At 40.1% G+C, this 72,089-nt stretch overlaps 1 protein-coding gene and 2 long non-coding RNA genes across 3 annotated transcripts in view; all 3 read left to right on the top strand.

Moving 5' to 3' along the window:
- Nucleotides 1–4,701, top strand: part of LOC116046472 — a 20,817-nt gene extending 16,116 nt beyond the window's left edge. Inside the window, exons 3-4 of the long non-coding RNA XR_004104149.2 lie at nt 676–679; nt 4,530–4,701. This is a non-coding gene — a long non-coding RNA (uncharacterized LOC116046472). The remainder of the gene's footprint in view (nt 1–675; nt 680–4,529) is intronic.
- Nucleotides 4,702–24,106: 19,405 nt separating this feature from the next.
- On the top strand, nt 24,107–56,885 carry cbln1 (cerebellin 1 precursor). The gene is made up of 3 exons (XM_031294814.2): nt 24,107–24,917; nt 26,314–26,433; nt 55,299–56,885. The coding sequence occupies exons 1-3, from the start codon at nt 24,660–24,662 to the stop codon at nt 55,494–55,496; spliced, it is 576 nt and encodes a 191-aa protein (XP_031150674.1). The 5' UTR covers nt 24,107–24,659; the 3' UTR covers nt 55,497–56,885.
- Nucleotides 35,226–40,394, top strand: LOC116046474. Its single transcript, XR_004104150.2, has 3 exons — nt 35,226–35,295; nt 38,694–38,695; nt 40,324–40,394. It is a non-coding gene; the product is annotated as an uncharacterized LOC116046474 (long non-coding RNA).
- Nucleotides 56,886–72,089: the final 15,204 nt, after the last annotated feature.

The following is a 72,089-nucleotide window of genomic DNA, read 5'->3' as shown; positions in this document are numbered from 1 at the left end:
CTAGGCTTCGTCATTGTATATTTTAGCACATAGGTAAAGCTGCCGAAGCTGAACATTATATTCCAAAACATATGTGTTTATTTTTAAAGCAGATTTTAAGTTACATTGTAACAACTTAGCAATTCGCCCTTATGAAATCCAATCGCGGCACGGCTGTCTTGGAACGCAATAGACAGACGGTGGCGGAATGCCCCGACACTTAAATTCAACTAAAATGTAACAGTGAACAATCAGTGTTGGACCTACAGTCTGTTGAGATGCCTCTCCAAACGCAGAAACGAAGCGCAGTCACACCATAAAACGTTAAGACACGTTGAGAAAAAAGATCTGCATTTTGCCGTAATCCAATGACACGAAAAAAAAAGTAATCCACAGCGATCAGTAGATCCACAAAAAGGTAAATGATACGGTGTATCCAGCAAGGCAAGCAAGCGTCAAATTCACCAGCCAGCTCCAAACAGGTGAACGAGGCCTCTCCACTTCGCCGTTTAAACAAAGTGGAATAAACGTATAAAAGTCCAAATCTACACAAAATCCGCAATCAATTAGTAAGCTGACATCACATGTATATACATGGCATTTAGGAAACCTTTATTGCAAGGTTGGCACGGCAAGATGTCCAGACTAGTGCAACAGTAACTTTCGTTTTTTGTGTCCTGCTGCTCCCATCGTCAGCCAGGTAATATTTTTTTTACTAAAGCAGTATATGAAATCTGATGTATTACCTATCACCATTTAGTTATTTTGTGTTATTTAAGATATTTATAAAATATCTGGTCATGCCAGATGTAATTATTCCACTCATTTTTTAAACAATGCAATTACCTGTTTGAGCCACCGGGGGGGGGGCAGTGCTCCTCCTGCCCCCCCAGCAAACTCCACGTATGGGGTCAGACCATCTGCTAGGGGGCCGAGACTGAGAGCTACATGGATAAATATACACCAAACAAGCCACTTTGAAATGTTGCTCTTTTCATGAATAAAAAAGTTGGGTGACCCCCCCCACCCAGACTAAAAAATGTTGGATGACCCTCCCCTCAGCAAAAAATAAAAAGACATGACCCTCCCCTATTTTCCTCCGGTGGTCCATTCCATAAATACCGAACGGTCCTTAAGTGCTTTCTTATACTTTTCCTTTTCTTAGTGGCGGCGGGGGATATTACCTGCAAGCAAAAATATTTATATGTAAAACCTTTTTTTTTAAATGTTATTTGTACACACAATGATCTGAAGCAGTTCTTCGCTGTTTGGGAAGTTTGACTTGTCAAGGCATAACTAATTACATCACCAATCACTGCATTGCAATAATTGCTGGAACAGAGCCATCGTTATGTTATTAGTTCCCCTTGTGCTTTCCTGCTATGAAAAGTCAAAATGTCTGCTGTGAAACATGTCTTTGAATCCAATAAAATTGGGAACGAGATAAAGAACAACGAAGAAAGAATTCTAAAGAAAAGAGAGCGCTGTGTTTCTAGCGTCTGTGCCATAGACTGTCTATGAAGATGGACAACTCGGCTCCACTGTACAGAAGTGAAGCCAAAATATCCCAGATACGTGCGCTGCCGTCTTGTAATTTTGGAGATAGTGATCGGGCGGTGGAGCTGCGGTATTGAATTAATAACTTATCAGAAAAATGTACACTTACAGGTACACTGTGTAGTGTTTTAAGTATTTTATTAGCTAAAATCAATGTCTTCATTCATAAATATGTCCTCATTGGTGTAAAATTACCTCTGACATTATCCTCGTAAGCGAAGAAATTCTTATCTGTATTGGACGGGCAAGTCCAAGGAGGCTTCCATGTCGTTTTGCCATTTTGAAAAACTCTAATCGCTGAGAGGGACATAAAGCACTAGCCTACCTGTCTAGCTAATCCACAACGTGTTTTCGTTCAGAGCCAGCGTCACGTGACTGAAACCAGCTGAAACGGAGGAGATCAATGAGAGGCGCTTGTCACCGCCCCAGCAAATTGGAAAGCCTGCACTGCACTTTAGTTCATAATGGAGGATCATGCTTATGCCGAGCCACAGGAGAAGGAATCCTCATCGCCAAAAAAGGCGCTAGAGAGCACTATTCGTTTGAATGCAAAATACAATTTCACCGCTAGATGGGAGAAATTCCTACACAGTGTACCTTTAAACAAACATCAGCGTGATCAGAACTACCTAAAAAGACAGAAACCATCTTTAGGAAACTTTATTTGACCTGTACTTTGATTTTTAAGTTTGGTCCGTGTCCCATCCAATCTAACATAGAGGGGGCGGGGTTTATTACCTATACTGCAGCCGGCCACCAGGGGGCGATCAAGATGTTTTGGCTTCTTCATTATTGTCTCCCATCCCCCCCAGCTGCATACCTCACCTCTCTCCCTTAACTTCCATCTCCCCCTTAATATGCGAAGTGAAGGGACCAGTCAGGCGCTCCTCTCTGCATATATTTCATTTAATTGGGGGCATGAGAAGAAAACTCAAGTTTTCATCTTCACAATCCAATCATATGAATTTAACACACTAACAGACTGAAATACACACACACACACACACACACACACACACACACACACACACACAAGCTGGGAGTGTTAATTAGTGTTCTGTGCACTACTTCGCCTTTAAGGTAGCTGCAGTGTAAGAGTTTAAGATGGAATATCTTTTACTTAATTTATGGGTGTAAACTGTTTGAAAATGTTTTCACCCTCAGCAATGTCATTATCGAGTGGGCACACTTGTTTTACAGTAATACCAAGGGGAGAAGATATTTTACTTTTCCGTCAACAGGTGCATATAGGATTTTTGGTTTGTTTGGTAATATAACATTTTGGAATAATAGTTTCCTGTTGGTGTAAAAGTAATAACCATGTTACCATGTATCACTTTAGCTGCAGGATTGGGCTAACAAAGCCTTCTAAGACCTTTTACAAAAAATAACAAACAAAACTTTTCTTCTGAGACTTTTTCAGAAATATGCACCGGGCCTGGACTGATACGTACTACTTCAGGAAATAACCACAGCCTTGGACTTGCCTTCAAAGTCACCCAAGTACTGTGACAAAGGTTAGCTGCAATTGGTGACTGACATAAGATACCATTCCTGGCTCCCTTCTGAGTTTGGTTGCACTCACTGCTGCAATTCAGTTGATTGTTTGACTACTTGTCAATGTTAAAGGTGCACTATGAGTTCCTGCATGACGTCACTTCTGTTGACGTTCCAAGTAAATACCAAACAAGACAGAGCAAGCTCGCCCACTGACTAACTGTCACTAACCCCCTCCCCCTTCCCCAACCATCTTGTCCGTGATTGGCTGGAATGTGGTTTGTTGTATTTTGATGCACAGCCTGTGCCCCTAGTGTTTGTTTGACATTTACGACCCCTGTGTTGTCTCCCGAGCAGAGGTGGGTAGTAACGAGTTACATTTACTCCGTTACATTTACTTGAGTAAGTTTTTGAAAAAATTATACTTCTAGGAGTAGTTTTAAATCACTATACTTTTTACTTTTACTTGAGTAGATTTGTGAAGAAGAATTAGTACTCTTACTCCGCTACATTAGGCTACAATGAGCTCGTTACTTTTCTTTTTACGCGTCATTGTTTTTATCCCCCCGCGTACGCCCTCTTATATACTGTCTATGCGTACGCCTCATTTTAATGTTTTATTTTGACAGAGATAGAGACTTCCGCTAAATGCACTACCACGTGACTGCATTTCACCAGTCAAACGTAGTTGTGTAGTCTCGTCACGTGACCATACTCAATCTCAGCGGCGGGACCATGGATGTATTAAGAGAACGGGCGGGACGGGTTAGCTTTACAGTCGTAGCAAAACAAAAATGTCAGAATCAACCGTCGGCAGTGCAGACACAGACGAGGAAGAACACCCCAGAGACCTGTACTACGAATCCAGATCAACAGGCCCTGGATTTCTTTCAGTGACCCGGCTTCACCTAGCTAACCTAACAACCGCGGTCCCGCATAAGCTGTGTCACGACGCTGGTTAACAACTACTTCAATCAACCCAGGGTTTCCCAATCCAGCGACCTGCGCGTTCGCATAAAAGAGGCGGTGTTTGCACAGCACGACCAATCGCAAACCTCTACCAGAGCTGCATATTTTATATAAGAAGAGCAAATTATAATTCTACATAAATATGAAGAACACAGACACGGATTTGCAGGCAAAACGCAATAGCCTACAGTTGCTGCTTCCTGAAACAGGAAGGAAATCTGGCAAAAAAAAAAAAAAATAGGCGATGCTGTAGATGCGTAAATCACAACGCTTATCAATATCACTTCCCCATCAGTCAGACTAGATCTGACCATATTTACACTTGTGCCTTCCATAAACTGCCGTTGCTTTAGCCTATTATTTCAGTTGCAACCAGTGGTGTTGCCTGGCAGTGGTAAGCGATCGTGAGAGCAAATAAAAAATATAAAAACATAATTCAAACCGCTGTGCGCATTGGCGACACACGGCTCAAGAAGCCGACAAATAGCCGATATGTATCTGATTGAATGCTTGTGTTAAAAAATAAGACGTTACTCAACAGTTACTCAGTACTTGAGTAGCTTTTTCACCAAGCACTTTTTTACTCTTACTCAAGTAATTATTTGGATGACTACTTTTTACTTTTACTTGAGTCATATTATTCTGAAGTAACAGTACTTTTACTTGAGTACAGTTTTTGGCTACTCTACCCACCTCTGCTCCTGAGACTGGGCTGTTTCACAGTGTATTCAGGGGACAGGCAGCTAGCGGATCAAGGAGAGATGCCTACGATTTGAGACAAAAATGAAATTGCGCTGAAACCATGCAGGAACTCATAGTGCACCTTTAAACACCCTATAGAAGATCTTTGCCCACTAGGGGATACGTGTTCACCTTTTATGTCCACCAGGATATTTTTCGATGAAAAAATCTGCCTGCTGCTTGATAAAATGTATGTGACTTAGTTAAAAAAACCAACACTAGGTATTGTACAGTGAAATAAATGAGTTTAAAAGACACAGATGTATAGTTATAAATGTTTTGTGTTACTTTGAAGAGTTCATGGTTGTAAGAGGAAGGGGTTTTCATGAATAAGAGTAATACTGGTCATCCATTGGTCAAGGTTGGTGGGATCACAGGAAAACAGGAAGTAAAAGTGTGAGAATCATAGACAGTATATAGAATGGACCAACACATCCCGTTGCTCTGGACGGAGACCAGTGAAGGATATTAGAAGCACTTTTCCGGTGAGCGCTGAGCGTTACTGAGCAGCCTCCAACTGAGAGAGACGACGTAAATGTGACGTGAGCAACCTGTCTGAAAGTTGGAAGTCTTCTGGTAGCTGTGCCAAGAGAAATCTCAATCATTCCCAACCTTGCAGAGACGGAAAGCGTAGGTATATGTAAGGAGATAACATAGGCACAGGCTAATTGTTGCTAACTAAAATGCTAATTAACATTAGTAATTAAACTTAAACAGCTAATGTAAGTCGAAACTGCCTGTGAGCTTCTCCTGTACTGTACGGTAACTCCTCTACTATGCGACAGAAAGTCCCGTGGTTATGACACAGTCGTTAGTCTATTTAAAAAAAAAACTCTACTACGGAGCCATAACGTGAGATACAAGGTAATGAAGGCTTTTGTACATTGTCGTGTTTCTTTAGAAATAAACAATGGACAAATAAAGTCTTTAAACGCTTCAGATGGTATGTTATTCGCTGTCAAAGTGACGTCAAAATGAATGGCAGTCAATGGGATGCTAACAGGGGGGTGAGTGCTTGTTAGCATCAAAACGGCGCCATAGGAGCTACGTGTTGTGAGGAGAAGCTTACCCCCTTGGTGAGAATGTGTGTTAAGAGGGATGGCTTGACTGACAATCTAGCTATCTATTGGACAGTCTTCGCGCAGACATTCAGTCTTCATATTTTTTGTGAGCAGCTGGATATAGTTCTACTCGAAGTGTACAGACAGTTGTTCACGTGTGTTGTGTGTGTCTGTCTGTGTATGTGTATGTGTGTCTGTGTGTGTGTGTGTGTGTGTGTGTGTGTGTGTCTGTGTGTGTGTGTGTGTGTGTGTGTGTATGTGTGTGTGCTTGGAGTGTGGACCCACTGAGTTTAGTGTTATAATTATTGTGTTCATACAGTAGTTGTGTTTCCAATTAAAGGGAATTATTGTTTTGCTGTAACTCAATGTATTGAAGGGATAAGAGAAACTAAGTTTCAAAGGAAACTAATGTTATTTTATTTTATTCATTTTGCCATTTTCAAAAGTAAATATTGGATGTTAACTTTCTTTAAAACGTTTTTTTTTTCGAGTTTTTGTCGCCTTTTTCAAGTTTTTTTTGGAAGTTTTTTTCCGACATTTGTCACCGTTTGACGTTTTTGTCTCTTTCTATGTCTTTGTCGCTTTTTTTTTAAATCCAAGCAGCATGTCCCGGGACCTCTCTAGATATTTGGAGATCTCAACCCCCTCAATGTTAAACTCAAAGTTACGCACTTGGATGAAAGCCTTGGTCATCATGTCTTGTATGTGGAAACCATGTTTTATATTTCTTTTTTCTTTTCTTTAACACACGCACACAAGCGTATAGTGTGCCAGTGTTATTACAGTAGAAGATTGGCCTTTTCCTCTTCCTGAGAGATCAACCATCGATCTTCAGTCAACACAGCACCTCACGCCTCTCTGATATTTGCACACAGCTGCAAACAGACATTAAAACAGTCACACACAGGCAATCAAAAAAAGGAATGTAAGAAAAACCCCATTCTCTGCCCACACACACGCACACGCACACACACACACACACACAGACACACACACACACACACACACACGCATGCACGCACACACACGTGCACAGAAATGACACTGTGGCCTGACACGATTTTCATTTAAATAAACAGAGATGCAAAACAGTCTTGTGTCCTACTCACCTTGTTAGAATTGAAGACATCACCTGCTTCACACTCATCTGAGAAAAATGAGCATCCACTACTTGTTGGCCACAGTGACATGTTTTTCTTCTGGGTGTGCTGCGTACCAAATGTTCTCCAACATGTCTGGCTTCCTCTGCTGAACACAACAGTGTATTCACTGACTGCCCACTTTACACCTCCCTATCAAATCTATTTAAACCGCTCTTCTCAGCGGCTTATGGCGAAGGAATCGCTCTATTTTAGTTTAAGCCGTTTTCTTGGTGCCTGCCCACTTCACACGTCTTCTAGGACTTGTGTAAAATTCACATCATGAACAAAACTGCTCGGAGCAGCTGATGAGAACAAAAGCTTTTTGTCATGGTAAATGGCCGCACTGTTTGAGCGTTATGGTCCATTTTTTTAGCTCTCCTTGTCTGCGCGAATCATGTGTTTGTTCACTGGACAGCCAGTCAGCTGATCAATCTATCAATACATGAGTCGAAGGTCTTTGTGTCACATATTTCATATGCAGCTCTTCACATACACACTTGGCTTCTTTTAACATTTGGAAATGGAAAAACAATTCCTCCACCATGATCACTCTTTATCAAAGCTGCACCTGCCTTACAGCTATATATATCTTGATGTTTCTCACCTCTCCCACGATTTTTCTTTCAATTTACCACCCTCGCTCCCACTCTCACACTCGTCTCGCAAGTCCCATCTTTGCCCAGCCTTCCACCTGTCATGCTAACAGACGCACGGTCAACGCTTTAACCCTCTCACCTTTAATCATTATCTTTCATCCTTTGTGATGGTGTTTTTTGTGTGTGTGTGTGTGTGTGTGTGTGTGTGTGTGTGTGTGTGTGCGCGGTGTGTGATGGTCCTTTTCTTATACACATGCGCAGATTTTCTACGCACTCTGTTCTCCAAAAAACTGTCTTTGACAGAGTGTGAAATAAAGTGAGAGAGAAGAAATTCAAGCAGAAGGAAAACCAATTTCGGTTGAGCGCAAAAGAGAGGGAACATCTAAGGAAGTTCATTAATGACTCAATTACTGTAATAAGTTATCAGTCTGAAGAAAGCAAGGTTTTAGAGTGTGTCGAGGCAAATAGATTCTTACAAATAAGAATCTTGTTCCAAGAGTTGAGTTCAGCTTCTTTTGCTTGCTCAGTGACTTGGGGAGTGGGGGAATCCTGTTACCCCCCAGTAATATTTATTTTTTTACCTTTATTTATTCAGATAAGGTTTTTTTGCAGGATGGGGGGCGGGGGGGGGGGAGTAGAGCTTAGATCGGGCCCAAAAAAATCAAGCCCGACCCTACCCGAGCCCGTGCACGTTGTGTCCGAGCCCGGCCCGACACATTAACTGGAATTATGAGCCCGAGACAATTTTGCGAAATCCTGGATGGACTGTTACACGGTTACAACTTGAATGTGATTTGTGTTTGCGCCTACGTTTTGTCGCTATTAGCCTCCACAAGCAATGAGGGAACAAGAGAGAGTAAAAACACGCGAGCAGAGCTATGAGCCAGTGAGTTTGAGATGTGCGAGAAAGAGCGAGAAAGAGGAAGCTACAAAGGTGAGAGGGAGGACAGCTAGGAAGAAGGGAATGAGAGAGAAAAGAGAGAGAGAGAGAGAGAGAGAGAGAGAAGTGATGACAGGTTATTTTTCACCTTTCCTCTCCTGACGGCTGATGTTATTTCCCGTTCTCCTCGGACACACAGCAGATCCAATCTAAGGCTTCTCTGGACGGCCCTTCTGAAGCCCCATAACCAAATGAAAACCTTTATTACATACACCTTAAACACACACACACACACACACACACACACACACACACACACACACACACACACACACACACACACACACACACACACACACACACAGAACCACACACACACACACACACACACACACACACAAAATGAAAGAAATATCACAATCACACTGATTTACGCATGTATACATTGTACTTACACTGTTGCACATGGACCTTATACTGTTGCATATGGTCACTGTCGGATGAAAAACTTGTATGTCCAAAACCATTGTTTTTCAGGAAATGAAAAAAGGCACATTTGAAAACATTTTATTGAGCTATTTACCTCAGAAGAAGTCAGACAAAATCGCCATTTAAATATCAGTAAAACCCACAGACAACAGGCAGACTTAAAGGGTAATCAATAGCATTGATTTCCCCCCCAAAAAATTATGAAATATGGAGATACGAGGTTTCTGCCCGACAGCGACAATATGTAATATAAAAACTTATAAGACATACTTATATGGAGGTCTGCAGAAGTCACACTTTGAATATGTTTGCAAATGCATGCTCCGAGTTGCTGGCTTATTTTTGTGTGGGTGGCACGCCCCATGTACCCTGCCTGAATGGGCAGTGTGTGTGTGTGTGTGTGTGTGTGTGTGTGTGTGTGTGTGTGTGTATTTATAGTAAAAGCCATGGGGACCATATCGGGTGAAGGTTTAATTTTTGGCTGTTAGTTTACAGAGGTTTATTATTGTTCACAAGGCTGAGTGTGTACACAGGAGACATATACAGTAGCACACACACACACACTCCCACACACACACACACACACACACACACACACACACACACACACACACACACACACACACACACACACACACACACACACACACACACACACACACACACACACGGATGCAAGCACAACACTGGAGAGCCATATGCGTCAGACCATAAAAATAAAAGCCCCACAGAAGATCTCTACTGTGAGTACTGGTAAATTATTATACTACCTCTTCCTACCTCCCCCCCCACTCGGTTTTTATTCATTTTCTTCTTTGTCCTCCCCTCTATATCCTCGTTCACATCTCATGTATGTATGAGCTCAGACTGTGGTTACACTGTATTCATTCTAATTCTTAGAATGAGGTTGGGACAGTGGTGACATGTAACTACATTTACACATTGTGAACAGTGTTTTCTGTTGGAGATGATAAGTCCCTTTGGGGTGGACTTTGGGCTTTTTCACTTTGTAAACCTACCTACCTTTTTCTCTCATTCCTACTCATATCCCGGGGGCATACAAAAGACGCCATTCCCCACAATTTGATCCCTCTGTGTATCATGTTAATAGACTAAAGTAATCTGATAGTAGTAGTGGCGTATTAAAGAGAAACACTCACCTTGACTCTCCTCTCTCACACCTATCTGATTAGCTGTCACCACCCCTCTCTTTATCTCTTTCTCAGTGTCTTTCTCTCCGGGCCTCTTCCAGCTGCTCCGTTTCTCTCTTTATGGCCCTCGTTCTCTACGATGAGCCCCCTTCGGCTCTAAATCTGGCTCACCCTGTCTTTGGAATTTCACAAAATCTCAATCTCTTTGTAGAACTGCTACTTCCTTTTCAAAATTCCCAACCCAGTGGTGGAAGAAATATTCAGATCCTTTACTTAAAGGACAAATCCAGTGCAAAATGAACCTATAGGGGTTAATAACAAATGTGTACCGAGTTGATCGTTGTCTGGGATTTGTTTTCATGCTAATCGGGTTTAATTAGGTTATAACGCTAGTCGTCGTGGCAGGGGTAAAGTAAAAAGTAATTGCTATTTATATACCACTAACAAGGCTCAAAATAGCACCTCACTTCCACGGTAGCATAATGAGGGTCCCTACATGTAAACAGAAGCATTGCGAACTTTGTTCATGTTTACATGCGGGCGCCATCTTGGGAAAACAGTCAACACCAGTCGAACGATGAACTTGAGCTATGTTACTGGTTACTGGTTACAAGGCGTTCGTCGTTCGACTGGTCATGACTGTTTTCCCAAGATGGCGCCTGCCTGTATACGTGAACGGTACTGTCTTTCTAAACTATCTTTTTAATAAACTGTCTGTACACTTACAACGTTCTCAATGCTTCTGTTTACATGTAGCGACCGTCATTATGCTACTGTGGTAGTGGGGTGCTATTTTGAGCCTTGTTAGTGTATATAAATAGCGATTTCTTTTTACTTTACCCGTGCCCCGACGACTAGCTTTATAAGCTAATTAGCGATTTGCGCTAAAACTGGTCACATTCGATTAGCATGAAAACCAAAACATATCGCAGAGAACGGTCGACTCGGTACACCTGTGTTATTAACCCCTAGGTTCATTTTGCGCCGAATTTGTCCTTTAAGTAACAGTACTAATACTACACTGTAAAAGTACTCTGTTACAAGTAAAAGTCCTGCATTGAAAATGTTACTTAAATCGATTAAATCTACCCACCTCAAAGGAATAGGAAATAAAAAATGTATTTAAAAAAAAAAAAAAACATGGAAGACGAGTCCGTCCATGCTCACAAGCTGATAGAAAAGCAATGCAGCCAAAGAAGGACAGTGTTGAAAAACAAAACATGTATTATCTATAAGCAAATACTTTTAAATATTTTGTAATTCATATTTTGCTGGACAGGGCGGTTCAAGAATGGGCCTTAAACCGAGACACAAGGCCGGCATGCCTTTCAGAAATGACAACATTTAAAAAAAAAAAAAAAATGTTCTTCAAAGACAAAGTAATATGGTTGCTTTGGAAAGGCTTTCTCATACGAAAAAGAACTTATCTGACAACAGCAATAAACCAACATAAATAATAGTGGCAAAAAAAAACAGGACCAGCACTACCACTTTTTTGATTGGATACGTTGGAAATGGATGTATGGTAAATATGGATGATGAATATGAACATTATTTATTTATTTATTTGAGCCCATTACTTGAAAGCACCTTATTTTCATTGTATTTTATCTATCTATCTATCTATCTATCTATCTATCTATCTATCTATCTATCTATCTATCTATCTATCTATCAAAGCATGTATAACTTCTACTACCCTAGAAGCCACAGGTTTAGTGGCAATACACACATTGCAGTAAACTCCCAGAATGTAACACTCAAACGCATCTCAAAGTAATGTACAATCTGCCTTCCCAGTTAGAAGTCTTCCCTGAATCATTGGGGATTTTAGGAAGTGCCCCTTCTGAAAGTTTTTGTTTTATTTCATCCATTGCTGACCTCAGTACATTGGCTATGCAACACGGTCTCACGGCAGTTCATGAAATGGTCACGTCATTTTTAATCTATTGATTCGTGTACACGCACACGTTTATCTGTTTTTTTTCGTGGTGGTCAGCACGTAATGGGAAGCATCTATATGGAGGTTGGGTTTAGGAAAAGAAGAACGGGGAAATAAAAGGTCACACGTGGGAGACGGCCGCGGTCTGTGGGGGACGCGGGACAACAACGGGACAGTTGTGTTTAGGAAAAGAACAACGGGGAAAGGAAACGTCAAACGTGGGACACGATCCCCGGTCTGCGGGGTCAAAGTCCTGTGTTGTTTGACCCATTCACCACCCCAACCAACTTCCCTGCGCGGATTTTCAGCATTTCATACTACTCGCTACCATAGTCATGCTGTGATCACGAAAGATGCTTCTCATTGAAATACATTAGTTTAAAAAATGTGCTGACCACTACGAAAAAAACGAGATAAATGTGTCTGTGTACATGAATCACTAGATTAAATAACATTACCATGTCACGAACTGCCGTGGGCTATACTGTCTTCCGGCTTCCCAGTGGACATTGCACATCTGCCTCTAATCCAACCTAAACCTGTAGCTTAAAAAAACGCAAAAAAACCTCCCAAACCTGAAAATGTTTATATGGATAAATTGAAACAATCACCTTGAGTCACTAATGTGCAGGTAAAAAAAGAGGAAGGGAAATAAGAGACGGAAAAAAACAATAACAGAAATGTAAGGATACTGTAGGATTATATATTAGCAGTTTGTGGTTTGCCCTCCACTCTTTTGAGGCATATTACAGTTTAGTAAAGTATAAACATGTTACATTAAAAAAATGTTTTAAAAAGACAAAAGAAAAATGCATCTTATTGAACATTTTCTATAATTTGTATGAGAAAGTCTCTCGTTTTACTGTAAATGAAGAACACACTAATAATGAGAGGATTATTTATAGCTGTGAAACTGTAAGAGTTTTTTTCTTTCTCTTTCTGCCACCGATGAACACAGCGTGAAAAATGTTAAGCCATGTCTTACTTGGAGTGCACGTGGGGGCACCTCAGCATGAGTCATGTCCCAACCACAAAATGTGCTGAAACATCATCCTCTGAACTAATATCAGCTACACTCAGGTAAACTTGTTCTTAGCACTTAGGTAGAATGGACTGAATTTGTGGGAATTTATCCAATGGCTATACCACACTCCTATATCTACAAGTCAAAAACATGTTTCTATTATCAGATTTTCCAACCCAGATACAATCAGACTGCAACTCAGGCTAGACTTTTCATTTACTATCTAAACATAGAGAGAGAAAAAAATATGCACTCAAGGCAAAGTTTCAGCTATTACGTATATGTCTGCTTTGAGTGGTTTTACTTTGTCGTTGATAGTAGATGGATATCATATAATATTGATGGCAGATTCCCCAGGGAGTTGGTTGCTTGTTTCTGCTGAGTGCTCTCACCATGGAAAGAAGAGCACAGCTAACAGCATGACCAACAAAAAACATTTCCCCAAAAATACATTACAATATATATTAACTGTATAACTGAAATGATAATGACTAGAGGAAACCACTAACCCACTATGTTATGTAGTATGAACTTAGGCTTGTGCCAAGTTGCTGGCATCATTTTTACCTCAATCACATCTACAAGCCCCTAATAATTCTCCCAACAATGACAATTTAGATTAAAAAAAAATACTGCGTTTAACGCACACAGAGCTACTTTAATGTGTCAAAGGATGTACTACCTATTGCAAAACTACTGGCTGCTGTAATTTCTCTTAAAGGAAAAATCATTTAAACTTTGAAATAAACTTTCCATCTTGTGCCTTTGTATTGCCATTTTGAAGCCGTACATGCGTTTATAAAGTCTGACATTGAATATGAAATAGATAGCTTGGTAGATATTCCACTAATCCCCCTGTATATGTAGAGTCAGTCGTCCTATGGGAGACTAGACGACTGTAAACGTGTACTGATCAATGGCATGAAATCGAGCTGCAGACTATGATTCTTACTCAAATGTGAAAATTCCACATTTACTGTACTAAGTATACTTAATTGTACATGCATGTCATGTGACTGCATACAACTTAAAATGACACACTATATACAAAAGGGTTTAATCCTCAAATGCTGAATTTCCGTCTCCCTTAAAACTGCATTAACAGATTTATTTGGCCACCTGGGGGTTGCAGAAACAATATGTAAACACATCATGACATATTATCACCTTTTATGTTGATATGGCAATGTTGTTTACATAACCTTGATCATGTACAACCTATGGGATCGTCTGTTTGTTGCCCTCTCTGACCTATTCCAAGATCTCTTCAAGATCTTCACTTTGGTGAGTATAATATTATCATAACCAAGAGAACTGAAACATGAAAAGCTACTAAAATAAACCCATGTTGTAATTAAAGCAGCAAGCAGCGATGAATGGTCCCTCGCACATCCCTCAGGGGCACTGGCGGGATGCTGGTCGACACGCATGTCCGCGACCATCAAACACTGCAAAAAGTGAGAAGCGCTGGAGAATATATTGCACATTTTGGATCACTTACTGTGTCCAGTGTGGCATTAGACAACACGCACTAACCATGCATCATGTTGCTCTCTATCAAGTGTAGATTACACAATGTACATTTCATGTAAATCAGTTAATCCTTGTTGCCAGTAGGTGGCACTATGAGTATGACTCGATATTGGCATGTAGATGTCTTCAGGCTGGGACTCTTATCAAGCATGACAAATTTGGAGCAGACTGGACAATGTACATTCAAATTACAACTTCCTGCTTCATAGCGAATGCGCAAAATGACCGCCCAGCGTTGGACATCATGCTCTAAACATGCTTTATGTTACTCTATATCAAGTTCAGACGACACAATGCATGTTTCACGTTAATGTCACATAAAGCGGACTTCTTGTTGCCAGCAGGTGGTGCTGTGAGTATGACTCAATTTTGGCATGGACATGTCTTCAGGCCGGGACTCTCATCAAGTATGCACAGTCTAGTTCCATTTACTGTTCCATAGCGTAACATGGACATTCAAGGCCACGCTACAGCCACAAGGACTCAAAAGCTTTGTAATATAGCTTTGCCAAGGTCTTTAGATTATGCTGAACACATTAAAGGATGATTGGACTAATTACGTATAGAAATGGTCAAAAACATCCAAAAAATGCACAGTAAATTCAAAATGGCTGACTTCCTGTTGCGTTGGGGGTATGGCTCTTAGAGGCTTTTCTGTTAGTCTGGACATACATGGGATACAGGGGCACTATCAAGCCATTTTGTTACACCCAAGCACATGAACAATAGAGTATATAATTTTTTACTGGTTCTGATGCATATGCAAATTTTCAGGCGTTTAGACCTTTAGCCCCTCAAAAATGCGTTTAGTTGCAGAATAATAATAATCCTATCAATTTCAATAGGGCCTTCGCCAACCAAAGTTGTCGGTGCTCGGGCCCTAATTAGACCTGTTAACGTCCATTTGTCTGTTCATCTTGTCTGGCTTCTAAGCCCTTCCAGCTGTCTTATAAGTCAACGTACTTCCTACCTCAAATATGTAAAGTTTGAAAATGGCCCAAGGCACTTGGTTATACAAGTAAGAAACTGTTTCATGTTCTGTTGGTCCAACGGTCCTCGGCATATATAGAGGACTATTTTATATAGGACGTGACAACCTTGCAGTGCACTAGACTGTCACGCTCAGCAACCATCAGACCCACCAATGTCCTGTCAACAAAATGTAATCAGGTTTAGAAAATGAGATCATAGGCAGCACTTTACATATCTGATTTGATTATTTCAACAGAAGTGCTGGATTCGGTGACAGGCGATAATTCACTTAATGGCAGCCCCACTTCAAAAATATGCCTATAAATAGAGCCTATAGAGGGTATGTTAATTAATCTTATGCCTGGACAACTATATATTAAATCTATTAGATTTGTCAGCCTGCTGTATAAGAACATTACAATGCTGATACATCAATAAATACAGGAAAAACAATGATACTGCACAGTGTTTTGCAAAGAGGGCAGAAGCAGATGTGTGAGGACACATTAGACAACTAATAATTTGAGTTGCAGTGTATAACTGTGAGAAAACATTTACTCTTCAGATAGACTGGTATTTATGTTTGTACATGCTCTACAGTTTATACACACCAATTATCAGTTGATTAAATATGGCACGTTTGTAAGGAATACACTACAAAACAGTAAATAAAAGTTCAAATTTGCTTCACTTCAACCAACTACAACAGTAAAATACACAAATACACACATCTAATAATCCAATAGTATAGTGTAATGTACTCAGTAATAGTACAACACTAACAGGGGCATTCTTTCTCTCTTAGGAGTACTTTTATTTTTGATCATTTAAAATTTCTTTGCCATTAATACTTAATTGCTTTTTACTTAAAGGTGCAGTAAGTGATTCTGCGCAAAGATTGTTGATATTTGAACTCAACTGCCATACAAATACAACCCCCCCTTCATAAGCTCTGCCCCCCCCCCAGATTCAGGAACATATAACTACTGGATGGCACATTCAAATGCTCCATCCAGAACATGGATGGCCTTTTATGTAAGTAATACAATATATAAATGTATTCTAAACTTAATGGGCAACCAGTGCGATGATGCTAAAATTGAACCTCCTAGATTTAGTCAATAATCTGGCCTCTGAATTCTGGATAAATTGCAAATGTGAGACTGAGTGGGAGTTTAAACAAGTAAAAAGATAGTTAGAGTGGTCCAGGCGTGACGATATAAAAGTGTGTATGATTTTTTTCTGTCATTAAAATTGAGCATGTGTCTAATCTCGGAATTGTGTTGTAGGTAGGATTGCGAAGATGCAAGACTTAGCAAAAAATTTGAACATCGCCAACTTCTCGGTCCCTCCCCCCTTTCTGCTAAAGCCCAAAACAGTCTCCTAAGCCCCTCCCACCACAAGGGAGAATGAATGCATGTGCATGAGCAGTGATTGACATGCAGTTAGACAGTATGTTCACAAGGTAGATCCAAGGTATCTGTAAATATACCTGTGCAAAAATAAGAACTAATAGCAAAAATATGCAATTTAACACTTTAAAATGCAATTTTAAAACACATGAATCAACAGATATTGCGTGCGTAACAGCAAGTGAGGTAACGTCTAATTTGAACCTAAACCACAATCTTTTTCTAAACTTAACTAAGTAATTTTGGTGCCTAAACATAACCAAACTGCGACCATTTCGCAATGTTAAAGACGTGTTTCAAAAACGTGACCGATGTTCTCTGGTTTAGATATCAAGTGGTATTTCCGACACCTCTTGCGGTGCTATTATATTATACGCTCCTGTGGGTCGTATTAGAGGGTAGGAACAAACAACGGATATAGTCATATGGTTTGGAGGATATTTTTCATCCGTAGGCTGTTCAGAGCTATACAGATGTTCCAAGCTGATAGACTTTGAAATCCTAAACACCTCCTACCAATATACTGTAGCTTTATTCAGTGGTTTACAACTTGTTCCCTGCCCGGCTTGATCCAGATAGAAGTTAAGCTTACCTGAGTTCAAGGCATTAATAATCTAGCTGCTGCTGGCTCCATTAAAGATTTAAAGATTTCAGAAAGTAACATTTGTGATATTGCCCTTTCTGCCTCACACAACTATCTCAGCCTCCCCTTTGATTAGGCAGAGCATGCTGAGATTGAGAGCCAGTTCGTTACGTGCAAACAAGAGAGTGGGCATCGGCTTGTGGAATAATTGGGACCAGACACCATTTTGCCGACTGCGTCCATGCCTGCTATGTCAATGGCTCCTAAAAAGCTCGCCTTTGTACTGTCCCAGTGGTGCAGTCCATCCTCTGCCTCTTTGCTTTTCTCTTTGTGTTCAGTCACCCCCCACTTCTCAGAGATGTATGACATGTACAAGCAAGCTGAAAGCAGCGATCACCCTCCCCAATATATAAAAAAGAGGGCAGACATGAAGCAGGGGGCATTAGCTGTTTTCCTCCTGCTTACATTTCTTTGAGACCGTGGGGAAAATCGTACTGTACCTTAGGCAACGGTATGACGCAATGAAAATGCATGCTCACATGAACCCACATTATGAGAGGGTCTCAGGAGGGAAGCCAATGATCAGACAGCGCATCCTACTGATGCCTGGTTAACCCTGATCCCTCTGTGCTTACCTGGCGTATGTGTGTGTGTGTGTGTGTGTTGGTGCACGTTTTGTTCTGGAAGAGTGCCTCTGCCTCCTTGCGAGCTTAGTGTGTGTGTGTGTGTGTGTGTGTGTGTGTGGTGTGGGGGGGGGTGCCGTTTTGTTGTTGTAACTGAGATTTCTCATCTGAGATGTTCTTTTTAGCTGATGACAAACCCCAGTGTGTCTTTGTACATGAGTGCAACTTGAAGTATGTGTATGCATGTACTAGGCTGTGTGTGTTGCATAAAGTTGTATTCACACATTCTCTCCGCAACTTGTTTATAGTTTAATTGTTACTTTAAGTAGCAGATTTCAGTCCATTTTCAGTCTTAACACATTGAATATTTTGGGTTGGGATCTTTACACTTTCTGGGAAAATGTATATAGCACTTCTGAAATTAAAGTGATACATAAAAAAAAAACTTTACATGGCAGTGAAGACAGGCCTTATGATCTGCAATAACAACACGTCCTTATACCTAAACCACACAATAGGTTGATTGCCAATGACTCCCAAAACAACATATATCGCGATTGCAGGGTTTGCCGTTTTAAACACGTGAGCGTAACACATGTCCACGGTGGCAGAGTCACAACAACAAAGTCAGTTAACCCTTGACTTTTGGTTTCAAACGGTAAACACCGAACCTGCCTTCTTACGTAGAGTTTGTCGCTCTTAGTTTGTCACCTTACTTCCTTGTTTGCTCCCACCCATAATTACTATGGCCACTACAGGCTGCCACCTAACAACAAATGTAAATATAGTTTATTACAAGCTGCTTGTACAATCGACCTATAGGGCCGTTTTTAGGGTGAGGACGGTCCGTTAATAAAACCGGGAACTTTTGAGGTGCTCAGGTACTTTCAGGTGCCTGGCAAGCATTTGATGATTTCTGTTGTTGTTGTTCTCCTTTAATACACAATTGCTTTTCAGAAATGAGCAAATAGCACCTCTATTTATCTTTCTCATTTTTAAAACTATGGTAGTTCGCTTCATAATTGTCAATACAACCTCTTGTATTTGATACCAGCAACAACTAGTGTTGTCTTGCAGGCTTAATAAAGTACAATGTGTGTGTGTGTGTGTGTGTGTGTGTGTGTGTGAGTATGTTTAACATTCGATTTATATATATATATATATATATATATATATACATTAATAGATAATGAAAAAACTGTTTTTTTCCTGTCTTCACAGAGAAACGTTAACTTCTTTTCCCATATACTACAGCCATCAGGCAGGAAGACAGCAGGCATGTTCAGGCTGTCCCCAAAACAAACATTATGTCCTGATCACTGAGGTTCGGTGGCTCACAGCAGCTATACTTAACAGAGGATGTTTGTCTCAGCGTATGGGGTACAGAAGGCTCCGCTTGCTGAGCTCTTTCTTGTGCGCTAGTAGGTGGGGACGATGTGACTACTATACTGTTGCCAGACAATGGAAGTGCTGCAGGCAGAATTTAGTATTCTTTAATTGGAAAATCGCAGTGGGAGGTGTGATCTAATCATACGGTATCTGTATGTATGATAAACTGCATATTTAGAAAATGATCTGTTCAAAATTGTTTTTTAAATAGTCAGGAGGGAAAAAAGTCTTTAGAAAGGTTTTGTGAACAAATGTGGACAGACATTTGGTTATTTCTAGCTTTGGTGTAGAGTCCATACAGCTGTCTTACTGTAAACAGCAGAGGTTACATTCTGGACTTCCCAAAGGCTTTTCCTCTTTTCTTCAGGCTGCCTTCTCTGTCACAGCATTTTTTTTTTTGTTATAATGAAGAGCGCACAGCTCTAGGAAGCTATGTTTCCTTAACAGTTCCACATCTGCAATTTTGAGAAGCTGTTAATTTTAAAGAGAGGCTCTCTCTGTGACTTAGTTGAGGGACCTCCTTTGTGCTTTAAGTCAGAGTCTGCGCCGCTAATGGGAAATGAAACCCAGGTACATGTAGAATAAATACTGAATGCAAATTAGCCAATTTTCTTGCCGATGGGCTCAGGCATTGTGCTATAATATACAAAAGTAATTTGACAATTACACTGTGGCAATGATTCCACCTACATCTATTTTACTTTTCTGTAGAACTAATATCCCCCAACAGCACAGTCTATTTAAGCCTATATAATGCCATATCATGTATTTCTATCCCCTTTATGTACAGTCAGTATTATGAATAGGCTGCAAGGAGAATAATGTATACTTCCTTTCAGCATTCACACCTAATTAGCTTACGCACAGCACACTTTAGTGCAGTGACGACAATAGGACTCTTTCCAGACAATATGCCAACTAACTAAAGCCAAATTCTTCTCCACATTACACTGACTGTAGATTATTCTGTTATGATTATGATTAGAGGAATGTGTCTGTCGCATTAGCTTTGATTTGATTATTTTCTTTCTGTCCTTCTTTACCCCTCAAAAGATTAACTTTGGTGATCTCAATCCTAAATGTCACAGCAGCAATGCTCAGCCTCAGAATCTGAGGCTAGAGAGCATCATAGTCTAGCAGGCAGACAGACAGACAGACAGACAGACAGACAGACAGACGGCAGTCAGGAAAGAAGATAGGCCTCGTGGTCCAGAGGCAATGAATATATGCTTGTTGTTTAATCTCTGCTGAGCACAAACCAACACACACACACACACACACACACACACACACACACACACATACACACTGAGACACATGGACAAAGTAGGTGTGTAGTGGCAGCTTGCTCCTGTCTGTCAGTCCAGTTAAACTGCAGTCAGCCTTAAACAATGAGCTCTGTTCCCCCTGTGTGCCTGTGACAACCTCAGACAGCTAACTCACACGCACACGCACGCACACACACACACACACACACACACACACACACACACACACACACACACACACACACACACACACACACACACACACACACACACAAACTGTGGCCGGAAAAAGAGCAATGTGGTCATGAGAAGGAGAGAGGAAATGGTGATTTGAATGTATGGTGACATATGTATTTAAATGTATGACACAGAGAGAGAGAGAGAGAGAGAGAGAGAGAGAGAGAGAGAGAGAGAGGGAGAGGATGTGGCTCGTCCCGTGCATCCTGCATCTGAGAGAAGTCCTTTTGGCCTGTCATTCACCGTCAGCTTGTATTAGAGGCTGAAGGAAACCCCTGGGAGAGAGACACAGCAACAGAGAGACGGAGAGGAAAACTTCAGGAATGACAGAGGGGAGGGAGGGAGGGAAGGAAGAAGACAAAGACAGGGAGAGAAGAGACAGCAGAAGGTAAGGAGAAAGACACCACGAGAGAAAGATCCTGTAAAGAGAGAGGACGGGGACAGAAACAAGGAGAAGAAATGGTGGGAGGAGATAAAGTAAAAAAGAAAGAGCAAAAAAATGTATTCCCACCAATTTATGGTGGGAATACATTTATTTATCCTGTGAGAAGGAAAACACAGATGACATTCAAAATATATCAAAAATATAATGGAATATAAAGCAGTAAGGGGGCGTCCACATCAGGGACCTAAGCCTGGATCACAAAAGTTGACCTCAAAGCAAAGAGGACAAAATGAAATAGGCTACTTATATTTCTGTTAAATGCAAGGCGGTAAGCTTCTCCTCAAAACGCGTAGTTCCTATGACGCCATTTTGATGTTAACAAGCACTCACCCCCTGTTAGCATTCCATTGACTGCCATTCATTTTGATGTCATTTTGACAGCGAATAACTTTACATCTGAAGCGTTTAAAGACTTTATTTGTCCATTGTTTATTTCTAAAGAAACACGACAATGTACAAAAGGCTCCATTACCTTGTACCTCACGTTATGGCTCCGTAGCAGACGTTTTTGTAAAAATAGGCTAACTATTGTGTCATAACCACGGGACTTTCTGTCGCACAGTAGAGGAATTACAGTACAGTACAGGAGAAGCTCGCAGGCAGTTTTGACTCACATTAGCTATTTAAGTTTAATTACTAATGATAACTAGCATTTTAGTTAGCAATAATTAGCCTGTGCCCATGTTATCTCCTTACATATACCTACGCTCTCCATCTCTGCAACACTGGGAATGATTTAGATTTCTCTTGGCACAGCTACCAGAAGACTTCCAACTTTCAGACAGGTTGCTCACGTCACATTGACGTCGTCGAGGAGCGGGTCAATTAAAGATGAGAAAAGTCTCTCTGCATGTTCTGCAGTGTTAGTTTAGTTTGCTGTCAAATTACTCGACCCAGTATTTGTGAATACAAATATCTGACGTGAAAGTTCTGTCACAGAACTATGTTGTTGAGTATCATTGCACATTTTTAACCCTCCTGTTGTCCTCGGGTCAAATTTGACCCATTTAAAAAAATATATAATTTTTTTCAATTTATTTTTTAAATAACGTTATCTTGTTCCATACAACGCTCATGACAAGTAAGAAATTGTTAAAAGAACGTTGAAAAAATTGAGAAAAATGTCAGAAAAAGTTTCAAAAACTTTCAAAAAACTGTCCGAAAAAGTTTCAAAAAAGCGAAGCGTTTTGAATTTTAAACTTTGACCCAGAAAAACTAAAAGTTGCATGGCTGACGGGAAGACAACACAAGGATTCAGTGGGTATATGGAAATCCTGGAGATTTCTTAGTGGGTATACCTGCTTATCACGTAGACTACACCACTGCCTAACCCTAACCCTAACGAGGGTAACTGTAAAACTGAAAATGTCCCTACATCTAAAACCAGTGTGCAAAGCAGTGCTATTGCTGATGGTTAGATTTAGTCAATAACATTAATGGAGAGTATACTACAGAGCCTAAGAAAACAGTTACATAACATTTATTGTGGCTCTACGGGGAACTTTTTTAAGACCGAGAAAATAACTCAAGTTACATCACTTAAATAAACTTGTTTCGGGCTTTGACACTAGAAATTTGCAACTGAAGGTCTGTGTGGAGGTTCGAAAGACATGGGTGTTAAAGCTAATAAAGATGCGGTTGAGTTGCATTATGGGAAGTGAGGGATACAGTGTTTCTGCAGCTCGACCCAAGGGACAGGATAAAGTCAGGATACTTCGCCCCTTCTGGTGCATCAAATTTGACCATTATAATAGTAAAATACTGATTCATTGGAATACTCCTTTAAAAAAGACCTGTCATGTTTGTGTGTCTCTGGTGGTTTGGCTCCCAGTGGGGCTCATTTGGCACACTTTCTGCATCGCTGCACCTCCCTGTGGTATCTTTTTTACGGCTGCCACCATTTACTAAGTACATTTTTTTTTCTTCAGGAGGTATTCGCACACCCTGGAGAGGTTTCATCTCCCCTTGCTGGTTACAAAGCAATTTACAGTAACAAGTTTTCAGGCAGTATTTTGCTTAAATGATGACGATAATGATGATAGTGGTGATGATGATGTTGACGAGCGGAACACGTCTTGATTGTGGACTGTGCTTATGATGTGTGCTTATCTTATATAGATCCTCCTTCATAACGAGTGCTGCTGCTTGGTTTACCTGTAAGATACCAGAGGAGAGAGGGGGAGAGAAAGAAAGAGAGAGAGAGAGAGAGAGAGAGAGAGAGAGAGAGGGGACAGAAATAATATAGACTATGGCTATAGAGATAGATAGATAGATAGATAGATAGATAGATAGATAGATAGATAGATATGTGTATAGAATATGTGTAGACAAGGGGAGGAAAAACAAGGAAAGGAGAGAGAAAACGAGAGAGAGAGAGAGAGAGAGAGAGAGAGAGAGAGAGAAAAAGAAGGCGAGAGAGAGAGAGAGAGAGAGAGAGAGAGAGAGAGAGAGAGAGGGGTGCTTGATACAGTGGTGGGGCGGGGAGGGGGGCGGTCGGCACGCAGTGATTGGAAAATATCGAAGACGCGCACGCGCTAATCCGATGATGGGTCTCAGTTACCAGGGGGAGGGGTCTGTAAAGAACCCCCCCCCCCCCAAAAAAAAAAGAAGTAGGACCAGGGCGGGAGCATCTTGCGCCCGCGCGCCGCGTCCCTTCCTCTCGTGCCTTTTGTGTTTGAAACTCTCATATCTCACATATCAATAATTCAAGCGCGCGCGAGAGAGAGAGCAGACGGAGCTCCCCCCCCCACCCCCCGCGCGCTATGAGTTCTACTGCCTCGTCACTCGTCCAGGGCCCCTCCGCACCGCGCGCGACTCCCGCTTCTTGTGTTTCCAAGTGACAGAAAACCTGCCGAGAAGTGAAGAAAAAGAGGAAAGGTGCAGGTGAACACCGGCGACTCGAGCGGAGATAACGGTGGTAACAAACTGATTTTTCAAAAAAAAAAGGAGAGAAGCCTAAAAATAAAACGCCTGTTATCCCCTCAAAGAGACCGCGAGGGATAAACTGTTTTCAGAGGGCTAATTAAATCCAAGAAAACGGAGTGGCATCTAGTTCATCTGGGGAACACGCGGGGAAACTCTTCCTACCTTACTTTTTTAAAAAGGGGAATAGACCCGCGGCTTCACAAGGTGTGAATACGACCGAAGAAGTTCACCGTTCTGGTCCGGTATGTTGGCGTTTTGCCTGCTGAGTGCCGTGTGGCTCGCGGCGAGCCCGGCCCGCGCTCAGAACGAGACGGAACCAATCGTCCTGGAGGGGAAGTGCCTAGTGGTGTGCGACTCCAACCCGGCCGCGGACCCCACAGGCACGGCGCTCGGCATCTCGGTGCGCTCGGGCAGCGCCAAAGTGGCGTTCTCCGCAGTCCGGAACACCAACCACGAACCGTCCGAGATGAGCAACCGGACCATGGTCATCTACTTCGACCGGGTAGGAGAAATAAATAGGCTATCTATTCTGTTCTATTATATTCTATAGGCCTAGCAACAACGAAAAATGAATTAAGCAAAGTAAGTTTAAGATTGTTTTCAGTCAGTCTTGTCAGTTTGTGTTTTTTTTTGTTGTTCTTCAAATAATTACTAGCCTACCTGGTGAAGGAATTATGTTACATCGGTGAAACATATTAAGTTTCAGAAGGTGTGTGTGGACGTGCGCATTGCCTGGTGTGGCAGTTGTCAAATAACCTAGAGAAGACAACTTGAGCTACCAATGGATGGAAGAGTCAAATGTCGCAGATTTTTCTTTTTTTTTTTTAAAAACACCAGAAGCAAACAAAAAAATTGGCCGTTTTTTTTTCTGCGCCATTGGCCATAAATGACCTTCCGAAGACCAAATAAAAGGCTATGTGCAATGAGGGCGGAACTTTTTTCCCGGGGCATATTGTGTAAAAAAAAAATTAATAACTTCATAAAACCAGGAATCAGTGGTTAGGCTACAGTGGCTGGATTTAGCCTAATCGCGCAGCTGCATCTCGTGCACCTGTGGTAATGGACTGACCGTGATAACTAAAAGTAGAGCCGAACTGAGCCTTTTCTTTATAAGCAATTACATGGCCAAAGTGGTTGGGAAAGTAAAGCCTGGTTGGAAAGTTGAATATTTCATCTTTTCTGAGCTGACAATATGGGATATGGCAACTGACATCTCGCCAAATAATTTAGTAACGGCAGGTCGCGAGGGCGAGGTCCTACCCGCCTGCCGTTAAAGGTTAATTCTCTCTCAAACTGCCGTTCAATTACACGCCATAGTCCGCCTCCACCCATAAAACCAGACATTTGGCCGCAGAAATGTATAATTAAAAATTACATTTAAAAGATTGATTGAGTTCCCTTGCATTTCCCATGAAGTTTGGAAGTTCTGACAAGGGGGAAAAGCCTAGATAAAAGCAGAGAGTTATTCCACTACATCAGTGAATCTGAATATTGTGTTCCGAGGCCAGAGGGACCCTTTAGAGTCCCATATCAAAGATTAAGTGAGATATTAATTTTAACCGGCTATCCTAGAAATTATTCCTAAAAGAAAATGTAAAAGGTGGGCTAAATAGGTTTAATTCTCTCCAAGTAAATTAAGACAGGTCAATACAAAGTGAATAATATATTTTTGTTTGTTACATGAAAACATTTGAGATTTTCTGCTTCTTAAGATGCAGACTATGCCTTTGGTTGTGAAAGCTGTTTGTCAGGATGTCCTTGTAATAAATTATTTATGCACCTCTGTGATCCTGCAGTGTGTGCAAATACTATGAAAGACATAAGCTGGGATTTTATCAATGGAATTTTGTCCTTTCTTTCTTTCTTTCTTTCTTTCTTTCTTTCTTTCTTTCTTTCAGGTTATAGTAAATATTGGGAAGAACTTTGATGAGGAGAGAAGTAATTTCATCGCGCCGCGCAAAGGGATTTACAGTTTTAACTTCCACGTAGTGAAAGTCTACAACCGCCAAACTATACAGGTAGCGCCTTATTGTGTGTTTGTCATGTTTGTCTATGTGTGTGTCTGTGTGCGCGGACCACACCACGCACCCCCTAATATGCTGTTTTTCCCTCACAAAAGTTGAATATCAGCCGCACTGGAAGTCATTTTGTACATGTTTGAGATGCCTTTCCCGGGAGACATCGATGAAGGCGGGCGTTAACAGATGAAAGCTAGTCGCACGCCGCCCATCGGCCAAATCATAAATAATCAATACATGCAGAGAGGACAGAGTCGAATCAAGCGTGTGTAGCCAGCAGGAGGACGGAGTGCTGTGGTGAGCCGTTTGCGCCAGCGGCTGCACTTTCAGCACCATGGACAGCGCCGTTTCCCTCTCAGTCTCTTCTTATGGAAAAGAGGCAGCAGGCTGACTTAGATTTTTGATTATTCAAAAGATTAAAAACATTAAGTACATTTTGAACAGAGCAAACAGAGACAGACATTTTAATTTTCTCTCTCACACACAACACACTCACATGGGTTTTATGTAGAAATAATAATACAGTTTTCACACACTGCCTGCAGCATGCCCCATCACAACTCTCCTTTCATCCTCTGAACAGCTCGTGTTCACGATGCCTTAGACGCAGTCTCCATATTCTTTTGATGTGTCAAGTGATAAAGTACTTGAGCCCATTTCCAGCATTTAACATGCACGTGATGATGCTTTACAAGCCACACAGCCTTAATTACAATGTATCTCTTGCAAATTAAACTGTTGTGTAATTATGCTCTTGGCTCCCCGGGGCTTTGGCATTATGTTTTTGCTACTTATGCTTTATTATTGGAGTCTTGAATTAATTAGCATGGCAGCTGCAGTAACCACAACAACAACAACAAGGAGGGAGGGCGGGCGGGCGGGCTGGCGGGCGGGCGGGCGATATGCAAGGGGGAAAAGCTATGTCAAGCTCGGCGCGTACTCCCAGTCATCTTTGTGTGACTGAACGCAAATAGACCGTGGCTGGCTAACATGGCACTGAGGTAATTAAGTCTGTCATACCATGCAGAACACAATGGTGATAATGCCTGCCACATTACCATTAGTACTGTTATCTGTGCCAATTTGCTGTGTTCTCAATATGAAACTACAGCAAAGCTATGATATATTGTGATGGACTAAAAAGGAAAACAGAGAAACTGTCATTTTGATAAACTGACTTTTACAACCAGACTATTTAAGCTAGAGAACAGCACTTTAGTTTAAATCCTCTAAAGCCCTAAACGCTTTTACATAATATTTCAAAAGGGATTTAGAAACTATAGGTTTGTTCTTTGTTCTGTCACGTTTCTGGCATGAAACAGGTGTAGGTTGTCCTCTCTCCTCCAAGCATCCAGCCTGTGTGCTGCTCACCCTCAACCTCTTCCACTCATCCTCCCATCCACCCAGCGCATCTGCTGTGTTGAAAACTCCCACTGTTTGATTGCCTTAGAGGCAGCTACTGTGGTGCATGCAAGAGATGAGAGACAGCAGGGAAAGGAGAGCGGTAGGGATGCAAGGGGTGGGATAGAGAGGAAAGGATGAGAGTGAATGTAAAACGGTGACACGGGAGAAGAAGAGATGGAACGAGGGACAGAGGGGAAGGAAGTGAGAAGGAGGAGAATAAAAAGAAAGTGAATAGAAAACGAGGGAACAGAAATAAAGAGTTTACATGGAGAGCTGAAAAGGTGGGAGGATTGAAGGGAGAGACAGGAGGAATAAGGAAAAAGGAGAGAAAAGAGGGACACGTCAGAGAAGAACAAAGGATGGACGGGAGGGAAAGAGAGAGACGGTTCAGGCAGGGCAAAGAGAGAGATAGCAAGAAAGCCAGACATCATGAGTAACTATTGATCAGTGGATGCTGGGTAGATGTACAAAGGGAAGGAAAAACAGTTAGCGCCATCTCTCCTCAGTCCTTTCCTGTGCACAGATCTGCCTATCTATCTGTGAGGGGTGTGAAAAGTGATGTGGGTGTCAAAAAGCAGCTAAAAACCCATCTCTCTCTTTGCCTAGCAATTAAATATTGCAAACGAAATACAGTATACTCTCTGATCTAAAGGGAACTCCATCAAACTCATTCTCAGCTATGCCTAATACTTCTACTAATGGTTAGCTTACTTGCATTCTTTTTTTCCCTTCTTAAATCACTTACAATATACATACCAAACACTTCCGTTTGTTACAGGGTTTCATTTTGGGTGCAGATGTTCACATGTAGGAAATCTACATGTGACACTACTTCTCTAGTTGCAATAAAATTGAAACAGATTCATTCTATATCCCTCGGTGAACATGTTGTACCTGGAGCTTGGAACAGAGAGCTCACAGATAAGAAAGACAAACAGATGAGACGCTGGTAGGATATCAACACTCAATGTGAGGTGCTCTCTAAATAGATGGGTGGGCTTTTAAATCACACCTAAGTTTTTCACTGTTTTTTGAAGACCATTATATACTGTCTATTATAGGGGTGTAAGAAAAAATCGATACACTTGAGTATCGATATTTTATTTTGCAATACTGTATCGATTTTCAAAAAGGAAATAAACAGTGCCTAGCAGTGCTAGAAGCTAACAATGTAGCTATGGCTGAACTTTGGCCTACTTTAGCATATAAACATTAGCTCACTAAGAACCTGTGAACCAAAATCCCAAACTGGTAGTTTGATTTTCTGTGTACTGAATTGTTTACCTAAAGTAAACTTCTTTGACTTTTATGAACATCATGTCTTTTTTTAAATATTAGTTTTTCTAAAATTATACTTAAAAAAAATCCCAATATATCGCCTTACGCACATTATCGAAATATATTGCAATATATTGAATTGTGATCCATGTATCGTGATATGTATCGTAACGCCAGATTCTTGCCCATACACAGCCCTAGTCTATTATATTAAGGTATTAGACAGGGGTTAATGTGCCTCCTGTTAAAGAAATGCGTGGCAACTTGAACAGAATCAAAACATAAGCCAGCAGTTTTTACTATTACTAATCACTGTTATGCAGGGGCGGGGCTAGAAGGGGGGCACGGGGTGGCACTGGCCACCCCTGAAATATGATTGCCCCCCCAATCCATTGGGCTAGAGTGCTGTCAATCTGACAATTTCCAGTGGATCAAAGTGCTGTAACTTGGCTGCCTGTTCTGCCTGTTTCTATGATGACTATCCACATTTCTGATACCATGGAACTAGCACTGGAATTGTTGTTTTTTAAAGTGGCAGACTGAGCCTACAGGAAATCTGTATTGTATTTGGATATACAATTTGTTTTAAAATGAAGAAAAAAAATTAAATGAATAATGAATGTGATATTTTATGTGATATTTTACATTATGTTTTATTTAGCAGAATTACATTGTGTTGTTCTATCCTATCCAATATTTCCTGATATTTCCAACAGATTTCTTAATGCTGTATTCTGATGAAATGAATATCCCCCTTCCTTACCCCCCTTACTGATTATTTATTGCAGTTTACTGTGGTTTTGCAGTATGAATAAGTGATTGTTTTACAGCAGTACTTTTGAACACCTTGGCATTCAGAAATGGCATGCGTAAAGCCTTGGGTCACAGCAGCTCTGTCTGGTGAAAGCTACACAAGGAGCACATCTAAAATGCCTTGTGCCTTGCCTTGTGTGTGTGTGTGTGTTAGGCCTTTCTGTGACTATCATTTTCCCATTGAGAGAAGAAAACCTAGAGGTGCTGCTTCAAGCTGTTGATAGCACACTGCTGATAGGAGATTTTACCTTTTACGTACTGCTCTACGGGTTATGAGAACTTATTTCACATTTAGACCCAGAGCGGCTGCACCTCTCGGCAACAGAGTGGAATCCTTTCAACTCTTTAAGTACCAGTTTGTGCTTTGGTTTCCAATACACACATTTTTATCCTCCAACTTGGGTCACCGGTCACCATTGTTGTAATGAGATATTTCACTCCTGAGAAATATACCAAACATGCTCCGTTTTCAAAGGCTGTGCAGTTCATTCAGAACAGCAAATACTCCCCCTGTAAATTGTTGTGCATACTAAGGCAAGAAGTTTGTTAGTAATACTAAAATGGTCTAATATAACGTCAATTTACGACAATTATTCCACGCTGAAATGGTGTGTATAAATGTGTGTTAAGCATCAGAGTTCTTGTTAACAATGTCATAATCTACTGATTAAACTCGTTATAATGCAGTTCATTTCATAATAATGGTAGATGTCTATCCTAGACTGTTAACAGCTGCCTAAAGAGTTTTGCTTGTAAACATTGATCATTCTGACGGCAAAAATATACGTACTAAATTATTACTAGATGGAGCACAGATCATTTTTGTTACATATATTTTTTTACAGCGTACAAACAACTGAAAGATCTAGAAATACAAGTGACTAGCTACATAATTATATACTTTTTTTTATTAGCTATAATGAATGTTGTGTGTCATATGAAGCCACTCTCTGTAAAATGGTTGCAGTGCTGTCACAAAGTGCTTATGCCGTATAAGCACCACTTCATTAAAGTGTTGGTGAATTCTGTTTTGAAAACACATACACTTTTTAAAGATTGATACGTGAGATGAAACTCAGCAGAAGCCACATCCCTTCTAGACATCCTTAAATATCATCAAACAGTTTATTTATTATAGTCGGATTCCCTATGCAGCTGTCCACTACAGCCTGCTTAACACTGGCTAAACACAAACATGTCAAACCTTTATGCAACAGGGAACACACATATTTACTGTACATTAACCCTCCTGTTGTCCTTGGGTCAAATTTGGCCCATTTTGAAAAAGTCTCTATATCAAAAATTTGGGTTTCTTTCAACAAATTGTCCCAAAAAAATGGTTCCATACAACGTTCTTTGGTGTAAAATAAATGATCATTTCAATACTTTCAATTCATGTGGGTATTTATTAGATATTATAGCATTTGAAAAAAAAATTGATAGGTTGAAAAAAGTGACAAAAATGCTTCAAAAACGTGGGAATAAAACAAGAAAAACATTAAAAGAAATCGACAGAGACATCAGAAAAAGTGACAAACATGGAATAAAGTGACAAAAATGCTTCAAAAACTTGATAAAAAACCAACAAAAACGTAATAAAAAATAAAGACATAAAAGTGACAAAAAAACTTGGGGAAAAAAAGCTTCAAAAAAGCCACAAAAGTGTCAAAAAAGACAACCAAAACGTGTAAAAAAATATAAATGACCCAAAATTGACAAATAGCTGCGTGGTCGACGGGAAGACAACACGAGGGTTAATAAAATGGTCAAATATATACTCTTTATGTTGCCCTTTAAGACTATATCAAAATTGTATCAGTAAGATTTGTTACATTGTTAGTACTGCGTTAAAAGTAACGTATGATGTGCCAAACAGACAGGGAAAGATCAGAGCAGTGGTTCCCCCACAGCTCTGTCTTCATCAATTCCCAGTGTATGTTCCTTATGTATAACAGTATTCAATTTATAAAAGTGGATATTTTTAATTAATAATAATTCATACAATCGAACTGTCAATAATAAGGTTGGTTTGGTCATCAATCACACTACTACTAGCCTAGTAGGCTACTACTACTTGGAGTGAAGCTGAATGTTTATCCATTACTTTTGGCTTGTAGCTATTTTAACCGTTTCTCCATTACTTTTAGCTAATCATTCAAACTGTTTAGTCATTACTTTTAACTAGTTATTTCTACCATTATTCATTACTTTTAGCTAAATGTCTGGGCTCGCCTGCTAACTAGTTTTCACACGCTCTTATTTAAGTGCAACATGTAGTGTTCAGGTGTTACAGTTGACTTAGTCTTGCATTGCCAGACCTTCCTCCACAGCGCTGCTAAGGAGGGTCTGGCTAGTCCACACAGCATTCTGGGATGGGAGAGGAACGTGCTCTGGTTTATTGGCATTCCTTTAAACCAATCACAATCGTCTTTGGTGGTGCTAAGCGCCGGACGGAGCCACGGTGTGGCTGCAAAATAGCCTCGGGAAAGAACTTATTTTGGTGGAACATGTGTACGTTCAAAAGTTTATTTTAGTCGTGTAACAGAAAACTCAGATTGGATAGTCTAGCTAGCTGTCTGGATTTACCCTGCAGAGATCTGAGGAGTCCTCAGAAATCCACCGGAGTTTAAAATTCTAACACAAACAAAGCGAAAGAAAACAGACATCCGGCGGAATGGCACCTGAACAATCCCGGAAAGGAAACGTCATCATAATTTCTATTTTTCAATTTAGTTGAGCTACATCAAAATCTTTACACGTACCCCCTGGCAACTGCAGAAGTACCCTGGTAAGTAATCCTGGTTGGGAATCACTGATTTAGAGGACAGAATTCCTGTTTTTACTGTGAAAAAAGGCAAACAACGTATGTTTCAATTACAGCTATAGACTGGGACTAGGATCAGTGTGATAAAGTGACACATAATTGACTGATTCTAAAAAGTGGATTTAGAGACAAAAACACAACATCCCCAATCATTCATGTAGAAAAGTCGGTGTCTTTTAGGCTTTAGGCATAATCTGTGGTCACCTCAATATTACTCATACGGTGATTAAGACCAACTGCGCCTCAGAAATTGCACAAAGTGAGAATGTAAGAAATACTAGGATGTGTCACCACACTATGTACCACAGCTGAGTGTTTGAGGGAAGTGAGTGGCCAGCAGCGTGGTGATGTGTTGCACACGAAAACTCGTGAATAGAATGAGAAGCATTAATTGTGCAATGAGAGAAAAAAAAAGAAGTAGAAATACACCAGTCCTCTGCTACTGGCTCAGACAGTGTTCCTCTTACACAGTGGAGATGCGGGGAAATGAGAAGCAAGTCAAAGCCACATAAATACACACCTTATCTCTTCCTGTGTTCTCTTGCCTTTGAAAATGCTGAAAGGAGAAAGCGGGAGGAAAAAGACTGGATAATGACGTTGGTTTGTAACTTATAGAGACAGTATAGTCTGGGAGTTGTCAGGCCTCACACACAGACACTGAATTTTAGCTGAATTAATTGGGAATTTGTATTTTAGCTGCTTGTGTGTGAGCTTGTTTTAAGGACGAATACAGTATAGATAGTTTTTCTGTGCAAAGTAATTTTTAGCCGTGTTAGCGACATGGCTTTAGGGATGGCAGTGTTGTCCTGTCAGTCGTACTGGGTGGAGTGATTTGCTCGCAGCACCTGAGAAGCCCCTTGGTGAGGAACAGAGAGTTCGCCTGGAGTTCGCTCAGAGTTGGAGTAATAATCACTCCGCCCAAGTAGCAGAAGTAGCAGTGCTTCGCCTTCTGAGAATATAGTTCCCAGTATGTATACGGTTAGAAGACGGCTGTGTCTCATGTGACCTTGTTATTTGTACACGCTGTGACTATACAAATCACAACATGTAAATAGAAAAATGTTGGCGTTATTTTGTCACTTATTGGGAGCAGTAGGCTAGATGGAGCTGGTTACCTCCAGCATCTGTGCTAAGCTAGGCTAGCGGTGGGGGCGTCAGACAGAGTTACGACACGCACAGAGATGAGAAGGGTATGTATGGACTTATCTAACAATGGGGGATACGGTGAATAAGCAAAAGTCCCAATAGGTCGGCGTGTTCCTTTAAGATAGTGTTTAGGCTGGCTTGCCATTCAGGGCTTTGATGGACGGGGGGACAAATGAGTTCTGCATGGGGCACTCTGAAGCGTCTGCCTGAAGGGAGAAGCTGGTAATCATTGTGGAGGACATGTATGGGTTCTGACATTATTTTTTGGGCCTGCCTGAGGGTAGTATTGTCTGTTGTCTGTATGTTGTATGGACATTCATGGTCTCCAGAGTAGGGCTGAGCCATTGGGGTTTGGAGTTTAGTTTAGCTAAAGTTCAATATTCACTGTGTAACAGATAAAAAATGTCATGGAGCATTATTATATGAGACACCATCAAAACTACTGCTCTATATTCTTATGCAAGGATTAGAACATGGATATGAATTGCCAGCAATGAGTGTTTTTCTTTTAATAAGCATGGAACATTGAATCTGTGATATGTAAATTATTCCAGCATTTATCTTATGAACTAACAGTAAATATAATAATGAAAAGAGGAATAAAAAATGGTAAAACCAAACATTCAACTAAATATTGCACATTCGATTAATCGCGGTCTTCACGATTAGCTAATCGCATTCTTTTAAATCGCGATTTTGATTCTCAGCCCTACTCCAGAGGATGAAGCCTACTGACTTTGTTGATTGCTTGACTTTTCAGGCAATCAACTTTTTTCGCAGCTCAAAGTTGTCACTTATCTGACTGGGGACCTGTGTTGCATGTTGAACCCCTCCCTCTCTCCTTGTTCCCTGTCTGTCTCTTCACTACTATCCAGTATAAGCTGAAAATGCGCAAAAATAGTATTAAAGAAATAATTATTTTTTTTAGGCATATTAGCACTGTATCATCCTTGTTGGGCCTTGTTAGCAAAGGATAACTGAGGGTAGTTATGTTGGCCAAGAGGATGCATGTGAGAAGACACTTTAAGAAGTAGGGATGCACCGATATGAACATCTTGGCCGAGACCGACACACTGCACTCGTCACTTCGTCCAGACCACGGACATTGCTGATTCTTTACTTGAGCATGTAAATCCTGTGCTGTGTCACTGCATCACAAACTCCACATGGCCAAAAAAACATATAACATAATAATCATAGGTTGTTGACATTGGCCGATGTATAAAAAATAACTAACATCGGCCGATACTGATGTGATTGCCGATATATCGTGCATCCCTAGCATGAAGACTCATTGAAACCTGATAAAAGTAATACTCCACAGCAGTTCCAGTGTAGGGCTGGGCAATATATCGATATTATATCTATACCATGATATGAGACTAGATACCGTCTTAGTTTTTGGATATCGTAATGCATTACATTAAAGTGATGTACCTTTCTGCACTTCTAGCTGCTCTATTATTTGCCTTTAGTCATGCTATTCGCTTTGCTGATGATTATTTATAAAAAATGTCATTGTGTAAATATTTTGTGAAAGCACCAATAGTCAACCCTATAATATTGTCCTCATATTGATATTGAGGTATTTGGTCAAAAATATTGTGATATTTGATTTATCTCCATATGGCCCAGCCCTACATCAGTGTGACATTACCAATTCAACCTTTGCAAAGCTTTATGTGCCTATGTGCCTTTCTCAATGAAGTGGTAGTCATTGATGGTCAACCAACACCAATAGGAATCCAGGAATGAATGGTTCCTTTGGGTTACTTTTTAAAAAGTATTCCAAAAGGTCAAATGTAAAAACTTACCTGTCAGTTCTTATTGGTTCCTTTGTCTACCATGACATTTTAATGGATGTATTAGGGGGTAGATACGGTGGTGTGACTGGTCCATTAAAATCATCTATTGTCAGACGTTGAAGGATCTGATTAGACAAATGGGTGTTCTTCCTAAGTGAAGTATATCAAGTCAGGGTGTTAAGCAGAGATGGATGCAAAGACAAAGAAAGAAATATACTGAATATATTTGTCAAAACATGGTTCTCCCAATGGTGTAGGTGAATTGAATGTAATTTATATGTACATTCATGCATAAATGATCTAGTGGAGAAGCAGTTTTGTGTCTGTACACCGTATTGTGTGGTTTACTTCTAACAGAGATGAAGCCTCTCTTCTTCTGTTTTTACAATGTATGTCATTGTCTGCACACACACACACACACACACACACACACAAACACACACACACACACACACACACACACACACACACACACACACACACACACACACACACGCACAGTAAGAGTCCGCAGATGCTTGCTTTCATATTTATCCAACCAGCCTGTGCTCAGTCTCATTCAGTTTGGCAGAACATTATAGAAAGCGTAAAAGAGAGGAGCTGTGAGAGAAAGTATTCTTTGAATATGTATTGTCTTTTAATTGAACAAGATTATTACAAAGACCAACAAAAGTGAGTCATTAGGACAAAAAGCCTACATTTACATTTCTTGCCAACTGCTCTTTTGACCTCAAGTAACATTTAACTTAATCACAAAGTTACACCCTAGACACTTTAGGAAGACGATGCAATAAGTCTTCCTGAAGTGTCTCAGGTGACTATTGTATTGCTTGTAAAAGTTAGTGGAAACCTCATTTGAGTCAGCTTTCATAATGAGTAGTAGTAAAAACATGGTGCTGACATCAGGCTTTCAGAAAGCCTAACAATGTATAAACAGGCATGCACCTTGAAGGTTGTGCATTTAGTGTAAAAAGCATAGAGAAGTCTTTCAGGTGGTCTGTCACACAAATCACCTCTGTCCCTATCTGTGTGCTGCATCACTAGCTGTGTGTTGGTAAGACAGAGCTGGACTGAACATCTGCAGTTTTGCTGGAGAGATTTTATCATCCCGCAATATCCGGAGAAAATCCTGTTTTAGTAGTCTTTCATCAGATTGTCCCTTCAGTTCTGACTGGCCCTCATTTAATAAGCAATTCCAACGCTGATCTAAGCTGTGTTCAACAAGTCAGTGTTTATCACTCTACTCTTCTTTGTGGTACCTCAACCTCTTGCTTGGACAACAGTTATGCTCAGTTCAATGAGCTACATTTTGTGTTGCCTGACAGTAATATGGTATGGTATTTAGGTGACTTCTGGTTAGGGCTACCACGATATTGGAAAAAAACTGACATTGTTTATATATTTTTCCTGCGATATATTTTGCGATATAAAAAAAAAATACTGTAATTTTTACAAGATGACAAAACAAACTCCATTTTGGAAATAATAAATCATTCTCGACTACTGGGGTGATTTTGTAGGGGAGTGCATCTACCTAGAAAGTAAAAATGAAAAAGTAACTTTTTTTATGTGACCCATCCTTTCTTGAACTTTTATGCTTCACAAACATAAAAGCAAGAGAGCGATGTGACTACTCTTCTAAAGTGATTTTGCAGAGGGAAATGAGGTAGTTAAATACACTGGTTGACTCACATGGCACCATTGTTTTCATATAATCCTATCAATCCAGGCTGAAGTCAATGATATTAATAATGCATGCATGTTGCTTCCTCTAAATTTTAGGTTGTGGTCGACTAGCGGGGCCTGCTTTGTTTGTTTGATAAATTGATCAACATTGATTGTGACTGGTGGTTGCCTGTGCATGCAGAGCCTGCATGTCACGCACTAGCAACACACTGTGTATCCAAGAACCCTTAAATCAGTGTAAATTGCATTATATCAGACGCAGACTTCTGTTTTTAGCTTTGCAGCTCCGACCCGTAACGTAAGTTGGGACAGACCCCTTGATTCTTAAGGCTAACTATATTAGCTTTCGCCTGGCTGGTCGCAGCTTTCTGGCAACTCTGCGGTGAAAAATGGCCAGGCGACATAAAACTGACTTCTGTAGGTTCACTACCCATGATAAAGCATGTGCATCACTGTGTCTGTGGCAGCTGCCCCTGACGGTGCTTTTCTACACACGGGAGAGCCTCACTTTCCATAACAAAACCCCGTCGGACTACCGTTACGTCACATACACACGTTGCCCACATGGCCACCTGTCTGAAAGGGGTAGGGTCGGCCGGTAATAATCATGTCAAAGGAGAAAGGTTAAAGTTTACTTTTCTATCAAGCAGCAAAAAAGTTGTAGCGTTAAAAATTGTGTGTTTCCTGTGATTGCAAAGCTGGTGAAATGTGATAAAACCTTGTGAACGGCTGCTGGTAAAAGTATTTGCACCAGTATTGGACAGGCTGTTAAGTTTGCTACATCCTGTCTGGTAGTCCACCTAAGAAAAAAATGGGTAACACTTTACTTGAAGGTATCTACATAAGAGTGACATGACACTGTCATGAACACATGACACTGTCATGACACATTCATGACACATGAACCCTATCCCTAACTCTAACCCTAACCCTAACCCTAACCCTAACCATAACTTATCATGACAAAAACCGAATGACACTTACTAAAAGAACGTTCATGACTTGTTTATAATGTTTATGACACGTTCATGACAGTGTCATGTCACTCTTCTGTAGATACCTTCAAGTAAAGTGTAACCAAAAACAGTGTGGATTTTAGGGATTAGGGAACATGGGCTTTAGTTGGTCAGCCTGGCCAAGTGATTTCAACGTACCGGACAGTGGCAGATGTTCATCCAGTTGGCCCAGAATTGCCATACCTACCCAGCTGTTCATCGTTCATTATTCATTGTCAGGTCTTATATATATTATAACTGCAGTCCATTTATCATTTCATATGGTCAGAGTGGTTGGTTCTGATAAAGGAGTTGGACGGAGCTTAGATGACAGTACAAGTACAGTACAGAGACACAGTAAAATTACAACTGATGACTCTTAAAATATTATTGTATTGAATTTCTAAGGAGGGCCATGACGGTTCCCCAGTGCTCAAGCACAGACAAGTGCAGACAGTCCAACTGCCAGTGTTAAAGTAAGTCAATGGGTTAACACAAAGGTATCAATAATGGAAAACATCTCTCCGTGCTTCCAACTGCTTCCAACTGCTCCAAATGCTTCGTCAACTGCTGAAACAAAAGCCACACAGCAAGAGGCACACACATGATCAATGTATGTAAAAAGAAAATGCTATGTTTAGTGCCTGGTTGTTTAAGACTACCTATGCAAATTAAAGCCACAGTCTGTCAGTTAGAATAGCTGGAGTGTGTGTCAGTGTGTGTGTGTGTGTGTGTGTGTGTGTCTACAGACTGTGTCAGCGCTGCAGAGGGCAGTTTGTGATTTCCAGCTACAGATGAGCCAGAGGCCAACGTTTTGTACAAGTTATAAAGCAGTGATGTAACAAAGACAATATTATGCTGAACATTATTTTATAATGATTCATTTTATTATTTGATTCATTTTCTTCTCAGTTGAGTAAGTATGAAGCATTGTCTTTTTGTATTTTTCTGAAATAATGAACTGCTCTAGGTTTTTTTGGTGTGTTCAATGTAAATGTTATTAAGGGCCATCTAATCTTGTTGAAGTTCTCAAGTGACTTATCTTAATACATTTCCTCTTTTGGTGTGTTTTAACATTTGGCAGCTGATCAGGCAGTTGCATGTTTTAAAGTCTAAGTATGATGGGTGAAAGCTTTGTCCGGTAGTTTCCTCAAACTAATGATGTTGTTCCCTGAGGCAATACTGATGAGTTATATTGTAAGATGTTTTTGTGCCCTGGTCCATAATGTTATTAGTTGAGTAAACGTCTGACCTTAGCTCTGAGGCCTGTACTACGAAGCAAGATTTGGCGTTAAAAAACCCAGGGTTTTGTGTATCACGACGGTGGATCACTTGTTACCGGGTTCAATCGCCGTGGTAACTTATGCTGAACACCTAACCTGGTCAGGAGCAGGTTATGTAGGAGATTAGAGATCAGCCGGTGTAAAATCACCGCCTACTGACCAATCACCGTTCTTATAAGATCAGGTGGAGCTCGGTGCGCGGAGAGAGAGAGGTGTGCTCATAAAAGTTAAAACATTTAGAGACCGACGACCATGTTAACATTCCCTGATGGGTATTTTTATGAAAGATATAGATTTTCAGTAGAGGGAATTACGTATAGGCTATTTGTCGGCTTGTTGAGCCGTGTGTTGCCAATGCGCACATCTGTTTGAATTATGTTTTTATATATTTTATTTGCTCTCACAATTGCTTCCCACTGCCAGGGTTGCAACTGAAATAATAGGGGTTAGACGGAGCCCTGAAGAGATGCTACTTTTAAATCTTGCTAGCTTTTCAACATCACCAACCCTGCCTTAAACTAACATATTTTTAAAACAGGATTTCTTTTCACAATAGAGCTTGTTTTTTACACAGGTGGTACTAGGGCTGGGCAACATATCGATATCGATATTATATCGGCATCGTTATACTGTATGAGACTAGATGTCGTCCTAAGTTTTGGATATCGTAATATCGTGATATGACACAAGTGTTGTCTTGTGTTTTAAAGGCTGCATTACAGTAAAGTGATTTAATTTTTCTGAACTTACTATCTGTTTTATTATTTGCCTTTACCCACTTAGTCATTGTATCCACATTATTGGTGATATCGGCATCGATGTATTTGGACTAAAATATCGTGATATTGTGGTATCTGACTATTTACCATTGTGATCTAAGTTTTTGGTATAAGGAGGATGCATGAACTTTACTCTACATTCACTAAGAACATCTGGAAATTGTTAACATGAGTAGAGGTCCCCCCAAGACAGAAGATACCTTTTTTGGAGTTGTGCCAGATAACAGGCATTGATTGGCTAGTTACCTGATCCAATCATATACTTACAAAATTACGTCCTATGTTGATACAATGCATTGAGATATAAGTTTTGTCTACACAAAGAAAAGGCAGAGCGACAAATTTTGAAGATTGGGTCGGTCGTCTCTCCAGATATCCATGGGTCTGTAAATTGAGGCTGAAAACTCTGATGTAATAAATCTTTATATACCAAGAGCAGTGTCTACGAAGTTCCTTCTCCATACAACAGCAACACAGTGCTGCAACTAAAATATACCACAATATTTGATTTTTTTCCATATCGCCAAAGCTCTAGGTGGTACCAATAACATTAACAATGGCTCTATTCCATTAAAGTGTGCCAGTAAGCCATGGAAGTGTGACAGTGAGCCATCGTGAACAATACCAGGAAAAAAGAATGAGTCCTGGAGCAGGACTCATTCTTTTTTATTTAAACCTGTGCTTTCCCTTCTGTGACATGTCAACATGTCTTCCATGATAAAGGCCTATACACCTACCAATACACTGCTACACTGGATGGTACTAAATGGAAAGCATACCAGTTTGTACTGGTACTGGTACATGTGTAGGGTGGCCTAAAGCCTTTATACATGCAGTACCTTTTTTTGCATAGAATACTAAGCTATTAAAATACCCTAATAATTGTTGGCATGCTTTTATAAATCATGTTTTAATGTTAAACATACATGTGGCTCAGTGAATCTTTAGGATTAACTGGATCTGTGGATGGCTACCTATAGGCCAGTAATCCTATCATCAGTGGGGATTTATATTTGCTAATAATATGTTGAATTCATGTAAAGACTTTTGCATTTTTTTTACTTTCAAAAATGAACAATAATAATTATAAAGATATAACAATAATCTGGGATACTTGCTTGAAACAAGATAGCGCAAACCTCTGATTAGCTTATAATGCTAGTCTTCAGGGCAGAGGGTAAAGTAAAAAGAAATCGCTATTTCTATACCACTAACAAGGCTCAAAATAGCACCACACTTCCACGGTGGCATATTAATAATAAACAGTAAGACTGCATGACTGCAGTGTTCCATGCATCCTTATAAAAGTGTTTCTCACTGCTGTGCGCTTTGGCCAGTTAGAGTGAAAAGTGAGTCATGTCTTTGATGACTGATGTCCAGTGTTTTCAAATGAACTCTTTAAATTGGATGTATTGAGGGAAACATAAAGATTAAAACCTGCCACACTGCTGGCAGAGGTAAAGAGGCTGCAGTGATCGCTGCATCACTGATGGAGGATAAGGTCACTAGAAGACTAAAGAAACACTGACTGTTTTTTGTTTGCAGTAGCACTCTCTGCAATGGGACTGTAAGATATGGAGCTTGCAGGGAATCTGTTGTAATGCCAGTGACGTACACAACACTTGTCTGGAATGATGATGGCTGGAGGAACAATGACTTTCACTGTATAAAATATAAATAAATGGCAGATCCTGAGTGGAGCTGCCTTGAAAAAAATTTTACTTTTTATTATGTACTTACTAATGCTGTTATGTAATAGTTATTCTCAGTCCCCTTAGATTTTCTTTATTCTCACCGCAGTGGTAATGCAAAATCTCAGTAATTACAGAGCATCTCACTTCCAACAGACATACTGCACACAAACATCCTATTAATATATTTGGGATATTCAGGCATTATAACATGTCTTCCATTTATGGACTAATTCCATCTCAAACGAGAAAAACTGCTTATTAAAAATGGTTACAAAACAATGGACCGCTGAGAGTTGCAGGGTGATAATTGCGTTTCTGGATTGTATTTCTAGGAAGCACCTACTGTGGGTTTCCAAAAGGTGGGTTTTCTGCACAGAACAGAAATCTGAAAATCAAAAAGCTTGTAGAAACGACTAAATAGACACACCAAGTTGACCTAAATAAAATCTCCTGGCCAGCACAGATGTTCCGGATTCTAATAATGAGAGGGCCTTACAGCAGGAAAAGCTTTTTTCCTCCCAAAATGCAAAGCGTGTTGCTAGAAATTATGACTTTTCACATTGAAACTGTTGGCAGCAGGCGACTAGCTGTGTAAAGAAGCACCACTACAATCCTGTGCACAATAGTGCTTTATTGATCACTATTTGCCATCAGTCCTGTCAATCAAAGAGCCCTGTTTCAGCAGGAACCCTATATAACCAGGGGGTTGTGTCACTTTATTACACTGATCCTAGTCCCAGTCTATAGCTGTAAAAAAAATTTCTGTCCTCTAGTATAGTTCTTATTCTGTTCACTGGAGCTGCTGATAATGAGTAAAGATCCTGCTGATACTAGCTCAAACATTGCATGTTTCAACAATAAATTATTGTTATCATAACATTAAAGGGTTGGTAAGCCTTTATTGCGAAACAACAATAGAAGGTGGTGACTAGTCAGGTTAGTTTTTAGAAGTTTACAATCTGTACAAACAGTAATTTTGTACTATTTTGTTACATAAGGCCTCTGTGTCACTTTGACTTTAGTGTTGCCATATGGTGTAAGACTATTATATACTATATATGTATTATACTATATGATCTATGTATCTTAAATCCATTGATTGAGTCTTTGTTTTCCCCTATATATTAAATATAATATATTTAATAATAATTCCTGTTAGAGGTTTGTGTTTGTATGATCTCCTGAATGACCCTGGAGTAATTCTGCTACAAACCTTAGACAACTTCCACTATAGGAAGCCTGGCCAGACGCACCATTATGTACGTATTCATCACCACGTCCACGTCTGTGAAGAGAGAGATGGTTGAGGAAAAAAAGTGAGAGGGAATGAGAGCAGAAAAGAGAGGTGACATGTAAGAGATCGGAGTAGGGAATGCAAAGGAAACGATCTAACCATGTGAGAAAAGGGAGATGAATCAAAAAGAAAAGAAGAAGTGGAGAAAGAGAGACAGACAAAAAGAAAAATACTAGGACAAAAAAACTATCATTGTCATGTCAAGACGGTCGACTGGACAGGAATTGATGATGCAATAGCAGGATGTCATCATGTTCGTTGGCATTAAGTGCTGCGCTGACACGACAGACAACTTATTTTTTCTTTCAATCGTATTCTCTCTCCCCTTCAACCTTCTCCTGCCATTTCACCCCTTTTTCTATCTCTTTTTTCCCTCTTTTAATGTATCTTATCTCTGCCACCTCATTCTGTGTCTCTCTCTCCGTTACTCAGCCAGTTAATTGGTGCTCGTGCATTAATGAATGCAGATCGATCCAGGCCTGACACGATGCACAACCCTATTATCATGCTTTTATATTTATGGCTGGTAATTGTAAGGGTGTAGTTGACTGAGTGTGTGTGTGTGTGTGTGTGTGTGTGTGTGTGTGTGTGTGTGTGTGTGTGTGTGTGTGTGTGTGTGTGTGTGTGTGTGAGATTGACTGAGGGGGTGGCAGACAGCCCAGGCACAACCAAATGTTCTTTATTCATACAGGTGTGTGTGTGTGTGTGTGTGTGTGTGTGTGTGTGCGTGTCTGCGTGCGTGCGTGCGTGCGTGCGTGCGTGCGTGCGTGCGTGCGTGTGTGTCCACAGTCTCATCCTTCCAAAGCCACTGTCACTGCTTTATTAGAGCTATACATCACTGGTATACATCACACACTGACCCAGTGTGTGTGTGTGTGTGTGCGTGCATGTGCGTGTGCGTGTGTGAGAGAGAAAGATATAGTAATATACGATAGAAAGAGAGATTTGTGTCCCTTTCAGACTCTTTTCTGTTCATGCTCTGCCAATTTTACATGTTGACAAGAATGTCATCCTAGCAATGTTCTATATCGCTTAGATATGAATGAAAGCTGTCACAATGCCAGTGAAAACACACACGATTATGGAGTCTAATCAGGAGATGCAAAGTTATAAATGCGTCATTTTGAGCACAGCAGTCATTTTGAAGCAGCAGCTTTAACTTAAAAAGCCTTGTGAGCTACTTTACTTTTGTCGGCGGAAATAATTACTGGACTTTGGTACAAGGCCTAAACTAAAGAACTGCTGTATGTGCTCCCTGCACCACAGTTAACAGAGCCGCTGTGCAGTAAACAATCTTTTGTCTTTTATATGATACGTAAAGTCCTGACATGCTTCTTACATGCCGAAAGCCTAAATTCACACAAGCACCGTGGCTGTCTGTCAACAGTCCCGTTATGTCTTAAAGGTGCTGTAGGTAGGATTGCGAAGATCCAGGACTTAGCCAAAAAATTTGAACATCAACAACTTCTCAGTCCCTCCCCCCTTTCTGCCAAAGCCTGAAACTGTCTCCTAAGCCCCTCCCCCCACAAGGGAGAATGAATGCATGTGCATGAGCAGTGATTGACATGCAGTTAGACACGCCCCCTGGCCCTGATTGGTGCATCAGAACAGGGAGCGGTGGATTTTTGCAAATCACACTACAGGCTGTAGGTGGTGCCAGAGGGGCCGGATTTTTCTTCTTCATGCTTCATGTAGTTCTACTCGAACATAGGGTCAGTTTCAGCAAATATGACAGAAAGTTAGTTCGGCATAAGTCTTACCGACTGCACCTTTAACAGAGTCAACGTGCCAAAAGGCCATTATTTGAACTGGCCCAAGCAATGTTACAGATTCCAGTTCTGACTGGCACTTAAGCAATGTAACCAAGACAACGAGGGAGCGTGTTTAAATGGTTGACGAAAAGAAAGAGGGATTGTGTGTGTGAGTAGTGTGCGTTATGTGTGTGTGGAGGGACAATATGTGTGTCTGGGGAAGGGGGGAAGGTTTGTAAGTGTGAGTTTCACATGGCTGAATGGTTGGGTAGGTGACAGGGTGGATTTTGTCTGCATGGTTTGTGTGTGTGCTGTGCTTGTGTATGTATCCGAGCGTAACAGAGTGAGGGATGCTGGTTTCTTTTTTTTGGCCATCCCTGTCTCAGTTTGGAAGCATTACATGCACACTGGACAGGAACCATGTCTCCCCCTCCCTCTCCCTGTCTCCATCTTCTGTCTGCCTTTCTCTCACTCGATTAATTCCGCCCTCCTATCTATCTACAGTATCTATCTATCTATCTATCTATGCCAGTGCTCTTTCTCTTTCCCCCACTCCTCCCTTCCCTTTTTGTCTATGTGATATGATGATCTGGAGGTTAATGAGGCTAACTTGAAGGCTGTGGTTGCACCTCTCTTTACATACATTGTTCTTTTTAGTGTCCGTCATCTGTATTGTAGGAATATTTTGCTCAGCTTGACATTTTGGGTGGGGGAGGAAGTAGTTGATATTTTTAGACTGGCCTGCTTTACTGTAAGTCGTTCTGCTTGATTTGTTGCAAGAAAAGGGCTGGATGTAAAATAAGATGCCCGTACATGTACTGTATATATGAATCTGTTTTTTAAACCTAATAGTTACATAATAACCGCTAAAGGTTGTAAAGAAATTAGATAAACTAGAAATAATTTAAAACACATCACAAAGCCACCCTCCATCTCGTTCACACTTCCTACATTGCCCCTGAAAAGTAAAAAGAGGTGCCATTTGTTTTAATTGTGCACTTGTTTCCTTCCCTCACCTCTCGAGTGTTATCTGCAGCGATGTCAGTTATTGATGATGGCCGCACCGCAGGACGAGATCCACATCTGGTGTTGAATGTGTTTGAAGTGATTTGCTCTCGTTTCCTTCACTGATTGAAGATCCTCGTAAACAGCGCTAATAAATAATAAATCAAGATAGATCCTAATGAAGCAGTGTTTTTTACTGTAAGACGCCTTCACGGATTATTGCAGTTACATTAAAATTGGTGCACTCAGCTGAATTGTCCAGGGAAATTATCGGTTATCCTCAAAGATGTCAATATTGTGCCGCACTGCAATATATACTGCTGGAGCTGGCGATAGACCAATTGATTTAAACTACTTATTTACACTGCAACTGCTTTGTCAATTAGATTCTCCACACATTAGCATGTTCAGTCGAGATTTTCCTTCAGTTAGGGCTGTGCAATTAATCAAATATTTGATCTTGATTTTGCCTCCTAATGATCACAAAAACAGTGTAATCGAGAAAAACCATTATGTTGCTCTTTTTTTGTCTTGTGTTCTGAATGACACGCACACTTTCACCCCTCCCGAAGGCCAAACTCACTCAGCCAATAGTCAGCGAGGTCCTGTTTGTGGTATCTGGTTGCATTAAAAAATCAAAGTGAGTGAAGACGGCGGAGGGAAAGACGCTGCGTTTGGTGAGCAAGAAGGGGAGAAATTTCCCAGTTCAAGGTGTTTTCACTGTCGATTTTTTACCTTCAGTCCTTAAATTCACTTTGAAGCTACATGTACAGTCTGAAACTTGCTGACTTTGGTGACCTCTTCTCGTCCATGAGTAGTGGTTTTTGTCACTGTCTTAAAGGCTGTGACTAGTCTGCTCCACACTGCAGAGAGAAGACGGATATGAAGCAGAAGAGGGAGTAAGAAACTGTCAAACTGAAAAGTGGAAGTTGAATAAACATGTACAAATATGACAGTTATTTCCCCCACAGTATAAGATGTGGTCAGCAGGAGCCAAGTTCAGGCCAGGCAGCCAAAACAAAGCTCTCTTATGGCTCGGCTACTGTACATAAAGATACTGCACATAAATAGTAGGTAGGGTATATAATAGTCTATATCAATGACGTTTCACTTCCAAGATTGTTCAGGTGCCGTCGGAAATTCCGCCGGATGTCCCTCATTCGGTCGGATGTCCGTTACCTTCCTCTTTCTTTGTGTTGGCATTCTAAACTCGGGTGGATGAGGAGGATGGTTAACTGCTCCTCAGATCTCTGCAGGGTAAATCCAGACAGCTAGCTAGACTATCTGTCCAATCTGAGTTTTCTGTTGTATGACTAAAAAAAACTTTTAAATCTGACCACTGCGATTGGTTTTAAGAAATGCCAATAAACCAAAGAACGTTTTTATTCCCATCCCGGAATGCTGTGTGGACTAGCCAGACCCTCCTCCGCAGCACTGGGGAGGAAGGTCTGGCAATGCGAGACTAGGCATAGAATAATATATAAAATACAGCAAAACCTCTTTTATAGAATTTGTTGCTTACGTAAAGGAACAATTGTCCCCCAAATCAAAAATGCATATGGGCCCTCTTACCTGTAGTGCTATGTATCAATCTAGATGGTTTTGGACAACTCACACCAAAACCATCTAGATTGATAAATAGCACTATAGGGAAAAGGAACAATATGTATTTTTGTTTTTGTGTTTTGAACTGTCCCTTTAAGTAACTATATTTATTTTGCCATGACCTGTGCTGTGTTTCCACCCTGATAATTAAAAAAAATAGTTTAAGTACAGTCTGAGTGTTTTCATCAAATTCACAGGCTGGCTGTTCAGAGCAACACACACACACACACACACACACACACACACACACACACACACACACACACACACACACACATTCAGTCTAAGTCACTATGTTCAGTTTGCTATTAAAAGGAGTGCTGGACCAAGAGAGCTCTTGACTCTGACAGGCTCTCCATCTCCTACACAACACACATACACACACATCCTCTCCCTCTCCTGACCATCAGGTAGAATGAGGTGGATAAGTGTATAATTATGGGATGTTTATGACTGTGTTCCATCACTTAGCAACAGTTTTACTATTACTTACTTCCAGGGGGAACGGAAATATTTTGATGTATTAAGAGTTGTGTCTGAACTGAGCTGCACTGTGGGATGATGGAACTTGAAAACCCTGCATGCTGTATAAATAATGTAAAGAAACAAATGCATTGCCCACATACACTGGGTGAAGTCTGAAAGCATTGCCCCTCTAAACTGTTTTAAATCACAGTTAGCTTGTTGTCTTTTATAAAATGGCAATAACACACTACTGCACAGAATTTTTTTTTTTTAAAAGCTTTGTTGTGAGGCAGATCTCTGAGTAACATCTTTAAGATGGACGTAGGTATGGAACATCAGGGTTTGTAATGGATGTATCTTTGTAGTGGAGACAAGAGTTGTAGGAGTTGTTAGCTTTGCTGTCATTGCTGTTTAAAAAATCACATAAATGTCCCACAAGCCAATGTTTAAAGCGGAAACAGCGGAAAGATTCCAGGTCGTGGACACAGCATTATAAACACCTATACTATCTAATGCATTCCATCCATCCATGTATGCAATCCAATACAATGAGACAATGTCCTCTCAGGAAGAACAACAGTATCAGCTGTGTCAGGCAAAAGTTGAAGTGACAAAGCCCTTTAGTGTGGTAACTACGATGGGAGCTCTGTTATCATAGAGCATAGAGAGGAGATCACTGTGGATGGATTTGTCAACAAATCTTCAGACTGAAACACAGGAGTCTGAGTTACAGTAACGTAGTTTTTTTTCTTTAGCAAGACTGTGGTCTCCTTTCCTAATAGTGTTAATTTCGTCAGACGAGACGAGACTAAATATGTTCGTCAACAACCTTTTTTTCCATGACTAAGACAAGGCGATGACGAGACTGTGCCAATGTCCAAAAACGCTGACTAAGACTAAATTAACATGCATTATTGTTGACAAAAAAAGACGAGACTAAAATGTTTTGCATAAAATAAAAACTAAGATAAAATCTCTCTTCATTTTCATCTACAATCGTCTCTACTTTTTCATCATGAGATAGACTATTCAGCTGTTACTAGGGTTGGGTACCGATACCCCGTGCTAATACGGCACCGAATAGCAACGCAGATCACGGTGCCACTTAAATGCCTGCGTTTCTCTCTGATGCTCCTAAACGGACGTTAGAGGCAACCTAGTTAACACTACACTTGGCATCAGGTAACGTTAGCCTACAGTTAGCTAGCAGCTGGATTAAACACGGTTAAAATGCTGACAGCTAAACGGTGTAAAAGTTTGTCTGTATTTCACTGTGTAGGATTCCAACTAGAGTCCGACCGATATATCGGCGGGCCATCGGTGGGCCGATATTATCGGCCGATATTAGGCATTTTCCAAACTATCGGTATCTGCATTTATTCATTCATCAGAATCATTTAAAATGACAAATGACAAATGATTCTGATAATTGCATATTAAAAAAATAAAATAAAAACGGACGAAACACCTTTCAACCATGTTATATGAGTGTTGGCGTTGCATAGTTTGTCCACCAGAGGGCACTCTACAACGTCCCTGTTGGCAACACTCTTTGATTTTTTTGTTTGTTGTTATTGTCTTTTTGTTCAAAGGACTTTAAGTTTCATATCTTAAGTTTGCATTTTTATACATTTTATTTATCAGAACTTTAATATATTTTTGATGTTCTTCTGTTCTTTTGAGACAATAAAACAACCTATTATTTTTAAACTGCATTATCATATTATTTTAGTGAGGACTCATAAATAACTACAAATAACTAATGTTAGGGAAATCTGTTTTTTCTGCATTTCTGGATATTATTTTTAAAAATATATATTGGCCGATATAGCGGAATATCGGATTTTTAAATCATCAAATATTTGTATCGGTATCGGCCTTAAAAATCCTTTATCGGTCGGGCTCTCTATTCCAACACTGAGACGTACGACAGTCTGCTGCTGCCGTTGTCTGAAAAACAACACATATGTTGCGTTCACTTGAAAGTCGCCTCGCCAGCCTCGTGCTGCATTCAGAGTTAATGTAAAATACCGTTTTCCATCCAGTGGTTGTTTTTGTCATTTAACAGGAATTTACTAGTGAAATAAGGAAGATATTTATATAACTTTATATAATTTATTTGTATATAACTATTTGACTGAAATGGTTATCAGAAATAATTTATTACAATGTTTAGTCTTTTTTTAAATAAAAAAAGACTAAAATGTTTTGACCAAAACTTGACTAAGATATATTGAGTTTTCTTTTGACTAAAACTAGACTAAAATGACGAGACTTTTAGCCGACTAAAACTTGACTAACAAAAAAAGATATGTGAATGACTAAATATGACTAAAACTAACAAGGACATTTGGCACAAGACTAAGACTAAATTAAAAATAGGTGACAAAATTAACACTATTTCCTAAACATAACCATGACGACAAAGGTCCCCTAACCTCAACGAAGTACAGTAGTCATTTTTATCCAACCCCCGATGTTTCCTTGACTTTAACTAAGCACTAATTTTAACCCAAACCATGATATTTTCTTATCTTATCTATCTTATCTTTTTTAAACTTAAACAAGGTTTTTTTTGTGCCAACACCTAACCAAACCTTAGTGTTACAGCCCTGTCTCCTAAAAATTATGTTCCCATACAACTAAATTGCATTCCCTGTTAACATCCACCGGGTCGCCGGCAATTACGCGGTTACGTAACTTGCGTGAGTTCTGACATGTTACATAATAAGCATTTAAACACAAAAGTTCAAAACTTTTGTCAATATGGACGTGCTGTACATTGTTTGATTGGTATCATTCTCTGCAACTCAATCATTCAGTTCATTTTACTGAAACCATAAGTGCCAAAGCATTATTCATAATCTTAGTGCTCATGTTACTGAAAAAAAAGAAGAAAAAAAGGACAAAATGATGACGCTTCCCTACCTGTAGGATGTCCTAAACGCTCAATCGACGTCCATTCCTGGCTTATTTATATTCCTCTAGTCCTTAAGTGTCCACAGATCAAAAGGAGAACAAGGGTTTTTCAAAAGATATTGTCCTGTAGAGTCCATGCTAATTTTCTGCTAACTGTCTGCTAACTTCATTTGCCTATCTCGTTCCGTCTGAAATAATATATTTCTCCTTGCCCTGCACCATGTTGCTGGTGGTATGTTTGTTTTTTTCAGGTTGCTGCCTATACAATGAAACTATCCCCACCTTTTTCTGTTTAGTTTTCACCCCGGGACAGCCCCCGACGTCCAGCAAGCGCTCCCACTGTGGAGCGTCTGTCAATACACTGCGTCATCTCTCTGAGCAGCCATCTTAGAAAAAGCTGTCATTGGCTATCAACACGTCAATCATGGCAATTGTAGCCAATCACATTCCCTTTCCAACGGTATATAGCATGATAGGAACATCCAAATTCAAATCCAAATTGTTCAACAGTGTTTGAATGAATGTAAAAAGGTATTGTAAGTCATTTTAAGTCTTTAGTATGTTTTTTTCTAATAGCATAGAAGTGAGTAAAAGCATTTAGCTTAATGTTCTCACTTGGAGAGTTTTTGGAGAGGTTTTGGCACACCAGTGACACCTGTAATACCAAATACTGAAAACTCCCTAGCTCCCATTAGGTTAGGACTAGAGTTCTGAAACTGTATAGAGGTCTTATTGACAAGTTGTAGAAGGTATGTGTTGTGTTCTGCATAGTGTGGCACAAAGTATGTTTTAGTTTTTTCCCCCCAAAAAATTAAGTTTTTTTGAACTGCTGTAGTGTGTGTTGTGTTTTAATCACATGCTAATCAAGCACCTTTTCAGAAACTAGAATAATTTAGGTTTCAAATGAAGCCTCATACATGCATTTTGGCCTTGCAGTTCTTCTGTTATAAGCTTTTCCCTTTGGGAAAGGGAAATAGATGAAAATCAAGCAAAAAGAGGTGGATTTGAACAGGTTAAAGGCAAGGCAAGGCAAGGCAGGTTATTTGTATAGCACAATACAACAATAGAAACACATTGTAAACATAAACAATACTAGCATGTGCTTTGGTCCATGACCATTCAGTGCTTTATAGACCAACAACAACATTTTAAAATCTATCCTATGACCCACAGGAACCCATTGTGGAGATTTAAGGACCGATGTAATATGGTCTGATTTTCTGGTGTTACCTTTCAATTATGTTTTGAGGGAAACATATTTTATCCCGTATTACGTTTGTTTTTGACGTATCACAAATAAACTTATAATCAAAGTCCGCATAGGAAGAAGGTTGGGGTGGATGAGGATCAAACAAACATAGGACTATAACCCAAAAGGCCGCTGTTCATTTCCCGTGTGAAACCAAAAGTCAACATTGACTAATTTTAGATTATGTACCAAACTTACTTATTTGAACCCTAGCCATGATCTTGTCCTAAATCTAACCAAGTAGATGTGTTTCAATTCACAACGATAACCACATGTTTGAAACAAACCTAATCTGGAGCAACATAAGTTTTCCTCAAAACGTACAGCAATTGAGAATTCAGTGCAGTTGAACAGTATGGGAACGTCATTTTTTTAGGAGACAGGGTTAAGTGTTGTCACTAGAGCTGCAAAGATGAATTGATTAATCGATAAGTTGTCAGCTATTAACTTAATCGCCAACTTTATTTTTTTTTCTTAGATCATTTTTTTATTATTTTTTAGCACCATTTATCATTCAGACATACAGAACAAATTCCACAATATGTGCCAGGTAATGTCAGATGGTGCATAGAACAGATAAACAAATTGAACAAGAACAAAAACCCTCTCCCACCCCCCCACCCTCTGCGGTCTCGGGGAAAACAAAAGAAACAAACCAACAAACAGAAATCACACCTTGCCTAGTCGCTCTCTAGTTCTTGTGGCGTTGAGGTCATTAGGTCTGATATTTGTGCTGCTGCTCCCATAGGTTGATAGTTGATGATTTGGCTTTGTTAATCCTTGCTGTAGAGAGCTCAAGCATAATTATGTCTAGAAAATACGCCAACTACTGTTTTATACAAAGCGAGTGGGGTGGGGGGGCTATCATTTTCTTGGTTGCAGTTGAACCGGCAACTATTTTGATATTCAATTAATTGGTTTGAGTCATTTTTGAAAAGAAAAGTAGAAATTCTCTGATTCCAGCTTCCTAAATGTGAATATTTTCTAGTTTATTCACTCATCTGTGTCAGTAAACTGAATATCTTTGTGTTGTGGACAAAACAAAGACATTTGAGGACATCATCTCGTGCTTTGGGAAACACAGATCAATGTATAATTGATAATCGTTAGTTATAGCTCTAGTTATCACATCATAATATTTTTCAACAGTGATTTGTACCGATTTTGGAAGGCAAAGAGAAATCACGTCTTAGTAAATGGCAAACGGACTGCATTTATACAGCACTTCACAAATATGCCTCTCACTCACCTACTCACACTAATACGCCAACAGCGGCAGTCTACCATGCAAACTGCTGGCCCAGTGTCTTGCCCAACCATGCGATCAGAGGACGAGCCACTCTCCCTCGTGAGCCACAGCCGCTCCTGTTGAAAGGCACATCAGATCAGAAAACAATGTGTGTCTATGTGTCATTCTAGAGAGCACATGCAAACAACCCTTTATAAATAGTCTTTACAATTGTCTATAAACATCTTCCTTCCTCTCTGTATAGTGTGTACACCAGTCTGATGGGATTTGGGACACTTGTGAAGTTGTTTAGCTGCTTTATTGTATTGTATTCTCTTTCAGACGTAATTGTCAGATCAGTGATCCATCACACATAGTTTGTGCTTTTTGGCACTATTTACCCTTCTTATACCATTTATCTCATTTAAAAGGGAATAGGAGCCTCAGTTTACAAAGCAAGATGACATAACTGACTCACAAATGGTGTGCTTATTTTCCTCTTCCTTATGCTAAATCAGTCAGTGTGCAACAATCTCTAGAAATGCAGTAGAACACAAACCCTGCGTTGTTTTTTCTTATCAAGGTACAGCGGGTTTGCTCACTGGAAGGCGAGTAATCTCACAGGTTTTACAAAGTGTGATCCTGCATAAAGTGACATTTCTCCAAAATTCATTTCAGTTTATTTTAGTACTGCATCGGTGCCAGAGGTAGCATAAAACCATCTCTTAGAGAAGCATACGGAGGGAACCAAATACAGGGAGTGCTTGTTTTTTCTGCTGTTGCTCAAAAAAAGAGAAGTGATGAAAGACACTGGTGTTGTCTGGTGTTTATGTTGGCTGGCCTGGGAAGGGACGCGTCACTGACAGCTTCGTCTCTTTGTAAGAAGAAGATGTTTTTCCCCATTGAAACATTTGTTGAGTCAGACAGTGCGTGTGTGTGTGTGCGTGCGTGCGTGTCTACATGCCTGCGTGCGTGTCTACATGCCTGCGTGCGTGTCTTTCAAATTCATTGTTAAATCTTCTCCAAGTGGTTTTTGAAAAAGTGCACACGGTATATCTATTGATAACGTGCTGACTGCACAGCACAAAGCTGCTCCACACAAATAACATATTCTGTTGTATTATCATAACCACATGCATTGCTGCACATATTTCTAAATTCTTGCAGCTCAACTAGGAAGTCTAAAAATATCCCTACATTTCCCTGCCTGTGTGGGAGAGTGTGTGACTGTGTTTGAAACCGTTCCCTCATTCCCTCACTCACTATTCCCTGTATAGTGAACTATATAGGGAACGACCAAACTGTTGGACACCCACTGAAAATATCATTGCGTCAGTAGATGCGCCCGTTGTTTGTGTGATGGAGGCGGAAAGGGGAAAACACGGCCGCATTGTGGGATACGGGAGTAAAATGTTGGGTACATCGTATGTACACTCAAATTAGCAGTGTATTGTGGGTATTTTATAGTGGACTATGTAGTGAATAAAGTTTACCGTGGAGAATTCGAACACCACTACAAAATGGCGAACACACTATATAGTGCACTATTTCCGTGATAGGGAACGATTTCGAACACAGATTCTGTCTCATTTTTCCCCCCTTTTCACTCTTTAAACTGTCGGTTCTCTTCCGCCTCATCCAGGTGAGCCTGATGCACAACGGCTGGCCGGTGATTTCAGCGTTTGCCGGTGACCAGGACGTGACGCGCGAGGCGGCCAGTAATGGTGTTCTGATCCAGATGGAGAAGGGAGACCGGGCCTACCTCAAACTGGAAAGAGGAAACCTCATGGGAGGATGGAAATACTCCACCTTCTCCGGCTTCCTGGTGTTCCCCGTGTAGAGGAAGAGGGAGAGGGAGAGGAAGAAGAAGAGCAGGGGGTGGATTTGAAAGGAGGAGGAGCTGGTGGAAGATGGGAAGTGCGACGATGACGGGAGGGAAAAGGCAGACGGAGGAAGAAGAGGGGCGTGGGGAAAAGAAAAGGGACGTGAATAAGATGGTGGAAAAGAAGAGGGATTGTGACAACGGACTCTGTTTGGGACGCTGCAGAGGGAGGAGGGAGATGTTAGAGAGATGTAAGAGCATGGCACAGAATGATTATACAATGGTAAAAATAAGAGAAGAAATGATGAAGCCAGTACATGAAAGTGTATGGCCAGCTTCTTCACTTCCCTTCCTCCTTTCATCTATCCTTTCAACCATTCTTTCCTCCCTCCGTTTTATTCAGTGGCTTGACTGCAGCTTTGGACAGCCAAAACCTTTTTTATTCTCTGCTGAAAGACGCAATTGATCATCTGTATGTTCCAGAGTGTTCTAATGCCCGAGTGCACCACCCACCACCACCACCACCCTTCCTCCACATTCATTCATTCATTCATTCATTTATGCATCAATCTCTATCAACACAAGCTTTAAGGAATGTTTCTTGAAGAACTGCTCCCCACATCTCCAATTTACTGTGGACATATTTCTACTTTTTTTCATGCTCAACATAAATTGCACTGATTTTGGATCAGCCCAAAGCCAAACTCGAATTTTTATAGGGGAAACATAAAACTCTGGTCCCAAAATCAGGTGCTACATTTACATTCCCCATAAAGCTGTGTTTTATAGTTATTATAATAATTATTGGATTTAAAAATAAAAATCCTTCACCTCACAACTCATGTGGGGTACATAACTGTAGAGTTTCCTACACATAATCCAGGCAGCAATTAAGTTTCTGCATGAACTGTAGTCAGGAAAACAAAAGAGTAGTATAGACATGTAGGAGCCAGGAGGAGACAGGGTTGCTATCTGACTTCAATCAGGAAATTAGAAGATTTTAAAAGAATACCCTACAAGCTAGCACAATCTTTCCAAAAGTACTATAGAATTCTTTTTTTTTTTACATTTCCACTGTAATGAAAATGTATTAAAGTATTAAAGGGTAACTTCGTTTTTTTTCAACCTGGACTCTATTTTCGCATGTTTTAATGTGTACGTGACTGATGGTAGCAACAATCTCTGAAATTGGTCCAGTATTAAGCAACACCACTGCAGTGGGCAGCGGCGAAACAAGGTACGATTTAAGTGATTAGGCAATTGTGCACCTTCAATTTAAGTCCACTAAAAGTGCTTGTTTTGCCACTGATATGCTCAAACTTTTATTCCAAGTGTCTGACAAAATTATGGAAAGGATCCCTACAGAGGCTGACCTTTTTGTTAAAGAGTAAGATCCTCTTTTTAACACAAAAGCATCCCATTGCTTGCTGCAAACCCACCAGACTCCATTTAAATAAACCGTCATTTTATCATCGCGATCACGGAAGGCTTGTATCATGTGGCTTTCCACACAAACAAACGTACAAGTGTCATTAGTATGAGATTTTAACTGCGTCGGGCTCGGGTCGGGCTTGGACATAAATATCTTAATGCCTGTCAGGCTCGGGTCGGGTTCGGTTACTGCTCTGTCAGACGCATGCCGGGCTCTGACAGAAAAATGTGGCCCGATCCGCACTCTAGTAGGGATCCTTTCCATAATGTTGTCACTGAGACACTTAAAATAACAATCTGAGTCTGTCAGTGGCAAAACAGCACTTTAAATGGACGAAATTGACAATGCACATTTGCCCTACTGCAGTCCGTTCTCGCTCTGTACTGGACTCCCAAAGATGTTTTGTTCACATTAGTCAGTTAGACACCAATGCATGGGGAAATAGGCTTAACCGTGACTCTCTAGCGACTAAAATGGACCTAAGATGGGTATTGATACAAGCCACACAAAAGTCCTTCTGTGTTTTTTTTATCATCTCTCTGGCAGCCACACAAACATTTTAATGAACCTCCATCGTGTCCTATCATCCTTCATCCTCCATCACCGCTGTTGATTTTTCACATTTTGTACCCCTCCCGCTCCAAGATCCTCTTCTCTTTTCGACTATGCTGTTTACCCACAATTTTATTATCTCTTCCTTTTTTTTGTGAACTGTTATGTCTGTTATCCCCTCACTCATCTCTCTCTCTCTCTCTCTTCCTTCTCCTCAATGGTCCATCTCCCTCTCCTTCCTCATGTCTGTACTTTATCTGCTGCTGTACTCGTTTGCCTCCCAGCACGGATCCTTCCTTGCTTTTCTTCAATGTCGGACTTTGGACACTGAAACCAACTTACAACCACGAACTTTATTGCTTATGTATATATATATATAAACATATATACAGTATAATGTATATATATACATACATATATATGTTTATATATATACATATATATATATATAAATTTACACAGTATATATATAAATGGATATATAAATATGTCGAAATCTAAGCCACCATTTCTATTCTACTGGTATTATGATGATAATAATAATACTAATACTGAAAACTGAATCTGGTTGATGATTATAATATCTGTATTTCCGTACTTCAGTGTTATATAAAAGAAAAAATATTCTAAGAGAAACTTACTAGTGATTGTGTGTGGAAATCTGAGGCTGCCGTTCTGCTCTTCTGATTACAAACATGCTTCTTGTTTTTGTTTTGGGTCAAACCAAGTTGTGGCTAAAAAGCTGAGACTAGTTATGTAAAAAAAGCTACAGTTAAAAAGGACCTTTATTTATTTATTATTATTATTATTATTATTATTATTAATATCAATCGATCGATCAAATCAATTTATCTACTGTTTTCTTATTTATTTGCTCTGATGAAATCAATAAAATTTAAATGGTACTTTTATTTTTCTTAAACCTACTTTAAGCCTGGCCTGGCAGTTTATTTGGTTGAAGCTGGCATGACTTCTGAAAGCAAACACACACACACACACACACACACACACACACACACAGCCACATGTGTGTTGATGTGTCTTTCTTGTTACAGTCTCCTCCGTTCTACACGTCTCCGTGGAACTGTACTCTATCACTTCTACACTGCATCTCTTTATCTTTTTCTTTTTGAATCCAATCGATTGGGGTTCTGGGTTTTGTTAGCACCGTCTTTGTCCCTCTTTCTCTACTCCCGGTCCATCTAAACTTATTCTCTCATTCCTCCGTTTCCATTTGTTTCCGTTTTATTTTCTTTGGATGCTCATCCCTCTCTCTTTCTCCACTCTGTTGGTTTTTGAAGGTTTTGTGGTTCGTTTCTCTCCAGACTCTAATGAGCTCCGGGGGGAAAATTAGTCTTGGAATAACAAGCAAACATCAACATCATCTCCCCTCATCCTCCAGCTCCCTCCCTCCTTCTCCACTTCCCCCTGCATCTGACTTAATTTCTTCTCTTTATGTTTTGCTTTCCTCCGCTGGATTCTCCTTCCTGTCCTTCCTCCTTCCTTCACACATCATCTCTCCAACATCTCTCTGTTGCCTCTCTCTGACTTGCTGTCCTACCAGTCTCAATGGCACTTTGTTTTTTTCTACATTTTCTTTTTCCCTCAGCTTTCCTCTTTCCTTTTTCTTTAAACTGCCAAATACTGTATTGGCATAAATATAAGAACATTTTTACTCTTAATAACGGAAAAACTCTAAGTCGTCTTACTTTCCTTACTTACTTTTGTTTTTGGTCAAAAGGCCGTGGCGCCCTGGTAGCTCAGCTGGTTGAGCGTGCGCCCCATATTCTAAGGCTCAGTCCTTACCTCAGTGGTCCAGGTTCGAGTCCAACCCGTGGCCCTTTGCTGCACACTAATTTAAGAAAAAGGAAAGTAAGTTTGCAAGTCCTCCAAACTAAACAACAAAAGAGGTTGTTTGCATAGTCATTGGCTTCTAAAAGGACTTTTCTTCTGCCACCTTTATGTTTAATGTTTGCTTGGTTAAGGTAGAAATAGTTCTACCACTCCTGGGAGGTAGATGAGAAGATTGGTACCGTAAATATGAAGCTACACAGCCAGCAACCGATTAGCTTTGCTTAGCTTAAAGGAACACAATGACTTATTGGGACTTTAGCTTATTCATCGTATCACCCAGAGTTAGATAAGTCCATACATACCCTTCTCATCTCCGTGTGTGTCATAACTCTGTCTGACGCACCCACCACTAGCCTAGCTTAGCACAGATCCTGGAGGTAACCAGCTCCATCTAGCCTACTGCTTCGAATAAGTGACAAAATAACGCCAACATTTTCCTATTTACATGTTGTGATTTGTATAGCCATCTTCTAACCGTATACAAACTGGGAACTATTCTCAGAAGGCGAAGCACTGCTACTTCTGCTACTTGGGTGATTGATTTGCTCGTAGCACCTGAGAAGCCCCGTGGTGAGGAACAGAGAGTTCGCCTGGAGTTCGCTCAGAGTTGGAGTAATAATCACTCCGCCCAAGTAGCAGAAGTAGCAAAGCTACACGGAGATGAGAAGGGTATGTATGGACTTATCTAACTCTGGGGGATACGGTGAATAAGCTAAAGTCCCAATAAGTTGGCATGTTCCTTTAAAGGCTGAAAAGCGTTTCGGTACCTTTAATGTTTACTAATTAGCTCGTTGTATCTCCTTTTTTTAATCCTGGAAATGCTAGCTGTTTCCCCCTGTTTTTAGTCGTTATGCTAAGCTAACAGGCTGCAGGCTGTAGACTTACGTATATATATACTGGACACACATGGGAGTGGAATTACTGTAATCAAGAAAGTGAATAAGTGTATTTACTAAAATGTCAAACTATTCTTATAGATGTTACCAAAACAACAATAATGTAATTTTTCTGGTGAGGATATTCTCTCTTGAGGACATAAAAAATGTACTTGATATTTGACATTTTTGCAAGATAACTTACTTTAAAGGAACATTTGTCACTTGTATATGTCCAATCAGTACTGATGGTATATGTAGTCTACTGAAGACATGAATACCCTATTGCGGGCTACATTGACTGAGAAAGCAAGCTATAATGCTCGCGGAGTCGTGGCAGCCGTGCCTATATGTACCAAGATGCATTGCGCGCAAGTTGCAAGTTCGCTTAACTCTCTTAAACAAACTAAACTCACCAAATGTCAAGAAAATAATATTTTTACACATTAACAAAGAAAAATACAACCGACCCTTACAGAACCAGGACAAGATTAATTACCTCAGTAAAACATCATAAAACACACTTCCTTCAAACTGGACAGGGACAAAATAAAATTCACCAAAATCGTATTAGGTAGTCTTTCCTCTGTTCCAACAATCACCAGTTCTAGTTTGGTCAAAATAAATCCTTAATTAATGGAGTAAGATGTGAAAATATTCACAATATAATATATACATCTTGCTCAGAACAATATTATCCCTTATTTTACCTACTCTGGACTAAACAAAGATCTTTATATTAGACCTACCTTGTAAAGAATGTCCACTTTCGGTAGCTACTTTTATCGATGATTGATTGTCATTAAAGAGATATTTTGCTGATTTAAATCCAGCTCTGTTTCATGGCAGTGTGGGCAGTGTGTTTAGATGAACGTTGTTTTGGTTTTCCTTCCGCGGCGTCGAGCTGGATTTAAATCAGCAAAGTATCCCTTTGAGTACATTTGGTTACTCATATGTGGTGATTGTAATGCCTTTTATTGTAGGCCTGTTTACGTCACTTAAGCATAAATCAGACAACATAATAAAACAATCATGGCCTGGCCCATCAGGAATGAAAATGAGCGTTGTGGCATTTTATCCTGCATATGGTGTCACAGTGGAAGAAAATCAACCCAAGCATCCGGGAGAGTCACAACGTCCTGACAAAAAGACTGATCTGGAAATGTCTTTGCCTTCTCTTGACTACTTTGACTCCTTTGTTCTGAGATGGTGGCCCACAGAAGCACATAGCCCTCTTCTGTGCACAAATATGAATATGGTGAAGCAAAAGAGCAATCATGTTTAACCCTTGTGTTGTCTTCCCGTCCACTATGCACGTTTTTCTGGGTCAACATTTTAAATTAAAATGTTTATTTTTCTGTTGCTTTTTTCCAAAGTCTTTTGTCACTCATTCTGATGTTTGTTGATTTTTTTCTACACTCGTTTTTTTACGTTTTTGTTGTTGTTTTTTCAACTTTTGGAAAAACATTTTGACATTTTTTTTTCATTTTTTTCAACGTTCTTTTATCAATTTTTGTCTTCAAATACTATAAAATTAAATAAAACACCCAAATTCAATAATAATAGTGAACGGATCATTTATTTTTCATGTGGAGAGCATTGCATGGAACCATCCGCATTATTTTTTTGGACAATTTGGTGAAAATAAAACCCAAATTTCTGATGTAGAAACTTTTTGAAAATGGGTCAAATTTGACCTGAAGACAACAGGAGGGTTAATTTTGTTAATTTCAGTGAACCTGTGACAACATGACTGTAACCCACGTGTCAGGAGCATTGTACCAAATTAACCAATGCTATGCACACTATACCTTCTTTCAACTGACTGGGAAGGAAAAAGACCACCTTCACCGACTAATGATGAAGAATGGTTCCATTCATTAAACCATGGTTAGAAGTGTAAACATTCTCAACAGGTTCTCACTCCCATCTCGTAAAATACGGACGCTTGGTCAGGTGCTTTTGGCGTTGTTATTGACGCTAAAGGTCATATAACACGCTTTAACTAAATGCGCTTGGTCGGGACTATTGGCGTCCCTTTTTACGCAGTTATCTTAAGGAAAGGTTGTGGGTGGGCTTACATTTCCGTGATACGCGGGAAGAACGGGACGGTTGAGTTTAGGAAAAGGTCATGGGTGGGCTTAAGCTTCCATGACACGTAGGAATAACGGGATGGTTAAAGAAGAAAGCGACTTTAGGAAACGTGACAAGTGGGACACGAACCCCGGTCTCTTGGGTGAAAGTCCTGTGTTTGATCCACCTGCCACCCCAACCAACCTCCCTACGCGGAATTTCGGCCTTACATACTACTCGCTAAACCCCGTGTAGCTGTCTACTCTTCCCGGTACGTTTTACAAACATGCTGAAGGACGCCTTTTTTGCTGCTTCAGCCAATGAAAGCCACTCTCCAAACATCCGTATTTTACGAGTTTGGAGTGAGAACAGGTTGACTTTCTTTGTTGGTGCTGTCGGGTGGAGTAAGGCCCTGTGTTAGAAAAGTTATGTTTGCTATAGTCTTTGCTTCATTTTAGTGTTAAACAATTTGCATGAAGTCTGTGTGCAACTATTTCTGTTTCTTATGAGATAATCATGAGAGCCACTGACCTTGTGAAAAGCACAGAATGCCCCTGAGGGCAGAGGAGAGGAGGAGACTCCGGGCCTGACCAGAGATAAGAAGACAGTATCTCTTTTGTAATATTACTCCCTGATTCTTATAAAAAATACACTGTTGTGAACAAATCTTCAGTCACTTTCTGTACTTATGCTGGAGTGCTGTAAACCGACTCTATTTGCTGCAAGTAAACAAACTTTTAAGAGAACTCCAGTGATTTTGTCCATTCTTTGATAAATAATTATCCTAACACCCTGGAAAATTTGACTGATCATCTAAACGTCATGCAAGTTGCCAAGTCACAGCAAAAACGTACGACTCTATGATCGCTAATCTGACACACAGTGACCATTTCAAAATACAAAAATAAAAACATGTCACGTAGTAGTGACACCTACACTATTGAACTTGCATACATTTTTTATGCCTTTGTATATATGTCAATAGTTTCAAAAGGTGCTAAATAAAAGTCTTATCCAAAAAAGTGCTGCATAAAGAACAAGGATAGATATGTTTTAAAATCTCTGCTCTTTTCATATTCATACAGTATCTTCTCACTAACATTAGTTGTATTTTCAACTTGTTCAATTTGTTTCGCATGACAGTGTTTGTGTATGTGTGTATGATGAAATGTGTGTGTGTGTGTGTGTGTGTGTGTGTGTGTGTGTGTGTGGGGGGGGGCTTGTTTAACTATATTCGTGGGGTCCAAAAACCAGGAGTCCAGTATACTTGTGGGGTCCTGACAGCTTTGTGGGGCCAAAATGCTGGACCCCACAAGTTTAAAGGGCTGTTTAAGGGTTAAGACTTGGTTGTAGGATTAGGGATAGAATTAGGTTATGGTTAGGGTGAGGGTGAGGGTAAGGGTTAAGGTTAGGCATTTAGTTGTGATGGTTAAGGTTAGGGTAAGGGGCTAGGGAATGCATTATGTCAATGACGGGTCCCCACAAAGATAGTGCCACAAACACGTATGTGTGTGTGTGAGCGAATTTGTGTTTGTGTGTGTTCATTTTCCTCACAGCAGCAGGTCCAGAGGCCTTGTCCTCCAGCGGTAATCTGATTGTGGCAGAGCGAGGGAGACATAATTGTCTGCAGTAGGTCACCGCATAGCAGACAAAGTGTGTGTGTGTGTGTGTGTGTGTGTGTGTGTGTGTGTGTTTCTCCTCTTGCCTCCCCTGTCTGTCCTCTCCTGTCTCTCCTCTCAATGTCAAGAGAAAGCTGACAGTTGGGTCTGATGCAGCATTATATTTTCAGCTCTATGGAAATGTGCTCGCACCTATTTACAGTTGCCAAGAGCACGCCCACACACACTTCCTGCTGCCATACACACTTTGCCCCCCCCCCCCCGCCATCTCACTCCAGCCAGATGGGCATGAGGGCAGATAGACAGTCAACAAGACAGACCAATAGAGAGCAAGTCAAACTGAGATGGAAAAAAAACGAACAGAGCATTAATCGTTCTGTCCCAGTGACAGATAACCTTTGACCTCTACCCAACTCACCCATTCCTCAGGAGACACACACACACACACACACACACACACACACACACACACACACACACAAACATAGACACTGGAGGCACACACACGCAATCGCAGACACATTCATGGTAGCTGGATCTTTACCATTTTAACATCATCTGACACCGAGTCCCTAAGGCCCTGCCCTTCGTCTCACCCCTTGTCACTCAAACAGGCACTTTCAGACAGAGAGACAAAAACACACAAATTCTCCAGGGTAAATGTTTCAATACTTGTGTTTCATATCAGAAAAGCGAAAACATCATGTATGTAATATATATAGTAGGGAAGAAGATTAGGGCCAGTGTGAAAAATCAATTTGAGTTCTGAAAATAAAGTAAGAATTCTGAGGAAAAAAATCAGAATTTTATCTTTTAAAAATGTAATCTAACAACTCCGACCTTAAACTTAGAAATACATTTTTCACATGTGGCCCTAATCCTCTTTCGTAGTATAGTGACTCTTTAAAGAACTGGAAATTGTAAAAATCCCACGTTGGCTGAAAACAGTATACATTGTAACAAAGTATTAGTAGGCTATTAGTTGTAACAAATCTGTAGCATGGCTCCTGCGGCCAGTAGAGTGGACAGTTATACCATGAAATAATCTGACTTTGGTTCCCACATGTACATTTCATGGAAAACGTCTAAACGTTTTACACTGGCCCCTGAGTCAAGGTGAAGGATGACGGTGTGACGCCAGCAACATGGGTTAGTTTAGTCTCATACAGTATTTATGGTCAAATATCGCAAATATAATACAATCCTGACCCAACTTTAAACAAGCAGCTTTAGTTGCTACTGTAGCTCAGTGTTACTTCACTTGGATGGAGGCTGTTTACATTCACATTTATCTGCTAAAAGAGGGAACGTTTTTCTGTGTTCACTTTAAATCAGGGATGCACTGATGCTTCGGATTCGGCCGAATATTTGGACTTTTTGACGGGGTTCGGTTTCTGCCAAACCTTAGAATTCTTTTCCACCAAACAGAATCCTATGCTTGCACTGCGCACGCTACGCTGGTCGACGTTGATTACGGGAAGGTGCTTACATAGGTGGACCGTTCAATGCAGTAGGCTGTGAGAAAGTGAAAATGGAACTTGTGAGCAGAAAAACTGTTGTTTGGCAGTGTGTGTGGACGTTGTTGACTTCATTAATGTGTTTACTGTGTTAATGGACTGAGGATGGGAGTAGGATTCGGTTTCGGATTCGGCAGAATCTTAACCAGTGGATTCGGTATTCGGCCGAACCCCAAAAATCGGGATTCTGTGCATCCCTACTTTAAATCTCAGTTAACTCATGTAAGAAGGCTCCCAGCATGATTTGTAACATCACAATTAGTTTTGGAGCCAATCGTGGTCCAATATACATCTTATACAGTACAATAGTGATGTGGAAACATCAAGTCTCCGGTGCACATGTTGAGGATGGACTGTAATTTTAAAAAGGTTTTAATTCATTAAGGGGAAACACTACAGGCAAAACCATCATTTTTCAATTTTGAGGTTTTGGGCGTAGTCTTCTTTCAAACATCCACAAGACACATTTAGATGTTTATTTTCCTACACTTGGTCTATTTGTGCATGTAAATTTCTCCTAAATTCACCAAGAGATAGCATTAGATAATGCCTCATTTGCACATTTAAACATAACATTTCAGAGAACTTGCTCAATGGTGTTTTTTGCCTCCAACGGTGCCTTCCAGGCAGCTAACCCTAACCTTAACCCTAAACATAACCATTGCCGCACTGCCTGGGAGGAGATGTTGGAGGCAAAAAACACCAAAGACCAGAGAACTTGTAATACATATTGATGTTAATGTAAGTAATCAGCTGGGAAAGTTTCATGTTGATATCTGTTAGTTAAATTTTTTTACCCTATTCACCTGTGATGTCTTACAAAATGTATGGATCTTTAAAGGCTGTTTTCTCAAAATGGGTTTTTCTCATACTCCAGCCAGAAATCTCCACTTCAGTAGCACTTACATACACCAAACTTTCCAGTTTCATTCCTATCTATATTCTGAAAGTTTTTCCAGAAGGGTTTGTTCAGATATTGAACAAACATTTTATACCTAAAAACATAGCGAAAATGGATTTTTTTATGGCTGTTTACACCATAATTCGGATATATGGAGTGATACAAACTAAAAAGAGATATCCAATATTCCCTTCTGTGAAAACCTTTGACTCTAATATGTCAACAAAATGAAACAAGACTTTTTAACCTGGCTTTATCCAATGTTCAGATCTCTATGTATGCGAATTAGCGCATGTTGAACAAGATAAGGCTTCATTTGCATATTTCAAACATACAGTTTCCAATAAAACTTGTAATACAAAAGATAATTGTCTTAATGTCAGTAATCTGGGGAAGTTTCATGGTGAAATCTATTAGTTATTCTTTTTCCCAATTACCTGGGGTGTTCTTTTGTGTGTGAAAAAATCATACCAGGCATATATTTTTCTGAGTATTTTTTGTCTTAAATACACAAATAGTTACATATTTAGGATTAAAAAAGTGTATGTTGGGTTGTAGTGCAATATCCACAAACCTCTGCTCTGAAATGAAATGGTTCCTGGTCGCTGAGCAACAACCCAAACTTCTCTGCCTCCCCTGTCAGTGGCAACACGTTTAGTCATAAATCAGCAAGATTCAAAGCAAGTTGTTACAGTAATACTCCGAACATCTATGAACCTGACTTCTCCATTTCTATCAAAGAACATTTTTCTCCCATCCCAGAATGCTGTGTGGACAAGCCAGACCCTCCTCCGCAGCTCTGTGGAGGAAGGTCTGGCAAAGCGAGACTAATGCTTCATAAACCAACATTAGTATTCTGAAATCAATTCTGCGACTCAGTGACATCGTCATGAGTGGATTTATTTTATGGATATTTCATGACATTGTATATTCACAATCATGAAAAAATGACTACACTGAGTTCAAATTCAATACACTGGCAGGTGCTATATAATTTAGCAGAGAGAACGGACAAATGCGACATGCTGGACTCATTCACTGAGTACTGTGTGGCTGTAGTGTCGCAAGCAGAACCTGGCTGTGTTGGTTTTGTGTTATGAGCTGAGGGCGATGGGAGAGTTCAGGTGAGAGAGCAGAGCACAGAGTTACAGATAGACACATAACACAGAGCTAAGTAAAGGCTGGAATGAACACTGACAGCATTTCGGCAATGATGTTCAGAGAGGAGCGCATGCTGTATGTAGCAACGACTTCCAAAAACTCTAAGGGCTCCGTGTTTGTTTTTAATGAGACAAAAGTTCTCATACTTAATTCTGACCTGGCCACAAGTCAAATGACTTCCTACCCGAATTACTTCCCTACACATACCTATCAGATCCAGCCAGATATTACTGTAAGACCACACAAACCTATTGCCGCACATTAGATTTCTGTGTATTCCCAACCGAGACAGCTGTGTGTGTGTGTGTGTGTGTGTGTGTGTGTGTGTGTGAGTGTGTGCGTCTGAACGGTGCAATCAGCCCACATTTGTGAGAAACACACTGTCTCTCTAATTTGTTTTTGATATAAAAGCCAATTTTAGGACAAAATTACACTTCAGGGGTAGCACAGGCGTTATTTAGTCTTTTTTTCATAACAAACAACGATTCCCCAACTACACCAAAGCCATGAGTGAATTTTACCTTCTAACAGGTATTACCGTTGTAGCCTGTTATACTGTAGCTCATGCCTCCATACAGTACAAATCCACTGTCATTCCAAAACTATTGCAGTTACGTTATGGGCAGGGCCCCGTTTCCCGATTGTGATCAATCTTAGAAATTCATAATTTTTCTCAGCGTGTTTTCTTGCATTCCTACATGCGTTTCCCAAAGCGACACTTCAGAACAAGCACACCTTTAACCCTGTGAGACCCACAGCTTCCAAGCGTTGGCTGTCTCTGGTACTAAGATGATGCTAAGTACACTTTAAGCTGTGTCATATATCATAAAGACAAACATCACAAAGTGTAAGTGTTGCACACCGCACAACAAAATGTTTTATACTTGGAATTTTACAAAATTGGTCATTTCTGTGATAGACGTGCTGCATATGAGCGTGTCGCTAACACTTAGTACTAATAAGTAATTTACTGCTGGAAAGAGGGTATTTTAATAGAACTGGCCTGTCTGTGCTACATGGCCAGAGAAAACAGCAAAAAAGGGGCTGTGGTATTCCCTTTTTCTCAAAAGGTAAAAAACCTACAACTTCCAGAATGCACTGCGCTGCACCGGACAAATAAACGCTCTCGCTGGTGGGTGACGTAATAGAGACAGAGCGATTCTCTTAAAAGCATACTTTGAAAGCCACTCCCACCAGAGAGGAAACCAACTCTCCACTCTCCATTGACTTGTATTGTCAATTTCGTCTGCCAGCAAACAACAAAAAGCCTAAAAGCTGCTGTGTGGTGATAGTCACTACCAACAGGGTAAATAACCCATGACTTCAGTTTTTATAGCATGCCTTAAAAACATTAATCAGTGTTTACTTCACTATGACAAGCTGAGAAATAACTTCTAAGTTTGATAATCATCTGTGACTGTATCTTGTTTGAAGTCTCCTGTAGAGTTAGCCAACCAGACAAACAATTACAATTTCAGAGTGACACTAAAAAGTAGGGTTGCACGATATTGACAAAATGTGATATTGCGATATTGATTATGAATATTGCGATATAGATATTAATTTAGATATTTTTAAACATATGTAAAATTACAAAAGGTATGGGAAAACGCATCAAAATAGACTTACAACACAAAGTTTATTTCAACTGTCATATTGGACTGGTACAACATGAATAAATAAATAAGGACCATGTCTACAGAACAGGTGTAACATGTTTTACTGGTTGGACAGTATAAAATATATAAATAAAGAGAACAGGACACAACTTTTCTTTCGCTTCTCTGATTCATTCCGTGTTGTTGTCTCTATCTATTTCTTCACTTACACTGTCACTCTGTCGAAATATGCACGTCATGTGGTACGCTCCATAGAGTTTGTCACGTAGTGGCCCCGTGCGCTGACGTGCACTAACATGTGCAAGTGGCACGGTAACTGGCCAATGAAACATGATCATTATAGCATTTCAAGCGGGCTCTAAATCGAACACACGGGTGACGGATGTTTTGGAGGCCCTTCTCTCCCTTCACAATATGCGACGGCAACAATAATTCAGAACACCCTGTCAATGGACAGCGACAAATGATAAATGGAGTGCCCTCCTAATTAGTAAACAGAATATGAAACTCATCAATATAGGACAGTACTTCAACAATACTACATGTCAAGACAAAGCTAGGTTATCAGCTTTGTCTGGTATGCACAGCGACAACACCAGAAGATCAGTATCCTCAATTCGAAACCTGCAAACATAACAAGCACATTTGTATCAATTTTGTGTACGTTGTTTTCCTGAATCATGTTCCAGCTTTTAGGTGTTTAAAAAAGATTAGATATTTTTCAGTGTAAGTACTGTATGTCAATATCGAGTAATAGACATCTACACGCTGTCGTCTGGCTTGTTTGATGTGTAGTGCTGTCCATGGTGCTGATCGTGCAACTGTAACGATCAATGGTGGAGGAAGTATTCAGATCCTTTACTTAAGTAAAAGTACTAATACCACACTGTACAAACACTCTGTTACAAGTAAAAGTCCTGCATTGAAAATGTCTCTTAAGTAAAATTATGTAAGTATCGTCAGAAAAATGTACTTAAAATATTAAAAGTCAAAGAACTTAATGCAGACAAATCCTCACATTTTAGAAACTGGAAACGATCCAAACAGTTCTGAAAATCAACTAAGTGATTAATCGGCTAATCATTTCAGCTGGACTTGTATGTATTATTTTTATTTTGTAGGTATTTTAATTTCTATTAAAACATCAGATTTTATAAACTACATGTGTTTTGTGTGCAAAAATCTTAATTTGTAAAGTAACTAGTAACTGAAGCTGTCAGATGAATGTAGTGGAGTAAAAGGTACAATATTTTTCTCTGAGATGTAGTGGAGTAGAAGTAGAAAGTGGCATGAAAAGAAAATACTCAAAGTAAGTACAAGTACCTCAAATGTGTACTTAGTTACAATGTTACAACGAATGTTACAACTGACTTTGGTCTCGGAATGTTTGTGTATCAATTGTAAGGTTTAATAGTGAGGTGAGACACAACTCTAGCATACTTTGTCATTCTTATAAATAATAAGCTGCAATAATAATAATAATAATAATAATAATACATTTTATTTTAGGGCACATAGGGTGAGCAGACATGTAGGAGGCAAGATTAAAAAAAACAATCTTGTGGGGCTAAAGGGGAATCGACACAATTAAAATTATATATATTATATTATATAATATACAGTAAATGCGCATATTATTTCACAGTAGTCTTTTAACATGTACACCCACATAACATTGAACTATTTAATAACAATCCATTGTTGCATTAAAAAGTCTGAAAAATTGTCAGGGCCCACCCAGAAAAACCAAATGCCCCGGCCAATTATTTTCCACTGGCCGGGACTGAGTGCGCTGATCATCATAGCTATGCACAGGAAACCTCTGTGACTTCCCTGACCCAATATTGTTCATGGCAGCAGTGGTTCAAATATTAAATATTATAATTTATAACATAAATATAAAAATGGTATGCTCATGTTTCATGAGGCTCCTGGAGACCCTATGCATTAAGGCACCATTGCATATAGAGTAGGCTACAGTATTTAAGTTTTCATTATTAGATTCTGGCATATCTCTGCAAATGTTGCACTAAAACTAAGAAGAGCTGAAGCTTGCCGTCTGATAGGTTGGATATTTCAGCATTCAGGTTTTCAAATGTATTTCATATCTTGTAGGTAGTGTACTACACAAGAAGGTTAGTCTTTGTACAACCTTCTCCCACAGGAATATATTGGAATGTGTGAATCTATTAGAAGCATGGGCCATAAAAGGTGTAGTTTGAAGTAAACTGTTCCACTGAAATAGATAGCCTGGATTGTGTGAGGACAAAAAGTATAAAGGAGGAGTTATTCTGATAGTTCGTCAAGAAACCTTGGCATATACATTTGGTGCATGTCAACTGTTCTCCCTTTCATGAAAGTTTGTTTTGTTTGTTGTGTGAATAAAACTGCATTAGTCTGAACTCATTGTACTCAGCATTTGTTAAAAGTCTTGATCTCATTTCCAAATATTGCACCATATCACCGTCAGGGAATGAATGAATGGTTGCAAGTGGAGTTTTGGCCAAATAATATCAACCCAAATAAAAACACCAATTTTAATTTCACTAGCAAGGACCACGCCACAACAATATGTAAGTTAAAGATTTAATGAATGCTTGAGCATATTGAATGTTACGAGCATAGGAATAGATTTGGATGGGGGGTGAGATTGAAAAGAGATGTCGTCTGGTTGGTTGGTTCGGGAGGATGTACTGGAGACCGGGTGGAGTGAGAGTCAGTGTGGGGGTTCCGTCTAAGGTGGTTTCACCTGAGCTGATTTCACTGAGCTGAATGCACTGGACTGAGTAGGAAGGGATGAGGGTAGGAGGGATGAGGGGATGAAGGGATGAGGGTAGGAGGTGCGAGGGTAGGAGGGATGAGGGGATGAAGGGATGAAGGGATGAGGGTAGGAGGGGCGAGGATAGGAGGGATGAGGGGATGAATGCATGAGGGCAGGAGGGATGAGGGGATGAATGGATGAGGGCAGGAGGGATGATGGGATGAAGGGATGAGGGGATGAGGGTATG

This window comes from Sander lucioperca, chromosome 7 (genome assembly GCF_008315115.2).
Source record: "Sander lucioperca isolate FBNREF2018 chromosome 7, SLUC_FBN_1.2, whole genome shotgun sequence".
NCBI classification, from domain to species: domain Eukaryota; kingdom Metazoa; phylum Chordata; class Actinopteri; order Perciformes; family Percidae; genus Sander; species Sander lucioperca.
This window is presented reverse-complemented; position numbering and strand designations above follow the sequence as displayed.

Coding starts and splice junctions, on each gene's coding strand:
- cbln1 (XM_031294814.2), top strand. CDS start 24,660: ATGTTGGCGTTTTGCCTGCTGAGTGCCGTGTGGCTCGCGGCGAGCCCG. Junction 24,918..26,313: donor TGGTCATCTACTTCGACCGG/GTAGGAGAAATA, acceptor TCTTTCTTTCAG/GTTATAGTAAATATTGGGAA. Junction 26,434..55,298: donor ACAACCGCCAAACTATACAG/GTAGCGCCTTAT, acceptor CGCCTCATCCAG/GTGAGCCTGATGCACAACGG.